Here is a 53,072-nt window from a genome sequence, read left to right as displayed (position 1 = left end):
TGGGGGTGGGAATAAGTAGGAGCTGGGAAAGGCCACACAGTGTGTGGCTTCTATTCGGGAACCACTAATTATCTTTCCCCTAAATAAAATTTCAGTGAAGAATGGCCACTCAGCACGTTGAATTCAGTTGCAAACACTGGTCATTCAGCACAGCGTAACAAAGCCACCACCACATCAGAAAAATAGGCTGAGTATTCCTGCAAGTTTTAAAAATATTTGTATTTTTATTTGTTTCAGAGAGAGGAAAGGAGAGGGAGAGAGAGATAGAAACATCAATGATGAGAGAGAATCATTGATTGGCTGCCTGCTGCACGCTCCTCACTGGGGATGGAGCCTGCAACCCAGGCATGTGCCCTGATCGGGAATCAAACTGTGACCTCCTGATTCATAGGTCAACGCTCAACCATTGAGCCATGCTGGCTGGGCAATTGCTGGCAAGTTTGGTCAGGTTCTTTCGTTGAGAACTGTTGTGGAATCATATATATGGTACCTATATATAAACATATATGTAACTTACATAAAATATTGTTGAAATAATCATATACACAGAATTTATGAGCTCAGAACAAAACATTTTTTTAAAACTTTTTAAAAAAATATATTTTATTGATTTTTTACAGAGAGGAAGGGAGAGGGATAGAGAGTTAGAAACATCGATGAGAGAGAAACACCGATCAGCTGCCTCCTGCACACTCCCCACCGGGGATGTGCCCGCAACCAAGGTACATGCCCTTGACCGGAATTGAACCTGGGACCCTTGAGTCCGCAGACCAACACTCTATCCACTGAGCCAAACTGGTCAGGGCAGAACAAAACATTTTAAGAATATCTAAATATGATAGACTTCATTAAAAAATCCTAATCTATTTAGAATTTTAAATGGAATTACTGCCAGATGAAATAAAAGTTTTATCTTCACCTCATTTCATTTTATCTGATTTATCTTTCTCTCAAGGGAAAAAAAAATTCTATTTCTGCCAACAGCAGGGCTTCCCGCTCCCTCCCCCCTCAAAAAAAATATATATCCAGTAGCAATAATCCTTTTAAAAACCACATAATTTCAAGGTTAAGGAAAATAAAAACAAACAAGAAAGTTGAAAGGAAGAAAATAAGATTTAAAATTTTTATTTAGATCAGAAGTTAGTCAGAACTACTATATTTATAAAGTGATACACCATTCTGCATTGTGTAAATGATATCCAAGACAGATTTTTTATAAAGAAAAAAGTATAACTGACATATCAAGAGAGAAAATAGTCCAACAGTTCCCTCTGCTGGATGTTTTTTTTAATTTTTCAAATTTATTGATTGATTTTAGAGAGAGGGGAAGGGGGAAAGAGAAGACCATCAAGTTGTTGTTCCTCTTATTTATGCATTCATTGTTTTGATTTATGTATGTGCCGGGAAAAGGCTGAACCTGCAACCTTGGCGTATTGGGACGATGTTCTAACCCAACTGAGCTACCCAGCCAGGGCCTATTTTGGAGAATTTTTGATTATGGATGATACTTTTTTTTTTTTAAGTATATTTTATTGATTTCTTACAGAGAGGAAGGGAGAGGGATAGAGAGTTAGAAACATCGATGAGAGAAAAACATCGATCAGCTGCTTCCTTCACACTCCCTACTGGGTATGTGCCTGCAACCAAGGTACATGCCTTTGACCGGAATCGAACCTGGGACCCTTGAGTCCGCAGGCCAACGCTCTATCCATTGAGCCAAACCGGTTAGGGCGGATGATACTTTCTTTATGCTCTTTTGTGCTCATCTGACACCACACATAGTTATTATATTATTGACTATATTCCCTATGCTATACTTTACATCCCCATGACTACTGTGTAACTACCAGTATGTACTGCTTAATCCCTTCACCTTTGTCAACCACCAATCTGTTCTCTGTATCTATGAGTTGATTTATGTTTTGTTTGTTCATTTATTTTGTTCTTTATATAAGTAAAATCATATGGTATTTGTCTTTCTCTGACTTAATTCACTAAACATAATACCCTCTAAGTCCATCCATGTTGTTGCAAATGGTAAAAAAAATTTTTTATGGCCAAGTAATATTCCATTGTATATATGCACCACTTCTTTATCCATTCATCTATTGATGGGCACTTAGATTGCATTTATATCTTGGCTATTGTAAATAATACTGCAATGAACATAGGGATACAACTCTTTTCAAATTAGTGTTTTGGGTTTCTTCAGATCAATACCCAGAAGTGGAATTGCTGGGTCCCTCTTTGACTCTGTTTTATAGGCTATTTTTTCTGGCATAAATGTTGCTATCCCAGCTTTTTTTTTGTTTCTGCTTGCATGAAATATCTGGTGTGATCTAAAGTTGGTTATCGGGTGTTTGTTCTGGGGCCTCTTGGGAGGGACTTTGATGCAGGCCAAGGACAGCTGCTGCCTGTGCCCTGCCTGGGGCCACTTACTATGACCTACAAAGTGGTTTGCAGATGGTTGCCATTTGTGCTGGGCCTGGGAGGCTAAACTGGGAATTGAGGCCAGCTACTATTGCTGGGCTTGGGGCTGCTTAGCAAGAGGTATGAGGCACACTGAGGCCAGATGCTGCTTATATAGGGTTTGTGAACCTTTGAGAGATTTTAGGAAAGTCCACACTGTGAGCAAAGACAGGCCACTGGTATGGAAAAACTACCGGAAGCACCTTGGGCTGGCCCACACTTTACACAACACCATTACAGTGTCCTGTATTTGTCTATTTACATCTACCAGAGAGTTTTATATTTTTGTATGCTCTCATGTTGATAAAATCTGTTTCAACTTACATGACTCCCTTTCCCTTTAGCATTTCTTCAAAGGCACACATCTAGTGGTAATGAGCTTCCTTAGCTTTTGTTCATCTGGAAAAGTATTTCTTCATTTTGCTGGATAGTATTGTCAGGTTTTTTTTCTTCTTCAAACAAAACTTTCTATTATCCCACTCCCTTCTGGCCTCTACGGTTTTTGCTGAGAGATCTACTGATTATTTTATGGGAGCTCATTTGTATGCGATAAGTCACTCTTCTTTTGCTACTTCAAGATTCTGACTTTTTAACTGGTTTCTGGATTTTTCATAAAGGCATTTTGGCCTCTATATTATTAAGTTGGTGTCTCTGTGGGGAATGAGGGCTGTAACTTCCTACCCCACTATCTGGTTGTCACTTCCCCTTACTATTTTAACCAGGGAAACAGGAACAGGCTATGGAACCCAGTATGCTTTATATATCACAAACAAAGCATTTACTAAGTACTACGCAGTAGTATGTACCTGGTATCCTTTAATATTTTAAGGCCTTGTTTTACAGATGAGATATATAAGATCATGTGTAAAAGGTGACTGGTATGTAGTAGGCGCTTACTTAAAAAATGGGAGCTATTTTTATTATTTCTTTTATACTAAAATTCAAGGTGGTGAAATTATTGTAGATTATTGTGTTGTGCCCAATGTAATCACAAGGATCCTTATAAGTAAAAGAGGTCATGAGCCAAAGAATGTAGCTTCTATAAACTGGTAAGGGGTAGGAAACTGATTCTCTCCTGGAGCCTCCATAGGGAACACAGACCTGCTAACACTTAGATTTAGTACAGGGAGACCTATTTTTGGGCTTCTGACTTCTAGAATTGTAAAGAATTTGTGTTGTTTTAAGCCACTAAGTTTGTAGTAATTTGTTACAGCAGAAAAAGAAACTAATACAGAAGTCTGAGTTAAAAAACTAAAATGACACGTTATGAAATTATTTAGGAAATGTTTTATTGTACAAAATTTACATTTGTATATGATGAAAAGCATAGCAAAACCAATCTTTTGCTAATCCATTTTTTTCTGTAAAGAGTTAAGATTTATTTTCTAATACATTAGATAATACAACTTTTATACAGCTAACAGTTGTGTTGGTAATAAGTATCTTGGGACATAACGTATAAAAATGAAAACAGATCAGAAAAGTGCAGGGGGAAGACCACTGCCAAAGAGTAATCGCCAAGAACTTGGCATTTTCCACGGCAAGGCAGACGCTGTGGGGTCATCACTCTGTAACCGAAGAACAAAATATTTTAACCCTTCATCTTTACCAACAAATTACCTTTAACATGTAAGTGTTATAAAACTCTCCCTTCTCTAGTTTTTTGGTTCTTTTTGGTTTTGACACTTTTAGCTCCGTTTTATTGTAAGGAAAAACAAAGCAATACATTTCTATGTCTTTATGTCAACTTAAGATAAATTTCCTCAAGTTTCAAATCATAAAGATATGCCAGAAAGGCTGTGGATAGATTCCACCAAGTAAAATCAAACTAAAAAGAAATAGGTATTAAAAAAAAAAAAATCAGTGCTATCTTGAGGGAATCAATTTGTTCTTAGCAAAATCATAAATTAAAAAGACAGTTGCCTACCATATAAAACAGCCTTATGGGACTTTTGTTATGCCTAAAGGCTAACTGATTTCTCTAGGTGTGATGTTCTTATTTCATAATAGAGAAAAGTATTTTAATTATAATGCGTATTCGATAGCTACAGTATTGCTCACATAACAATACCTTTTGTTTTCTAAAAAAAGGAATCCTGAATTCCAAAAAGAACTTGTTTACTCTTATAAGAAGCTTTTGGTATAAATGCAACATGAAGAGTGAATACAATGAAGTACTTAAGATATTCCTTTTATGGAGAATTAGCTTTAACGAAACAACTGTAAATAGCAAGTTGGTTAACTTGCCCTCCTTTAAAAAGTTCAGTTAAAATAAATTTTATGTAGAAATATGTTTATATTCAACATAAACTTTTACTTATTTGGTCTACTTATATAGCATATAAAATACAAGTTTATGAATATATAACCAGAGAAATCAGAGGCTAAGCTATAGGAAAAAACTTACATGTGGTTTGATTATCTGAAGCCATTCATTAAGATATTCAACAAGACCTAATGCATCTGGGATATTGTCTCCTTCTGAAACAAATTTGAGCAGAACTGCCATTGGGATTTCTTTAGAACAGCTACAACAAATAAAAAAAAATAATTAAGTATTCTACTGATATAAGACGCTGTTAACTATAGCTAAGTGTGTCTGTTTTATAGCTAAGATAATCTAAGTTTTGGGCAAGGAGAAGATACCCATTATGAAATCACTTATTTATCTCCCGTTACCCCAGATACATTCTTCTGTTTGTGTGGCCAGGACTTGGAGCCATCCATGTAAGCCCACCCTAGGCATATGCAAGTTTGTGCCTCACACCAAGGCTACATAAAAAACCACCCCTCTATCCTTGGTTATAGAACATGAGATATGTTTTGATCTACTCCCGAAACCTAATAGCTGTGTAGAAACAGCTATTTTCAGAAGCACCACAACAGAGACTGAAATATTTTAACACCTTATTATTCAAAAGCAGCAAAAGAAAATTGTGGAACAGAATAAAAGGGGGGGGGGGGCCTTACTATTACTTCTTACATTTATTGAGTGATTATTATGTGCTAAGCAATGTCTGCATATTTTATTACTTAATCCCTACAACAATCCTTGAGAAAGTTATAATTATACCCATTTCATAAATCAATCAGTTTGGAATAATGGAAACAAGGACAGAGTACCTGGATTCAAATTCTAGCTCTGCCACTTACCAGATTATGTCAGGCAAGTTACTTTATCAAGGCTTTAGTGTTCCTCTTCTGTAAAAGAGGGATCATAACAGAATTGAACTCATAGCGTTGTCCTGAGGTTAAAAGGTGGTAGTGACGGCAAAGTGCTTAAAACAGTGCCTGCCCATAATTAATGTTAGCAATTAATTATGAGGTAACTTAGGTTTACAGAGATTTCAATATAGTTAACATGCTCCAAGTTCTATATGTAGGAAGTGGCAGAGGTGGCACTTGAACCTAGGTCTTTCTGACTCCAAACTTAAGTCTCTTAACTGTTATGTTATAAATGCCTCAAGCTAGTAACAACATGGAGATCTTACCAATGCAAAAAGCTTCCTGTTTGCCAACAAAAGCAAAAATCATTTCTAACATCCTAAAACCAAGCCCTATGAGAAAAACTATACCAAAACTTGAGAGCACATGACTGACAGAGAGCTACAGATTTAAGATGTGGAGGAGACTCTAACATGTAAGTTCAAAGGTCTCAGCTGTACAGGGAGAGCCTATCACAGCATTTCAGCTTAAAAGTTAGAAGTTGGAAGTTGTTAGCACTAATTATACCATCTCAGTACACAGTTCTAAAATACCTTAGGGACTCTCTGGCTTTGTATGGAAGAACTGTGAGCAGTGTTCCTGATTATTCATGTCATGATAGCCTTAGAAATGGCTCATGCTGAGAGAAAGCCAGTCACCCTGGTGTGCCTTCATTTTAAAGGCTCTAGCTTAAAAAGGGCTGGGGTATGGCCCTGAACTTACAGTAACCCACACTACCACTTTGTAACAAAAATCTATATACATAAAAACCAAACGACCAGAACGACCAGTTGCTGTGACACACACTGTGGCGGCCAACCAGCCCGATCGGGGCCCCGATGGCCCCCCTCAACCTCACACAGCCCCTCTCCCTAGCTGGCCCATCCCCACCCATCGATTGGGGTGCGGCCAGCTGGCCAACCACTTGCGGCCCCTTCCCCCCACCCCTGATCAAACCCTATCTGTGCATGAATTCGTGCACCAGGCCTCTAGTAGTAGAATAAGAGGTTTTTTTCTGTTTTTTATAAAAAAATATATTTTATTGATTTTTTTACAGGGAGGAAGGGAGAGGGATAGAGAGTTAGAAACATCGATGAGAGAGAAACATCAATCAGCTGCCTCCTGCACACCCGCTACTAGGGATGTGCCTGCAACCAAGGTACATGCCCTTGACCAGAATCGAACCTGGGACCCTTTAGTCCGTAGGCCGACGCTCTAGCCACTGAGCCAAACTGGTTAGGGCAGAATAAGAGTTTTAATATCCTCTGGTCCTCTCTGTAAAAATGGAAGGTGGAGTGTGACTAATTTTATTACTTTTTGTGACTAACACATGAGATATATCCATCATTAATTTACAAATATACTTCTATTTCAATTAAATACAAGAGTGGACAAAAGTAGGTTTATAGTTGCTTGTATGGAAAATAATACAATAATTAATAAGTGATAACACAAGAATAAACTCTGTGTTTCGTGTACTCACAGCTTTAAACCTACTTTTGCCCACCCCTGTGTAAGGACTCTCAAGTCAGCCACACCATTGTCACTAGGAGTAATATTGTCTTTTCCAGAGATAAGAATATATATTTGTTCTGATATTGAGAAGGCAAAATATGTATATCACAAAACATTTAGCAAATAATCTTAATATGCATTGAGGGAGAAAAAAGGATTAAAAATTGTATGAGTCATGATTTTTTTTCAGTTTCAAAAATTATTTAGCCCTAATCGGTTTTGCTCAGTGGATAGAGCGTTGGCCTGCGGACTGAAGGGTCCCAGGTTCGATTCTGGTCAAGGGCATGTACCTTGGTTGCGGGCACATCCCCAGTAGGGGGTGTGCAGGAGGTGGCTGATCGATGTTTCTAACTATCCCTCTCCCTTCCTTTCTGTAAAAAATCAATAAAATATATTAAAAAAATTATTTATTGTGCTGAGCTGGTTGGGCTCATCGGCTGAGTGTGGACCTATGAACCTGGAGGTCACAGTTCGATTCTCGGTCAGGGCACATGCTGGGTTTCAGGCTCAATCCCCAGTGGGGGGTGTGCAGGAGGCAGCCAACTGATGATGTTCCTCTCTCATCGATGTTTCTATCCATCCCTCTCCCTTCCTCTCTCTCTAAATATCAATTTAAAAAATATATTTAAAAAAAGTATTTATTGCAATGAATGTAAAATTGCATTGAACATTAAACACAGGTCTTGCTATAGCTGAATACAAGAAAATTGATTTTGTGAGAAACAACTTTAAATAGGATGAACTCTAAAGTTATGTTTTGTAGTATCTTGCAGATACATATATTCAATTCAACTATATTTTAAAGAACTTGGGAAGACTAAAATTACTAATTCAGAAATAAAAGTGAGGACATTACTACTGACTTTACAGAAATAAAATAGGAGTTATATTTTAATGCAACAGATTTTCTGTTTAAAATGATGCCAATGTTCTGAAAGTGGTGATGGGTTCACAACACTGTGAATGTATTTAATACCACTTAATTGTACACTTAAAAATGGTTAATGTTATGTATATTTTACCACAATTAAAAAAAGATTATAGCACAGCCGGCGTGGCTCTGTGGTAGAGCATCAACTTGTTAACCACGAGGTCATGGTTCGATTCCCAGTCAGAGCACATGCCCGGGTTGCGCGCTTGATCCCCAGTGTGGGGCGAGCAGGAGGCAGCTGATCAACGATTCTCTCTCATCATTGATGTTTCTCTTCCTTTCCTTTCCTCTCTGAAATCAATAAAAATATAAACAAAAAAACCCCAAACCAAAACATAAAAAAAAAAAAAAGATTATAGAGGTTGCATTGAACAAGTATCAGGATCCCTAAAATGCCACATATAATAAAGCATTAAATAAGGCTTTTCAGGAACCTGTTCTCCTATAATCAAATTTCAATCTTTCCCCTGAAAGTAATTTCCGTTTTATAAATATACTAGAGGCCTGGTGCATGAGATTCATGCACTGGGGTGGGGGGAGGGGTTGTCCTTCAGCCTGGCCTGTGCCCTCGGGACTGGGACCCCTTGGGGGATGTCTGCCTGCTGGCTTAGGCCCGATCCCAATCCCTCTCGCAGTCTGGGGCTCTCACAGTCTGGGACCCCTTGCTCCTTACCATCCGCCTGCAATGGAGGCGGGAGAGGCTCCTGCCACCGCCGCTGTGCTCACCAGCTGTGAGCCCGGCTCACTGCTCCTTAGCGTTACCTACGAGGTGGGAGAGACTCCTGCCACCACTGCTGGGCTTGCCAGCCATGAACCCGGCTTCTGGCTGAGTGGCGCTCCCCCTGTGGGAGTGCACTGACCACGAGGGGGCAGCTCCTGTGTTGAGTGTCTGCCCCCCAGTGGTCAGTGCGCGTCATAGTGACCGGTCTTTCTGCAGTTCGGTCAATTTGCATATTACTCTTTTATTATATAGGATAGGATTTTCAAAGTTCCAATAAGCAATCCAACAATTCTCCAAATTATCTTACTTTCACTTTTAAATAAAGCAGGGAACAAATGAGAAAGAGGCAAACAAACTCACCCTTCATCATAGAGTGTTTTTGTGATACCTCCTCCAGGTATACGGATGCAATACTCAGAATCACTTATTTCAGGAATGCATGGGCTTTTTTCCATTTCTTCCCAGTTAAGGTTTTTTATTTTATTTTGAATACTTTTTTGCAGGGAAGGTGTAAGTAGGTACCTAAAGGGAGTACTAGAAACAATTACATAATTAACTTTCTAAAAACTCACAAATATAAACACGAAGGCAAAAATCAGTTCTTTTAGAAAAAATTATCTTATTCTCTACTCCATTGCACAAGGCAAACCTAAGTTTTAGCAATCTTTGGAAGAATAACGTAAAAAATATTGTTCTGACTTGCTATTTACAGAGAAATGGTAAAGAGATAGGAATATTTAAACTAAGGCAAGACCATCACGAAGATAAATTTAGTTTTCACAGCTATGCTCCCTTCTGGCCATGATGCCTATTGTGAGATTCCTAGAAATTAGCTCTAGTTTTGAAAGGTTACTCTTGGCTGATATTTTTCATCATGATTTTATACGTGCATAAATGATCATGCAATAAAATAGATTATATTGCTATCTCTTGGATACTTTGTCTTATATTTAAGATTTCAGTTTGACATGCCTAGGAGCTATACTTACTAGTAAAGGCAACTGGATTTCTGCAAATACAAATGGTTGAATATATGAAAATAAACAGAAATATCAACCCACTCTTTAAAAAAATTATTAAACAATAAATCTAAGTACCCTTTCTCCTTTCTTTTCATAGCTTAGCTCTGTAATGTTGCATGCACAATACCACACAATCAAAGCACAGTTCCAGAACCATCTGTATATTTCCTTGTGCCCCAACCATGGAACTGAAAGAGTCAACCTAACTGTGCTCCTTCCTATCTCTTGACTTTCTTTTACCTTCTTCTTTCTAAATTTCAGGGAGGAGAGGTAAGGATATACATGGCTTGTAAAACTTATTTTAACTTTTTAATAGATAAATCATCATAATATTGCATAATCTTTACAAAAACATTTTTTCAAAGGCAAAAACATACCTGCGAAGTTGTAGATCATTACGGTGATATGAATGACTGCTTGAAAGAACAATAACTTTGGCACAGTTACTACTTTTCACCCATGAAAGCAGTTTTTCACAGAATGGCTTTGATTTATACTTCGTATGTGTTGGGGGGAAAAAAAGAAAATCTAAAAGTTAGATCTTAGAGTATACTAGTAAGAGGATTCTCTATAATATTTTATCAACTTTATCTCATGATATAGAATTTAAATATTCTAAAATTAGAGTTATTTTTAGATCCATTTACAGTCCTTAAACTGAAGGTGAAAAATGAAGAGCAATGAATTACCTATTATATCTTTACAATCTATAGATATAAAAGCCTAAGTGACCAAATGACCAGTCGCTATGACATGCACTGACCACCAGGGGACAGACATTCAGTACACAGGATCAGGCTCTCTCCTGTCTGAATCGGGCCTGCGGGGATCGGACTCCCTCCTGTCTGGATCGGGCCTGCGGGGATCGGACTCCCTCCTGTCTGGATCGGGCCTGCGGGGATCAGGCTGAAACAGGCTATCCAACATGTCCCGAGGGGTCCCAGATTGCGAGAGGGCGCAAGCCAGGCAGAAGGACTCTACCGTGCACCGGGCCTCTAGTTTAGAAATAAATTGTGAGGAATCTAGATTTTTAAAAAATTCTATTTTGACTAAGGAAAATTTCCAAGTACTCCAATTAAGTAATACATTATTACTTAAAAACTACCACATGGTCATCTCTGAGATGTTCCTGCCAGAAATTTCCGACCTGTATTTGATCATGAGGAAACAATTAGATGAATTCAGAATGCCAAACATCTGGTCTTGTTTTCTCAAAGGAGTCAATATTGTGAAGACCAGAAAGGAGAGCCAAGTTCTATCTTGAAGGATACCAACTAAAAATATGTAACAGGCACATGCAACATGTGAATCTTGAATGGATCCAAAATTGAAAGATATGTTGAAGACAATTAGGGAAATTTGAATATTCTGGATGATACTACTGAAAAATTGATTAAATGCTGCTTTTCTTAGGTGTGGTAATGGTGTTGTGGTTGTGAAAAATAATGTCCTTATTCTTGAAAGATACGTGCTAAAGTATTTTGGGGGGTGAAATATGATGTTGCTGGCCTATTTTTGTATTGCTTAGCAAAAGAAAACTGTGCATAGAGAGAGAATCAAGCAAGTGTGACAATATGTTAACATCTTGGTTAATGTGTAATATAGGTTATAAAATTATGAGGGGGAGAACCCACTTTACGGGAACTCTTCATGTACTGTTAATAAACAAACAGTAATAATTCAATAAAATTCAATAACATTTAAACTGCAGATAAGAAATGGCTAATCTTTAAAAATAGAAGTGCTGGATAGTATAATGGTTAAGAGAGGCAGATTCTAGAATCAGGCTGCCTAGTAATTATATATAGAGTGCTTAAAACAGTATTGGTGCAAAGTATTAATACTCAATAAATGCCTGCTACTTTGAAGTCATTATTTACTAAAAATTTCATTTAGAAGTGTTTAACACTTTAGCTGGTTTGGCTCAGCGGATAGAGCCTACAGACTGGTTCGATTCTGATCAAGGGCACATACCCAGGTTGTGTGCTTGATCCCCAGTATGGGGCGTGCAGAAGGCAGCCAATCAATGATTCCCTGTCGTCATTGATGTTTATATCTCTCCCTCTCCCTTGCTCTCTGAAATCAATTTAAAAAAAAAAAAAAAATGCACACACACACACACACACACACACACACACACACTGAGTGGCCAGATTACTTTGACCACCTGACGTTTGTAGGCAAATTAGCTATAATTTTATAAAATATATTTTATTGATTTTTTACAGAGAGGAAGGGAGAGGAATAGAGAGCCAGAAACATCGATGAGAGAAATATTGGTCAGCTGCCTCCTGCACACCCCCTACTGGGGATGTGCCCGCAATCAAGGTACATGCCCTTGGCCGGAATCGAACCCGGGACCCTTCAGTCCACAGGTCGACGCTCTATCCACTGAGCCAAATCGGTTAGGGCTTCATTGATAAATTTATGACTTCCTAAACAGATGGAACCTTAAGCCACTCAACATTTATTGACAGCTTCTCTACATGCAAAGCACTGTTTTATTTCATTTTTTTAAAAAATATTTTTATTTATTTCAGAGAGGAAGGGAAAGGGAGAGATAGAAACATCAATGATGAGAGCTAATCATCAATTGGCCACCTCCTGCATGCCCCCCACTGGGGACTGAGCCCACAACCTGGGCATGTGCCCCGACCAGAATCGAACCTTGACCTCCTGGTTCACAGGTCAATGCTCAACCACTGAGCCATGCAGGCTGGGCGTGCAAAGCACTCTTTTAGAAGCTGGGGATATTAAGAGTGAATGATACATCATTACTTCTCTCAGGAAACTTACTTTCTATTAGAAGTAGATAATGAACACATATATGTCATGCCAGGTAGTGATGAGTTGTGAAGAAAACTAGCACAGGATAAGATGATAGAAAGGGTGGTCAGGGAAGGCCTTTCTGATGAGGTAACATTTAAGCAAAGACTAAAGGAAGTGAGCCATTTAGGTATCAAGGGGAAAAGTATTCCAGGCAGATAAATTAGTGTTAAGATTCTGAGACAGAAGTGAACTTCATATGTTTTAACAACACAGGGAGGCCAGTGTGGCTGAAGCAGGCAGGGTGAGCAAAAAGGGTCAATAGGCAATGAGCACAGAGGAGTGGTCGGAGGTCAGATTAGGTAGAGCAACTGTCCAACAGAACTCTGCAATAACAGAAATGCTCTTTATGGCAAGTTCTTGACACATGTGACTAGAATGATAGAGAAACTGAATTTTTAATTTATTCACTTTTAATTAATGAATCAGAATTTAAATAGCTAGATGTGGCCATGGCTACCATATCCGTGCAAATGCAGGGCCTGATGGACCATAGTAGGGCTGTGAATTCACTCTGAATAAGACAAGAAGCCACTAAAAGGCTTTTTGAAGAGAGAAGTGATGTGATTTGAAAGGAACATTGACGTGCTGTTTGCAAACAGACTATTAAGTGTTTGTGGGAAGTAGTTGGGGCAAGACTAGAATCAGGGGCATAAGAGATGACAGTAGTTTGGACTACAGCGGTAGCAGCTGGATGCAGAAAATATTTTGATATATCCATAACTTATATGTAGATGCCACTGCTTGAAACGTAATACAAATGAAATAAACCTTAATATTCACATGCTTAAGTTTTTTCACCAAGGCTACCTGAATTGGGAATATGTAAGATCCAAGCTATATGTCCCAATTCCTTTCAATATAATCATAAAATAATGGTAGTACCGCTGAAATTTTATGATTTTTTTTCACTGTAAATTCAGAACTTTCTTAACTGTACATACAATAAAAACTCAGAAATTATTTTTGACTCTTAATTCTTAATGATACTTAGTATTTTCTCATATTTTACTTTAATAAATTTTAAAAGGCAAATATAATATGCTAACCTTAATAAAAATGGATCTTAACTGAAGAACCACTAGCTTCTTTGAAGGCAATGAATATACTGTAAAGACAAGAAGAAAATGAAATCATACAAAAGTTAAAATGAAGGAGTTATAGAAATAAAACTATTAGCCACCCAAGTGCCCGTCAATAGATGAAAGGATAAAAAAGTTGTAGTACATATACACAATGGAATATTACTCGGCCATAAAAAAGAATGAAATCTTACCATTTGCAATAGCATGGATGTACCTAGAGTAGTATGTTAAATGAAGGGATTAAGAACTTCAGATTGGTAGTCACAAAATAGTCCTGGGAATGTAAAGCACACCCTAGGAAACATAGTGAAAATAATGTATAACTATGTGTCAGGTGGGCACTTGAAATATTGGGGGAACTACTTTGTAAAGTATATGACTGACTAACCACTATGCTGAAATTAATACGAAGTAATACTGAATGTAAACTGTAACAGAATTAAAAGGATATAAAATTTAATGTAAAAATTAAAATCGAATCTTTTGTATCTATATATTTTCTTTTTCTTTAAAATATATTTTATATTAATTTCAGAGAGGAAGGGAGAGGGAGATAGAAACATCAATGATGAGAGGGAATCATTGATTGGCTGCCTCCTGCACACCCCCTCCTAGGGATCGAGCCCACAACCCAGGCATGTGCCCTTGATCAGAATCGAACCCGGGACCCTTCAGTCTGCAGGCCGACGCTCTATCCACTGAGCCAAACCGGCTGGGGTGTATCTATATATTTTCAATAATTAAAATATAGAATATGTACTATATCACTTGGTTAAAATAAAGCATTTTAGAAGTACCTTAAAATGTACCAGTGGGTTTTATTCTATAGAATACATTCATTTCTGAAAAGTTAACTCTAAGAAAATTATTTTTCCTCTAACTTTGATTATAAAACCAAAGAAGTAGCCCTGGCCAGTGTGGCTCAGTTGATTGGAGCGTTGTTCCGTGTACTGAAGGGTTGCAGGTTCGATTTCCAGTCAGGTACATACCTAGGTTGTGGGTTCGATCCCCAGTTGGGGAGTGTTCAGGAGGCAACCAATGGATGTTTCTCTCTCTCTTCGTTACTTTCTTTCTAAAACAAAAAACAAAACAAAAAACCCAAAGAAGTATTCCCCTAGAAATTTGACATTACTGAAAATAAAATAATTCTTAAGAATGTTTTCAGTTTCTGATAGTCTCCCTTCTCCTCTCTAGAGAACAGCAATACTAATTGGGTTAACGGAAGAATAAAACAAAGGAGAATGTTAGTCATGTAATAAAATCCCTGGAGTAAGTACATTTCTGTTTTTTAGGAGGTTTTTGTTTTGTTAATCCTCACCTGAGGATATTTTTCCATTGATTTTTAAAGAGAGTGGGAGGAGGAGATATATAGAGAAATATCAATGTGAGAGAAACACATCAATTGGTTGCCTCCTGAACATGCCCAACCAGGGCCAGGGATCAAGCCTGCAACTGAAGTATGAGCCCTTAACTGGAATCGAACCCAGATCCTTCAGTCTGTGGGCCAATGCTCTATGCACTGAGCCAAACTGGCTAGGGCAGGAGTTTTTGAAAGACCTGAAATAACATGCAAAATTTTCTGTGAGTCAATGTGTGTGGTTTTCTGGGAAAAGGACCCATAACTTCTATCAGATTCTACAAAGGGTCCAATTTACTGATGCCTAAAATGTCCCTGTCAACTTCACATCCAGGAATGAAAAGCTCTGATATGAACCAAAGACAAAATATAGTCTCTAAGGACATAGGATTAGGTTACTGTGCTAAGAGGTAAGCTTATCTTTAATTTTATTTTTAAAAATTGTATTGATTTCAGAGAAGAAGGAAGAGAGAGAGATAATCAACGATGAGAGAAAATCATTCCGCCTCTCGCACGCCCCCCACTAGGATGGGATGGGGAATCGAGCCATGACCTCCTGGTTCATAGGTCAATGCTCAACCACTCAACAACACCGGCTAGGCAAGAGGTAAGCTTTTAGTTACTATAAAAAAGATTACAAATAACCCTAGATTTGAGCAAATCCTTTGGTGGATCAGGTCTCTTCTGCTATAGGTCTTTTGGGGATTATCTCATTGGACTGTTATGGTGTGGTGTGATTGGGGATTTGCATCAGCAAGTCTAGTAACCATCAGGTATGTTCAGGGCAAAGGCAGCTAAAGCAGGAAGATTAAGAATTAGGAAAAAAGGCCCGGTTTGGCTCAGTGGATAGAGCATCAGCCTGCGGACTCAAGGGTCCCAGGTTTGATTCCAGTCAAGGGCATGTACCTTGGTTGCGGGCACATCCGCAGTAGGGAGTGTGCAGGAGGCAGCTGATCGATGTTTCTCTCTCATTGATGTTTCTAACCCTCTATCCCTCTCCCTTCCTCTCTGTAAAAAATCAATAAAATACATTAAAAAAAAAGAATTAGGAAAAAAGGGATAAATTTAGGGAAAAAGGATTAAGGCATAGGCCACTCAGGCCTCCAATTTATCTCTGATGTACACATATAGTGCAATGCAAACCTACTGGGAAGAGGACATATCTGTAAGGAGTTAGCAGGCTAAGCTTTAAAATGTAAGATATCCTAACTTCCATATAGCAAAACTTAAGCTCTCCATCAGTGTATCATGAAATAATTTTCTGTTAAAATCCTGTTTTCCTTTTTTTTTTAATCCCTCGTTTTCCTTCTGATGAAATACGAAAGCAATATTACCTTTTGTGTATTCGGTCCAAAAATATTTAGCTTTTATCTAACCAACTCTTTTTTTTTTTTTTTTTTAAAGACAAAGGAAGAATCATTTTTTTTTTTTTTTTTTTTAATATATTTTATTGATTTTTTTTTACAGAGAGGAAGGGAGAGAGATAGAGAGTTAGAAACATCGATGAGAGAGAAACATCGACCAGCTGCCTCTTGCACATCTCCCACTGGGGATGTGCCCGCAACCCAGGTACATGCCCTTGACCGGAACCGAACCCGGGACCTTTCAGTCCGCAGGCCGACGCTCTATCCACTGAGCCAAACCGGTTTCGGCTAACCAACTCTTTAGACCAGAGGTGGTGAATCTTTTTTCTGCCAAGGGCCATTTAGATATTTATAACATCATTCCCGGGCCACACAAAATTACCAACTTAAAAATTAGCCTGCTATATTTGGTCAAATATTTAATTAACTCACCCCTAATGCCTTGGTAGGGCCCAATCAAAAGATTTCGTGGGCTTTATATGGCCTTCGGGCCGGATGTTCCCCATCCCTGCTTTAGACCTAACTCCGGTAACAGAAAATACAGAGACTAGAGGAATAAGCCAAATAACACCACAAGGAGTAATAAGATAAATGTAGGTAGGACATTCTATAGGACAATGAGTCCAGTTTTTCCTTCAATCAATCAGTTTCATGAAGATGTAAATAAAAGACTATTCTAGAAAAAAAGAGATTTCAAAGGTATAACAATCAGATGTACTTTGGATCCTGGTTTGGGCAAACTTAACTTTAGAGGACATTTTGGGGTACACTGAGTCAATGTGAATATGGATAGGGTATAAAAAGTTATTAAGAAACTGCTATTGCTAATTATGTTAAATGTAATAGTATTTTAGCCCAGGCAGTGTGGCTGAGTGGTTGAACATCAACCTATGATCCAGGAGGTTGCAGTTCAATTTGCGGTCAGGGCATATACCTGGGTTGTGGGCTCAGTCCCCAGTGTGGGGCATGCAGGAGGCAGCCGATCAATGACTCTCTCATCATGGATGTTTCTATCTCTCTCTCTAAAACCAGTAAAATTTAAAAAATGTAACTAGAGGCCCAGTGCACGAAATTCATGCATGGGTAGGGTCCCTAGTGGCTGCCAGCTGGGGCCTCCCTTCCCCCGGCTGGCCCCATCCCCTGGCCAAACTCCTGGTGGAGGGGACAATTTGTATATTAGGCTTTTATTATATAGGATGGTATTTTAGCTATGTAAGAAAAAGTTCTTAAAAGATAAGAGATGCACACTTACATATTTAAGGTAAAATGTCATATCTATAATTTATTTCAAAATACCTCATCTTAAAAAATAAAATAGCCTGGCCGGTGTGGCTCAGTGGTTGAACATCAACCTATGAACCAGGATATCACAGTTTGATTCCCAATCAGGGCACATGCCTGGGTTGGGGCTCAATTCCCGGTGTGAAGGAGGCAGCCAATCAACGATTCTCTTTCATCATTGGTGTTTCTGTCTCTCCCTCTCCCTTCATCTCTGAAATCAATAAAAATATATCTAAAAAAAAAAAAAAGGAGATTAGAGAACTATAATTGACTTGTTGCCAATTTGTGTCCATGAAAATCAGTGGGTCCTCCTTTAGAATGAAGGTACGTTAGCAGGGTGATTTGGTACTTAAGAGAGTCAGCCTCAGGGACCAGAGTGGCTTGATTAGAAGTTCAGTTATACCAGTCATTAATCATGTGACCTTAACTTCTCTGTGCAATGGTTTCCTCATCTGTAAAACTTGCTATGGAATAATTGTGATGATTAGATGAGTTAACACATATAAATGCAGTGTTCAGTTTATAGATAATAATAAATATTAGTTATCATTAATAGAAAATTAAAAGTTCTAGTTCTAATATTTATAGTCCTTTATCCTTTAAGGTGATAACTGAAATTACATCTTCTGTTAACAAAGCCATCTTTCCTGCAGGAATTTCATTATTAAGATGATTTTTTAAGTGTTTTTCATTATCACAAGCTAATGACACGAGTAATAAAACTAACAAAAACCAAAATGCTTTTTCATTTGTCTTTCAATCCACCAACAGTCTTTCATGGTCCTCTAGCACTTCTTGACTTTAACCTTAAAATGATAAAAGAGGACTGAGAGGCTAACAGAGGAACTGGCCATCAGATGAAGTAACTGGATGCTCCTATGCTTCATGATCAACAGCATTCCCTTACTCATTCAGTGCAGTACCCCATTATAAACAAACAGTGGTCAGTGCAATATAAATTGTATTCCTGATTAAGCCTGAAAGTCCAATGAAAAATTATGGGAAAGGCCTACACCTACTAGCAACATTAGGCAATTCAATCTTTCCAAGCCTTACTGATATCATGTTATTATGGATTCTATAATAATGTGAGAGGATGATTGAAGCTTAGATGAGATAGCACATACTAAACATACTGAGGACTGAGCCCAATGGAATACTTTTTTCTCCTTTCCTTATATTACTGATGCTTATACATGCCAATAAGAACAGAAAATAAAAGTGAGGATAAAAGGGAAAAACACACACACCCCAGGTTAAAAAAACAAAAATCTCAAATTCTATCCAAGGACACAAGTACACTCACACTTCTCATAGGAGTTGCCATTTAGAAAAGGCTATGAGAATAGGACAATGTGACTGGGTCAATCCTGCACAAAGCTGGCATCAAGGAAATGTCTGCTACAAAAAGTGTCTATACAGTCTATTTCTAATGTGACACAACTTTACTTGTAGTAGAATAAAATATGCCGAAATCTTACATACCTTCAGCATTTATACTGAGTTCTGTTGAATTTTCTTCTGATGTTGCATATGGATTATTTCCAACCATCGGCACAAGACAATCGGTATAGAAGTAACCAATTTTACACATATTCAATGTAGAAATAATCAGATCTATTGCAAGCTGGCCAACATTTCCAACGGATACTGCTGGCTGAAATAATTAAAAAAAATATATATTCATTAAGACATCAACATTAGCAGCCCTTTTAGAAGTTTAGACAGAAGACAATAATGACAGCACTAGTACTGAAAGTTTATGTTCAGCTACATCATTGCTACATACTGATTCTCTCATTAATTGCAACTGAGGTGTCAACAGGGAGCCTCCTCCACCTTTGAGACTATTGATTTAACACTTACTGAACACCTACTATGTGTCAATTATTACTCTAGGTACTGGGAATGTAGTAAAACAAATCAACAAAAATTCCTGCCTGTAGTGAGAGAGCAATTTATCTGTAAGAAAGTAAGTAGTAAAATATACAGTGTACAATAGTAATTACAAAAGTAATATGACCAAAAATTAAGTGACTGTGAATGTGTGTATATTTGTTTGGCTGCAATTTTAAAAAGGTTTGGTCAAGAAAAGAATCACTTCAGGTGACAAGAAACTATAGGCCTGAAAAGAGGTAAGGGAGAGAGCCACACAAAGACGGGGAAAGAATATTTCAGGCAGTGGGAAAGGAAGTATAGAGGCTGTGAGGTATGAACAAAAGTGCCCTGATAGTGCCTAAAGGTTGGAGTGGGCTCATTTTCACACTAAACCACACACAGACACACTTATCCCCATGACTAATATAGTCCAACTGCCAAATCTCTAGCTACAGCCAGAAACACTTATCTGAAATCGAGAGCCTAATGGATATCTCCCCACGGTTATGTCACAGGTAACTCACACTCAGCATGTACAATATTAAACTTTTGCTCAAACTTGTCCCCATATTTTGTATTTCAGAAAAGAGCAACAATTACTAAGCCAATTACTTAAACTGGGAAACTTCTTCCCTTTCTTTTACCAAGCACATCTAATACATGACTAATTTTCATTGATTCTACTTTATATTTTCCACCTCCATGTATTTTTAAAAATATATTTTTATTAATTTCAGAGAGGAGAGAGGGAGGGAGAGATGGAAACATTGATGAGAATCATCGATTGGCTGCTTCCTGCACGCCCCCTACTGGGGACTGAGCCTGCAACCCAGGCATGTGCCCTTGACCAGAATCGAACTCGGGACCTTTCAGTCTGCAGGCCAATGCTCTATTCACTGAGCCAAACCAGCTAGGGCTCCCCCTCCATATTTTTATGGGTCCTTCAGAGTGGTCTCCCACTTTTCATTGTTGTCATCTATCAATCCCCTGGTTACCTCCTGTAATTCCCTTTCCTCTTCTCTAAGATTTTGCTACTTTGGTTAGACCCTCACTTCCTTTATGATCCATCTTTTCCTCACTCCTGGATTCTTCCCAGCAGCACAGCCACATGCTCTACTATCTTTCCTTCCAACTAACTGTCCTTTGATCCCACATACGCCCCTCATTTTTAAGGCGTCCCTCCACAGCCCCAATTGCCCACAGTTGTTCACTAAAACATAAACAGGCAAAAGTAGGGTTATGATTGTGACACAAACAAATAACACAATAATTAATACATAATACAAGAATAAACTATTTTCCTACTCATGGCTGTAAACCTACTTTTGCCCACCCCTGTATGAAATGATTACCAAATATATTTAGTTTTAAGATCCATCACCACAGTTACAATTTTTTTTTTCTTGTGGTGAGAACTTTTAATACTCTCTTAGCAACTTTCAAATATACAATACGGTATTGTTAAGTATAGATACCATGCAGTACGTTACATACACCCTTGCAGGACCAACTTCTAACTGAAGGTCTGTACCTTTTGGCTACTTTTACCCATTTCACCCAACCACCCCTCCACTCCACTCACCGCTCCATCAGTTCTCTGCAGCTATAAGTTTGGTGGGGTTTTCTTCCTTTTTAAAATTTATCTCCCCCCCCCCCCCAAGAGTCTACATAGGAAGCTTTTCTTTTTCTTTTTTTAAAAAATATATTTTATTGGTTTTTTTACAGAGAAGAAGGGAGAAGGACAGAGAGCCAGAAACATCGATCAGCCGCCTCCTGCACACCCCCCACTGGGGATGTGCCCGCAACCAAGGTACATGCCCTTGACCGGAATCGAACCCAGGACCCCTGAGTCCGCAGGCTGATGCTCTATCCACTGAGCCAAACCAGTTAGGGCGGAAGCTTTTCTTAATAGGTCCTTGTGTCTCTCCCTCTTTCAATAAATCCTTGGGCCTGTCTATATCTTTTAAAAACTTCTGTCCTAGCATATATTGCCTTTATTGATTTACGTGTTTCTAACGAGACGGTAAAACTCCTTGAGGACAAGTACCTGGTCTTATTCTAATATTTTCACATTAGAGGCCCAGTGCACGAAATCCGTGCACGGGTAGGGTCCCTAGTAGGGTCCCTAGGCCTGGCGGGAGATCAGGGCTGATCGCGGCCAGGGCCTTCCTTGGTTCCGCGCCTCCCCCTGGTGGTCAGTGCCGTTATAGAGAGCAATCCAACTCCCAAAGGGACACTTTGCATATTAGCCATATGTAATATATAATAAATACAATGTTTATTGAAACAATGACCGAACACGGGCAATTGAAAGAGCTTTAAACCATGTTAGCTACTGGCAACGTTGCTTTCATTACCCTATCGGTAGGTAGTTTTTCTGGTTAATGACAAAGACCTGTTTGCCTAAGAATGACTCTAAAACGCTTTTTCTAGGATAAAATGTAAAGGGAATGTCCCGCCCAGCATATGCACAATGCCTCTGTAATATCCAAATACATTACGTTGTACAGTCAAAAAAGACGACAAACTGTAGGCTTAGATACAAGGTCTGGTGATAACGCCAACAAAGGTTCAATTTGGATCAGACCTCCAGAGACAACCTCACCACATTTCCAGCGCGGGCTGAAAACCTGAAATCAAAGTCCCCCCAGATGTATTCACACTTTTCAAAACCGTTCAATTCTGAAAATTAAATGTCTTTATAATCACTCAAAGCGTGTGCATACATTTTTTGGGGGGACACCTTTTAGAAACAAGAACTCTCTTTCCCCCAGGGCCGGTGACACCCCCGAGTTGGGGTGGCGGCACTGCAAGCGCCTTCCGAAAGGCAGCCCCCGAAGTCGGGCCGTGGGGAGGTCGGGACTCACCATCAGGAGCGTGAAACCCGCGAGGTCGCAGGCCGACTCTCCGCAGGGAACAAACATGGTCGCACTGAAGTGGGAGGACGGAGGTAAGCGCCGGCCTTGGAGGCAGGAGGGAGGCGGGAAAGCGAAATCCACGAGCTCCCGCAGCGCCTGCGAACCCGAGTCCCTAGAGCTCCGCGCGACGCACGCGCGGCGGGGCCCGGCGAACGGGGTCCTTCGAGGCCCTCGGCGCGGGGTCCTGAGGGGCCCGTCCAGCTACCTGCCGGTCCAGAGGGCAGAAGGGCCCCCGAGGGAGGGAGATACGGCGGAGAGCGGGTCCGAAGACTCTGACCAGGCGTTGGGGCGCGCTGAGGTCGTGAGATGGGAACCGTGAGGGAAAGGGAACGGCAGGTGGAGGCGATCCGGCAGAGCGGGGGACAGCCCCGACGCCTCGCCGTCCGCGGCCGTTTCAAAACAACAGTTGGGCGCCAGCGCAGCGGCAGCCTCGCCTCCTGCCCGGCCCCTCGCCTGACGCGGCGTCGCGTCCCCCGGGAGCTGCGCGAGGCGAGCGGTCCTGCCGGCTCCGTGCTCAGCCCCGACTAAGGCTCCGAGGCGGGCCGGGGCGCGCCGCGTGTTTGGAGCGCCTGCAGCGGAGAGAGTCGGCGGCGAGGCTCCGGCCCCAGCATGTCGCTGCCTCCGGAGAAAGCCTTTGAGCTGAAACAGCTCATCCACCAGCAGCTGAGCAAGGTGAGGGACCACGGGCCTCCTCTGCTCTCCGTGTGGCCCCGAGTCTGCGTCCCCCGCCCGGCAACGGCGGGCGGCGGCGTCGGCCCCTGTTTGCCGGCGACTTCAGCCAGGGCCGTGGGGCGCAGAGCGCGGGCTGGGCGCGGCTTCGGCGTGAAGCAGAGGACCTTTCCAGCCGCGATAGAAAGAGAGTTTTAATAAGAGTCGGAGGCGGTAGGACGGCGATAGGATTCGAGGGCAGGTGTGAACATGGAGCTTTATTGGAGGTCAGATCGAGTGTGTGTTGTTTTTGGAGACGGTGTACACTCGGACGTCGGGAAAGGGAGTTACTTTCAGGGTGAAACTGGAGGTGTCGTTGGTGTTGAACCAAAGCCGCGATTCTTCAGAAAGTCCTGGGAGGGTCTGTAAGGAAAGGGTTTGTGCTGCTTCCGAGCCGAAGGGGAACGTGGTGTCTTCGAGGCGCTAGTGGGATGCCCGGAGCTGGAGTGACCAAAGCTGCCGCTGATTGTGCGCGTGCGGGCCCGGCTTTGTGCGCTTTCGCAGCTGCTCCCGCTCGCGGGGCGCTCCTGGTCCGGGTTCGCGGAGGGCAGGTGAGCGGGCTGCGGGTCACGGCCAGCAAGCGGAGGGCTGGCATTCATGCTCCGCCGCCCCCGGGTCTGCGTCCTTCTCATCAGACCATCCTTCCTCCCAGAGGATGGTTTTGGTGGAGTGTTATCTGTAGGGAAGTAGTAACAGAGGCGGTATATAGCCAGGAGGGATGGTTTCTAGAATCTGCACTAACAATGTTTATCTTAGGTGATTATTATTTTTCCTTTTGCACAGCTACTTTATTCTCATTGAGTTCTGGTAACGATTTCCCGTTTACTATTAGCTGGAGAAGCCTTCCCGAATGGAGCCTCTCTTTTAACGTTATATTTTTCTTTGTCAGTGGTTTAGAAAGAAATTCACTGAGTGGCAACTGCCATTAATTTTGCTTGCCAGTATTGAAAAGAGAAATGAACTAAGTGGCAACCTTCAGCTGCTCTGTAATGCTGTACATTGTAATGCGAGCTTTCTGTGTATAGATGGACGTGCATGGCAGAATAAGAGAAATCCTTGCTGAGACGATACGGGAAGAACTGGCTCCTGATCAACAGCAGTTATCGACAGAAGATTTGATCAAAGCTCTTAGACGTCGGGGAATCATTGACGATGTGATGAAAGAACTTAATTTTGTTACTGTGAGTAATCTTTTAGGGGGGGAACTTGGAGGGTATAAATACATGATTGGGGGCCTCTCCTTTTAGTAAAACCACTTTAAAATAAGATCATTTTTGTCTGGTAATATCCTTGTTCCAAGTATAAGTTAATGTGCCCTGGCCGGTGTGTCTCAGTTGGTTGAGCATCGCCCTATTTACCAAAAGGTTGCCAGTTCAATTCCTGGTCAGGGCATGTACCCAGATTTTGGGTTCGATCCCTGGTTGGGATGTGTATGGGAGGCAACCGATCAATGTCTCTTTCCCTCTCCCTCCCTCTCTCTCTAAAATCAACAAAAATAGTTTTTTAAAAGTTTAAGCTAGCCCTAACCAGTTTGGCTCAGTGGATAGAGCATCGGCCTGCAGACTCAAGGGTCCCGGGTTCGACTCTGGTCGGGGGGCATGTGCCTTGGTTGTGGGCACATCCCCAGTGGGGAGTGTGCAGGAGGCAGCTGATCGATGTTTCTCTCTCATCGATGTTTCTGGCTCTCTGTCCCTCTCCCTTCCTCTCTGTAAAAAATCAATAACATATATTTTTAAAAAATCAATAAAATATGTTTTAAAAAAAGAAAAAGGCCGAAACCGGTTTGGCTCAGTGGATAGGGCGTCGGCCTTCGGACTCAAGGGTCCCGGGTTCGACTCTGGTCGGGGGCATGTGGCTTGGTTGCGGGCACATCCCCAGTGGGAGATGTGCAGGAGGCAGCTGGTCGATGTTTCTCTCTCATCGATGTTTCTAACTCTCTCTCTCCCTTCCTCTCTGTAAAAAATCAATAAAATATATTTAAAAAAAAAAAAAAAAGAAAAAGTATAAGCTAATGTAACAAGTAGGATTACGTATCAATGAAATTGGAGTTATATACCATATTTCTCTCTACAATGACAGAATTTTCTCCTTATTTATTCTTTAGGTCTGTAACTTTAAGTATATATATTTTAGTCACATTAGTTCATCACAACCTGTTTCTTTTTCACTAATATTGTTCTATGTATACATTTTAAGATTAGGCTCATTTTTTAAATAAGCACTGTTTTGGGACAATATTCTCTGTGATTAAGAACTTATCAATTTAAGAAAATAATTGTCTACATAAGAACTTTCAAATCTTTTCATATAAATAGGTCAGTAGTGGGATGATAGCCTTTCAGTGCACAAATTAGTAAGTAGGCCTTCTTTTGAAAATGAGGCAATAATGAGAAACTGTGACCTCAATACTGGGTAACATAATGTAAAAATTGGATGGACTTCATAATACACCAGGGAATAAGTATTTTAAAACAGCATCCTTTTTTGGTTTTTGAGATTTGTAAACCCGTTTGTTATAAAAGTTGACCTAGTAACAGCTTTTGCTGTGTGAATGTACTTCCTTATTAGAAGCAATTCATGGAAGAATCATAAGCCAAATGTTATATGAGGTTTGGAGAAAGTTTAACCTGTTTAAGACATTAGGGGTTTGTTTTTAGCATTCTGTGGACATTGCTTGAAGACAGTTTAATTTCTTAATAGTAGACTTTAGGAGTAACCAGTTGCAGTATCTCTTTTGAAGACTTTTCATTATTTTCCGTGGTTGGCAAACTGCGGCTCGGGAGCTACATGCGGCTCTTTGGCCCCTTGAGTGTGGCTCTTCCTAAGCCTTAGGAGTACCCTAATTAAGTTAATAACAACGTACCTACCTATATAGTTTAAGTTTAAAAAATTTGGCTCTCAAAAGAAATTTCAATCGTACTCTTGATATTTGGCTCTGTTGACTAATGAGTTTGCCGACCACTGATTCTTTTAATTATGCGAGGAAAATAGGGGCCTTTTGAGGGGCTTTATCCTGTTTACTTATGTTGAGTTCTTAGTTCCATTATTGACATTTTGCTTAACTATAATTTTGTTTCCTAATTTGTTCTGATTTTCTTTCTTCCTTTCTAGGATAATGTTGATCAAGAACCCCCTCCCTCTCCAAAACAACCAGTTTGTTTTACTGATAGACAATCAACGTTGTTAAAAAAAAGTATGTGTTTTGTTTTTTGTTTTTTTAACATTTAGTTGTGGATAGTACTGAGGATATATGTGCTATAGTATTTGGTATTTGTTAGAAAACTTTTCAGTTTTTCCCCCCCAGAATTAAATACTTATATTTTTGTGAGTAATCATCCAAAAAAACTGAGATTCTATTTTCTATGAAGTATGTCAGAAGATTTAATGTATAGCACAGTGGAAGCAAAAACACCTATTTTACATGTTTTAATGATACATTTTATAAAAATTGTATAGCCTTGCTTTTTTAATGGTAATGTAATTATTTCACAAGTGCACTTTGCTGAGTTGAGATAATTGTCTGAGTTGGTTTGTGGAGGTGAAGGAATGTTGGATAAGCCACTAACAGCAAAGGCATCCTAAACCTTGGCTCTGACTCCTCTCTAACTCGGAGAAAGTAGCCAGAATGTAAACTCAGAAAAAGGTGTCATACTATGTATCTTTTTTGCCCTGGGTGCAAATGGTCCTGGTATCCAGTAAATGTGTTATTTTTCTGCCCCCCGTCCACCCCTCATGCTGTCTTTGGTTTTATTTCTGTCAAGTTATTATTTCCTATTGTCTTGATCACATTTCTTAAGTTATTTGGCAGTTTCCTCATATATATTGCTACACTTTGCAGCTAATATTGATCCAACACGGAGGTATCTTTACCTTCAGGTTTTGGGTGGAAAAGCTTTCTTGGAACATCTGCAAGAACCTGAGCCTTTACCGGGACAAGTTTGTTCAACCTTTACATTATGTTTGCATTTTCGAAACCAACGTTTTCGTTCTAAACCTGTTCCATGTGCCTGTGAACCAGATTTTCATGATGGGTTTTTACTTGAAGTACACAGAGAAAACTTAGGTAAGGAGCAATAATAAATTGTCTTTAGTTGAGTAAATCTTTGTGAGGTTTCCTTGCAGAACAATAATAACATGCTGTAAGGAGAGATTTATAATGGATGACCCTCCCTCTCTAGACTTTAAAATATTTTTTTCCCTCCATTGCTCTTTTCTATATAAACTACTTCTGACTACTTTCTTGCTTTATTTTCTGGTAATTAATTTTCCCTGAAGATTATTTTTTAACTGTTTTAATGGTTGGTTGTATAGAATGAACATTTAAATACATATTAGGTGCACGGTACTATGCTAGGCAAGTCCTAGAGATATAGTGGGGAATAAGACATGATCCTTCTCATTTATGAAAAGTGACTACGTTTATGATATTATCTAACTTTAAAAAATCAAAATTTAAACATGAATCTGTAACTAATTTTTAGAACTTTAAAATTATAATACTTGATCCTGTAATTGTTTTACACTGTTTCTTCCTATAAGATTATTTCGTACATTTTGTCAGTATAGAAATTTTTATAATATATTTGTAAACTTAGCAAAGTTGTAGAATTATGCCTTCAGAATTTTAGATTACTAGGATGGCTAATGCAGTACTAAAATGTATTATTTTCCCCTCCTGGTGAAAAATAATGGCTTAAATTGCTAGCTCCAAGGTGTCGGGTCTTTCAGTTTTGGGTAGATAATACAGTGATTATTTCTGGAGATTAGGGATAAAGGTAGTTTTGGAATTAATGTTGACATATTTGAATTATCTTGGTAACATATAGTTTAGGAAGTACTTTTAATGAATAGACTTATCTCTTAGAGCAGTGGTCGGCAAACTCGTTAGTCAACAGAGCCAAATCTCAACAGTACAACGATTGAAATTTCTTTTTTAAACTTAAACTATATAGGTAGGTACATTGTTATTAACTTAATTAGGGTACTCCTAAGCTGGCCTTTGCTAAAAACGTCCTCAATCTGATTGAGGTACGTTTGCTGAGGTTGACCCCTTCCAACTCTCCCAATCCACACTCGTCTTGTATACTTGTTTCGTCTATCTCCTTTTGTTCATCCTCTCTATATGTCCAAACCATCTCAACATACCTTTCTCAATCCTCGACACTACATCTTCTTTCACTCCACAACGTTCCCTGTACGTGCACGCCCACACGTGATATTTTGTGGAAGAGCCACACTCAAGGGGCCAAAGAGCCGCATGTGGCTCGCGAGCCGTGGTTTGCCAACCACTGTCTTAGAGCAACCGTCGCAGGCCTTTCGGACTTCACGGACCACCGGTTGGCAACCGCTGCTCCAAAGGTTTCCTTGAACCAGCGGTTGCCAACCTTCCGGACCTCACGGACCACCAGTGGTCCATGGACCACCGGTTGGTGACCGCTGTCTTAGAGATCAGAAAATACTGATATTCATTAAGTGACAACTCATCACAATTCTACCAGTCCTCTAAAAAGTTGTGAGAAATAGGACTGTACTTTTATTCCCAGTCTGTTGCATGCTTTCTGAGTCATTACCAAATTATTCTATTTGGTTTTATATAAGTTTATTAATACTTTTCAGTAAAAGTATTTTATGTTGGCTTAACTGAATATGTAATATGGTGTAATTTTTTTTTTGTTTATGTTGCTAGGTGATGGAACTAGAATGGCTGATTCAACAACAATGTTATCAATAAGTGATCCAATTCATATGGTGCTAATCAAAACAGATATATTTGGTGAGACCACTTTAGTAGCATCCTATTTTCTCGAATGGCGATCAGTTTTGGGCTCAGAAAATGGAGCAACCAATCTTACTGTGGAACTTATGGGTGTAGGTATGATGATTAATATCATGTTACCTTTTATAGTCCTAGTTTGTTTGTAAGTACATTTTATATTTTGAAAATGCCTTTATAAATCAAGAGGCAAACGTAAAAAGAATTTCTTTAGAATTATAATTGGACTTCAGTGTTGTAGTCTATGGAAATGTCTTGAAGACTAGTGTGAGTGTAGAACTTCATAGTCATTCTGGCCTTGTCTTAAAGAAGTTTTTTTTCCTGGGAAATGAATAAACAAATTTTGAGAGTTTTCCCCCCCAAATTCATTTGATTATATATAAGGCTATAAAGAAAATTAAGATTCTACACATATGCATATACATGCATGCATACACAAAATACCTCCATTCCAGCACATCCCGGAATATAATGCATCCCCATTAGTACCAGTGGCTTCCTGCAGCAGCTGTTCCTGTGGAATATGGAGTAGGTTTTCTTCTATCTCTTTACATGTGGAAAAGTGACACTCAGAGGTGCTAACCTGCTCAATGTCAGTATCAGTAAATAGTATTTGAGGACAGAGATGGTGCCTGTCTTATTCACCATTGTCTCCTTGGACTCTCGCATACTACTTGATATGTAATACATATTTACCAATACAGTGAAAAACAAAAGCTACCTATGTTTTATGCATAACATAATGGAAATACTTTGGTATTGAAACTTAGTGACAGAGTTAAATCTGGCCATTGGACAGTATAGCTTTAGTAATTTAGATTTCGATAAGTCAGACCCTGAATGTGTTTTTACTTAAATAAAAAGTAGAGAAAAAAAGTTTTAGGTATGATGTTTATTTTTAACTGATACCCATTATTTGTTTTCTAATTCTTTAAATACAGGCATGGATTAAAAATTTGTATTCACATGTAATGTGAAAAATGGGAGGGGATAAATGGGAATTACTGTATGTGACAAAAAGTATAAATATTTTCTGAGAATGAGGTGTTAACAGCTACTTTTACTTTGGTTTTAAGTGTAAGTCTGGTTGGTATCAGACATTTAATTAATATAAAAATTAAGACTTCTGAATCCTTTAAGTCTGAAAAGTCACTTAAAAGTGATTAGGAAGCTAAGAAAATAGGTAACCTCCTTAAAATGACATGAAGGCCTTGGTACCAAATAAAAACTAATTTGATTTGGTTCATTTTGATATGAATATTAAAGGTAACGTTGAATATTTACGTAAGTGGTAAAGCACAAAATTCTTAAATTATTTTGGTTGACTACATATGCACAGCATTAAAACCTCTGAAGTTCTAAATATCTATTTACACTTTTAGGCACAGAATCAAAAGTTTCTGTGGGAATTTTAAATATAAAACTTGAGATGTACCCACCACTCAGTCAAACATTATCTCAAGAAGTAGTGAACACACAGGTAAAAAATTCTGAATTTCTCTTCTTTGTGTAATTGTTTTCATAATAGTATGTTTCCCTGTTGATCCTAGAAAGCACTTTCTTTTTAGAAAATTACAGTTTGTTAGTTTTAAGCAAGAGAATGACAATATGATTTAATATTTAAAAATGTCTTGGCGGAAAAAGATTACTTTGATGTTGTCTGGAGACTGATTTGTATGGGGGGAGGTGTAGAAATAGGCAGGTCATTTTGAGGCTCTTACAGATGAGATGATGGTGCCTTAGATTAATTAGGGTAGTGGTAGAGATGGAGAGAAGTACATAGATCTGTTACATATTTTATAGTAATTAAGGAGAATGAATAGAAATTGAAACCTTTTTTTAAAATTTCAAGCTTGCCTTGGAACGTCAGAAAACTGCAGAGAAAGAGCGATTATTTCTTGTATATGCTAAGCAGTGGTGGAGAGAATATTTGCAAATTCGACCCTCACACAACTCACGGCTGGTTAAGATTTTTGCTCAGGTTTGTAAATTATATTAGAAAAACTCCACAGCTGTATTTGATATTAACTGTATTTTTAAAATACATTTTATTTAACTTGAATTTGTAAAATGTATTTATTACAGAAAAATGAAAATTTATTTGTAAAATACAGTGCTACTTTTGTAATACTCTCTTTCACTGAATGATATAATGTTTTATTTTGCTTTTCATTTTTGTTTCTTAAACCCTTTTTGAATATATATTATTTAAAGTAGATGAAAACCCTTTTGTTTGAGTGTATCTTTGATTGGTACTTAGTACTAAATAACTACTAGGACATTTTCTAATTTATATGTAAATTCAGCTTTTGTGTGTAGAACTGGGGCTCCACATATATATTTTTTCTGGTTAGGGTGTTTTTTTAAAAAGACAAACATATATTATATGTAATAATTCTATATAACCAAGATCCCTAAGCCAATGACCAATAATATTTAGCTCCAGCATTTCAACTGCAGCATTTCAACTGTATATCTCTGCTTCTATTTTTCTTGTATCCTAAGCCCATTTTCTGTCTTTAACAAACATACAATATATGATTAGATCCATATCTTTTTGTAACTTAAGGACTACTTAAATACTTTATGTATATTCAGGCTTATGTAGATGTATTTTTATGTGAATATAATGTTGTAGTGGATTATATTTCTCAGATCCTGTGCATTTGTCTAGCTTTACCCTACATTCCCTAGATTTTTAGGACAGGCTAAAAGTGTTTCAATTTCTAGATGAGGAGCTTGGGAATGTGGGAGACCATAGTTGACTAGTGGTGGAAATGAAGGAAATGGCTTCTGACTTTACAGTAACATTACCTATACATTGAATGACTAGGCAGGCAAGGTAGCAGTGATGTCAGATCAAGGGCAAAGAGAAACCAGTCAAAATATAAGTGGTTCCCGCCCTAGCTGATATGCTCAGTGGTTAGAGCACCGGCCACAAACTGAAGGGTCGCAGGTTCAGTTCTGGTCAAGGGCACATACCTTCATTGCTGGCTCTATTCCCGATCCCTGGCCACCGGCCCCAGTTGGGGCATGTGCAGGAGGCAACCAGTCGATGTGTCTCTCTCACATCAATGTTTCTCTGTCTCCTCCCCCACCTCCCCTTCCACTCTCTCTAAAAAATCAATGGGAGAAATATCCTCTGGTGAGAATTAACAACAACAGCAACATATATAAACATATATATATATATTGTTCCTGCTGTCTATTTAGTCTGAGGTTGCCATAGGGAATCTGACCAGTTTGGGGTGGTTGGTGGGGGAAGGGGAGGAAGTAGAGAAATTGCAAATGAAAGAGGAGGAAGGAAAAGAATGGAATATGCAGTTAAGGGAATCAAAGAACTGAGATTGTGTTTTAGGAAATATTACTTAAGGTTCCTGTCTCGGAATTCATTGTAAGAAGATGTGAACCATGTAAGGTCATTTAGTCTCATGGTAACCATATGAGATTGTCAAGTAGCCAGGCATTGCTACTTTTTGCAAATGGTGTGAAGGATAGAGAAGTGAAGATTTTTTTTCTGAGTTCAAACATCAGCTCAGTCATGACAAACTATCAAATTGCAGTTTCAACTATTGCTCATTAGTTTGTGCCATTTCTTTCCATATAGAGTAAATAACATTTTTATCTTTCTTAGGTTCCTTTTCCAATAGTGTTTCTTGTTGCTTCTTCCTATGTTTGGCTAGATACGAAATTAAGGTACAACAACAGTTATTTAAGGCATCAATCTAATTACAAAAACTATAGTTTTAAATATAGATATTATTATACATGGCCTTAAAATGAATTTCCAGTGATTCCATGCCCAAGAGGAAATAGTATACAATAGCACTATCCAGTAGAGCTTTCTGCATTGATAGAAATGTGCTGTCCAGTGTGGTAACCCTTAGCCATATGTAGCTGTTGAGCACACAAAATATGACTAACACAGTTAAAGAACTGATTTTTAAAACTTTATTAACAATTAAATAGCCACATATGGTTAGTGGCATTCTATTGAACAGTACAGGGTTAGAGGTTGAAATACTGAAATTTTCTAGATATTTAAATAGTTTATGGGGATATAGTTAGGTAATATTAGAGACATTGCTATAATGAAACAAGTAATGGTATATCTTATATTCCAAGGTGCTACTATTGATAACTTGTTTAGGGCAAATGCATCCTTTTTTTTTTTTTTTTTACATTTTCATTTCTTTCTTGCCTATTAGTGGAATTGTAAGAATAGAACAAACCCACCCACACAAGCACTAAACTAATTACCTTTATACAAACAAACATCTTTAGAATATCCAGGGTTATCATATTTATTAACCCATTGTTCTTTTTCTTTCTCACTAGCTGGTTTTGCTATAGTATAATAGTAATTCACTTAATGATAGCTTTTACATTTCCTGTGCAAAATTTTTTTTAAAGGTTCATCTGTATTGCAAATGGCAGGGTCTCTTCCTTTTTTTTTTTTTTTTATGGCTAAATGTTAGTCCATTTTATATGTATACACATTTTCTTTATCCATTCATTTGTTGAAGGAAATTCTGGTTGTTTCCATATCCTGGCTATTGTGAATAATGCTGCAGTGAACATGGTGTGCAATCTTTGAGATACTGATGTCAATTACTTTGGATATATATCCAGGAGTGGGATTGCTGGATCATATGATAGTTTATGTTCTTACTGTCAAAGGCTTTGGCGTTAGCTCAATGTTTGGATCCCGTCCCTGTTGCATAATGGCTGTAGCTTCAGTTTCTTCATCTATGAAATGAAAGTAATAGAGATGTTATGAGGATTAAAAGAGAAATTGTATGCATAGCACTCAGCAATCTAGTGCTAGGTACAAGGTAAGCAGTAAGTGATAATCCAGAATTATTTTATTCTACATTAATGTACTCTGAGAACAGGTGTTAAAATTGAAAATGATTAATCAGTCATTACAGATAATGTTTTCCCTCTCTTTCTCCAGGACGAAAATGGGATAAATAGACCAGTCTGTTCCTATGTTAAACCACTTCGAGCTGGGCGGCTTCTGGATACCCCAAGGCAAGCAGCAAGATTTGTTAATGTCCTTGGTTATGAAAGAGCCCCTGTTATTGGAGGAGGAGGTAAACAGGAACAGTGGTGCACTCTGCTGGCCTTTCTCTGTAGAAACAAGGTATCCTACACACATAATAGAATTAAAAAGCAGTACGTCATAATTGTGAATTTATGGTACATTTGTAAAATAATTAACGTAGAAAAATATACATAGTATCAACTTGAATAAGACAATCTTTTCACCGTTTTTCTTAACACTTAAATGTCAATACATGAAAAAACTTAGCATCTTTATTTTCTCATGTAGCTTATTATTTACTGTGATTTCTGTGAGGTAAGGATCTGTAAGTACTATTATGTCAGAAACCAAGATATAGAAGTAAATGAAACTGAATTAGAGCAGCAGGACTATTACTATGGTCTTCTAGTATTATTCATGTATTAAAATTTGTTTAGATGTGTTATTTTTTTTAAAAAATGGCAGTACAAAATGAATATGGAAAAAATTACTGGATTTATTGGTGTTTTGATTAGATCAAATATAAGTATATATTTAAGAATTTATATAAATTTATTGATCTTAAACTTAAATGAAGTGATTTCAGTAAACTAGCCATGTTACAAGCCTTAAAGACATTGAAGTCATTAAGGTCCCTGAAAATGGCTATAAGAAGTTTTAATAAAATAATTTTCATTAAAAACAAACAAGTCAGTCTTAAGCATTCCAGTTCTGTTGAAACAGAACAGAAAAAAAGAACTGTATTGTTGTTTTGAAACAATTTTGTTTAGTCTTGAAGTTGTGTAAATACTATAGGTATTCATAAGGCAAGTTTATGCAATGGAAGAAACTATATTAGAAATTGATTTGTCAGAATGATTTTGTCTTGGACAACTGAAAACAGTTAAACATTACTTGTCAAAATTGTTTTTTTTAAAATATATTTTATTGATTTTTTACAGAGAGGAAGGGAGAGAGATAGAGAGTTAGAAACATGGATGAGAGAGAAACATCGATCAGCTGCCTCCTGCACATCTCCCACTGGGGATGTGCCCGCAACCCAGGTACATGCCCTTGACCGGAATCGAACCTGGGACCCTTCAGTCTGCAGGCCGACGCTCTATCCACTGAGCCAAACCGGTCAGGGCCAAAATTGTTTTGATTTATTCTCAATCTATAGTTCCCAAAAGTTGTGTGTATAGATTAAAACATTTTTATTTCAAACATAGTAGGAATGGTACATATTTAAAATTATTATCTATACTAATAAAAGCCTATGTGGTCGTCATGCCCTCACGCCGTAACAATCCATCACCAGGAGGCTGTGTGTGCAGCGGGTGGGCGGGGACTTGACGCTGCGTGCTTGGTGCGCAGGCAGGTCCTGGTGGCTCCGTGTGGAGCCACGGAAGCGGGTCCCGGCGGCTCTGCGCAGAGCCGTGGAGGTGGGCCCCCGGCTCCGACCTACCTCTTTGGGGCAATCCATCCAGGATCCCTGGATGGGTGGGCGGGGCCTACCTCTTTGGGGAGATGATTGCGGGGCGGGGCTCCTGCCCCTATGAGGCACCAGGCCACCCCCCCACCCCCCCCAGTGCACGAATTTTGTGCACCCGGGCCTCTAGTGTAAATAATATTTTTGTAAAGCAAATAATCACCCATTTGATTCACTGTTTTTTTGTTTGTTTTTTTAAAATATATTTTTAATGATTTTTTACAGAGAGGAAGGGAGAGGGATAGAGAGTTAGAAATATCAATGAGAGAGAAATATCGATTAGCTGCCTCCTGCACACCCCCTACTGGGGATGTGCCCGCAACCAAGGTACATGCCCTTGACCTGAATCGAACCTGGGACCCTTGAGTCCGCAGGCCGATGCTCTATCCACTGAGCCAAACCAGTTAGGGCTGATTCACTGTTTTCTTGTTGTTATTTAAGTTTGTTTAAAGAGAAAGCACATCTTTAATTAGAAATTTGAAAATTACGTAAAATATTTTTCTGGCACAAACAGATTTACAACAGTGAAAGTGAAATTTCATCCATAATCCTATTGCCAACATGTCTTTTTATACTTTTCTCTTTTTTTTTTTTTTTTAAATATATATTTTATTGATTTTTTACAGAGAGGAAGGGAGAGAGATAGAGAGTTAGAAACATCGATGAGAGAGAAACATTGATCAGCTGCCTCCTGCACACCTCCTACTGGGGATGTGTCCGCAACCCAGGTACATGCCCTTGACCGGAATCGAATCTGGGACCCTTCAGTCCGCAGGCCGACGCTCTATCCACTGAGCCAAACCAGTTTCAGCTACTTTTCTCTTGTTATATATCATTTTTTTCTATAACCTCTCCTGTTAGGTATCATTTTTTTCCATAATTAAGATATAAGTAAAATATTGTGTCCTGCTTTATAATTTAGCATTGTGCTATGAACTCTGTGTTGCTAGTCTTTATGATCTCTGTCTGTTAATGGCTGTTAATGGCTGTATGAAATTTTCTTAAGTTGATATATAAAATCTGCTTAACTGTTTCCCCATTGTAGGCACTGTTTCTTTGGCTGCGTTAGGTTTGCTTCCATTTTTTGATATCATGGAGAATGATATTTTGCATTGAACATCGTTGGTTGTATTGTTGGGGTTTTTAGTATAAAATCTCAATGTAGAAATTACTGGGTTTCCAAGGTTGTATATTATGTTTTTCTAAAGTCAATTTAATGATTATAAAATGCTGTTTGTTTTATTGCAATTAGGTAAAAAGCAACAGTGGAGAACCACTACTGCAAAATTTTGAGGATGAAGATACATCATCCATTCTAATACTGAACTCAATAGTTATTTTTACTTTTGCATATTACCTGTATTTCTGTGTTTAAACACATATCTTCATGTAATTGTAGTCTTACTGTTTAATATTTTAATAATGTATTTCATAAAAGCTATCAGATATTTTTAATTTTTTGTAGTTTTTATAATTTTTTAAAATTGTGAAAGTAATATAACATTATCAAAGAGAATTTAGAAAGTAAAAGGGAAGCCCTGGCTGGGTAACTCAGTTGATTAGTGTGTCATCCCGATATTCCAAGGTTGCAGGTTCGATTCCTGATCAAGGCACATGCAAAAATCAGCCAATGGCCCTAGCTGGTCTGGTGTTGGCCTGCAGACTGAAGGGTCCTGGGTTCAATTCCGGGTTGCAGGCTCAATCCCCAGCCCTGGTCAGAGTGCATGCTGGAGGCAACCAATCGATGTGTCTCTCTCACATTGGTGTTTTTTTCTTTCTGTCTCTCCCCCATCCTTTCCACTCTCTCTAAAAGTCAATGGAAAACTTTCCTTGGATGAGCATTAACAACAACAAAAAAGAATCAACCAATGAATGCATATAAGTAAATGGAAGAGCAAATCAGTGTTTCTTTCTTGCTCCCCCTCCCCTTCCTTTCTTTTTCTAAAAATCAATTAAAAAATAATTGGTGCCTGAGCAAATAAGTGCATTGGACATTGTATCAGTCATGTACTAAAAGTTGTATTTTAATTAGATTTCAAAGTAAACATTAAAAAAAAATACTGGGGGAAATTATATATAATCACCTTAAATATAGCTGCTGTTGGCATTATGTTGTATATTACCCAGTCATTTTCCTATGTATTTCCTTAAAATAATCATGTATAGATGCTGTAACTCATTGTTTTCAGTTTGTGTGTTTTCCCATTTGCATTTTCTGCTCTATGATTTGTCAGCTTGTCTGTTCATGTTCATTAGCTATTCATTTTAAAAATCTTACTGTTTTTCTTCTATATTGTATGAGTTCTTTATAAACTTTTGAATCTGAATGTTCCCTTTTAAAGTATACATATTATAACTATTAGATTTCTGAGCTCTGACTTTGTAAAATAATTTAGGCTCTTCTAAATTTTGTATTTTATTTTTCCACTCTTATTATTTCAGCCTAACACTATTATCTAATGATTAAAAGGAAAAAAATTAATAATATGTTTTATTGTCATTTTGTATTTATATATTTAATGAGGAGACAATATGAAGGAACATACTTAATTTTTTAATTATATTTTTATAGGGTGACTGTGAAGATCATGCTAACCTTCTGTGCAGCCTTCTTCTTGGATATGGATTAGAAGCGTTTGTCTGTGTTGGGACTAAGGCAAAAGGAGTACCTCATGCTTGGGTTATGACTTGTGGAACTGATGGAACCATCACTTTTTGGGAGAGTTTAACAGGACACAGGTTAGCCAACTAAGTTTACAAAGATATGAAAATGAAGATGCAAATATTTTATATTATAGGTTGTTTAGATTGATGATATCAAAGGTACTTGTTGATAATTTTAGTTATTAAAGCCTTTTCAGTGACTAAAACTACTTCAATTAAAATATGTAATTAAACTCTTAAGAAAATTTGTACACTTAAAATATTCTTTACTAACATAATATTGGTAAAAATATACATTATATTTACTTTTAATTTTATATAATTGGTATATGCTTTTCTGATGATCATCTCTAAGCCTGAAAATAAACTCAAGTTGAAATCATGATTTCTTTTTAAAATTTGATGTGGTCACCAAGTCTGTTAATAAACTCATTGGACATTTTTTCAGGCTTTTCCCCCCCAATTTATTTATTGATTTGAGAGAGAGAGGAAGGGGGAGGGAGAGAGAAACATTGATTTGTTGTTCCACTTACTTAGGCATTCCTTGGTTGATTCTTGTATGTGCTCTGATGGGACACTAAACCTGCAACCTTGACATATAGGGACTGGAGGCTCAGTGCACGAAATTCATGCACTGGTAGGGTCCCTAGCAGCTGCCAGCTGCTGGCCGGGTACTCCCTCCCTGCCCTCGGCTGCCTGCCGCTGGCTGCCACTGATGGCCAGGGCCTCCCTCCCTTCCCCCAGCCACCTACCAGTGCGGGGGTCCTCCCTCCCTTCCCCCGGCAACCTGCCAGCGCCAGGGCCTCCCTCCCTTCCCCTGGCCGCCTGCCAGAACCAGGGCCTCTCTCCCTTCCCCCGGCCACCTACCAGTGCCGGGGCCTCCCTCCCTTCCCCCGTCCAGCCCGCCCCCTGGTTGAACTCCCGGAAGAACTGTCGAGGGGACAATTTGCATACTACGATTTTATTATATAGGACTAGAGGCCCGGTGCACAAAATCGTTCACTTTGGGGGGGAGTCCCTCAGCCTGGCCTGCGCCCTCTTGCAGTCCGGGAACCGCACGATCGATTGTCCCGCAGAGGGAGGCCCTGCCCACCTGTCATAGCAGTGCTGGCCGGAGGCCTGGGCCTCCCTCTGTGGGGTGATTGATCGCAGAGCCTCCCCCCACCCCTCCTGGGACCAATCACCCCACAGAGGGAGGACCCGCCCACCTGCCGTAGCGCCACCAGATGGGTAGCCTGGGCCACCCTCTGCAGGGCAATCGTGGAGCGATGGTGGGGCCCCCTGACCAATCGCATCGTACCCTGGCACCAGTGCGTGTCATAGTGTGGTCGTCCAGACGGTTGTTTTGCTGTTCGGTCGATTTGCATATTACGCTTTTATTATTATAGATGATGCATATTGGTATGTGGCATATTGGGATAAAGCCACAGCCCTGAGCCCTCTTCTCATATTTTTGGGTTCTTTTTCTTTCTAGTTGATAATCATTTTTATTAATCATACCTCATAATATATAGCCAAATTATTTTAATTGTGTTATCTGAGATAAATGTTTTTTATTTTAACAATATGCATAGAATATATTTTCATGTTAAAGGAGTAAAGTTGATTTCTATAGCATAAGTTATGCTATATAATTAATATAGAGCAGTGGTTCTCAACCTTCTGGCCCTTTAAATACAGTTCGTCATGTTGAGATCCAACCATAAAATTATTTTCGTTGCTACTTCATAACTGTAATGTTGTTACTGTTATGAATCGTAATGTAAATATCTGATATGCAGGATGGTCTTAGGCGACCCCTGTGAAAGGGTCGTTCGACCGCCAAAGGGGTCGCGACCCACAGGTTGAGAACCACTGATATAGAGTAATCAAATTATAGAAAGATAAGAACGTAAAATGAGTATTAAAACTCTAGTCCTGGGAAATAGTTAGGCCTTTAAGTGTCCTCAATAAAATGCTGCCTTCCTAATTTAAGTTATTATTATGTAAAATTATGATTTGCCTTTTTTAGGTACATCCATAAATCTAACAATCCTGATGAACCTCCAGTTGCTGAACAGCCCAAACCATTGTACCCATATCGAACAATTGGTTGTGTTTTCAACCATCAGATGTTTCTGGGAAATTGTCAGCCCTCTGACTCTGTAGAAATCTGTGTATTTGATTTGAATGATGAATCTAAATGGAAACCCATGAGTGAAGAAGCAATTAAATCTGTGTGTGCTCCAGGAGCTACAACATCCCTTCCTCCCTTTCCACCTCTTTGTGCATCCACGATTGATGCTTCAGTAACAAGTAATGAAATAGAAATGCAGCTAAGGTTACTAGTGTCAGAACACAGGAAGGTAATTAACACTGAAATTTGTAGTTTCATGCTTTTTTCATTTGTTTATGGCTAAACAATTTTTGGGGTGTGTATATGATATTGTCAGTCACTATTCTAGCCCTGAACAAGGCAAATACTGGCCCTACCTTTAAAAGCTTATAGTTTTGAAAGTCATGAGATAAAGCTCTGAGACTCAGAAATTTCTAAATTCACCATTATTTCTAGTATTTATTACCTCCTTCTAGAAATAAAGAGTAAATGCTCAGTAAATATTTGAGTTTACTTATATATGCAATTAGTTTGTTGGTTTTTCTCCCCTCCTATAGTTGAGTTTATGGTAGGAGCAATCAAATTAAGCAGATTCAATCTTACTAAATTATGAAGTTAAATAAAATGTGATATCACAATTTATTGTCACTGTCTTCCATAGCAGGACTATTCCATATGATCTTTTCTAGTGGATAGTAAAGAAGTATAGAATTTGGAGCCCGTATTAACATCATTATATTGAAGTTTTTGTTTTTTTCAAGAATTAAAACTGATACCAATAGTTTATTTTTCATTTATGTATTTTTATAATAATGGGAAGTTTTAAAAATGGACAGGTTTAAAAAATCTTGGTATATGTTAGAATAATCAACAATTTTTTTATAATTGGGTGTTAAAATATTGTGTTTTACTTTTTCTCTTTTTGATTGCTATAGGATCTTGGCCTCACTACTGTTTGGGAGGACCAGCTTTCTTATCTCTTATCACCAGCTTTGGCTTCTTTATGAATTTGAGCGAACAACAAGTATATCTGCAGGCAATGAAGAATTTCAAGATGCCATAAGGAGGGGCTGTACCTGATGGTCACACTTTTAAAGGGCTCCCAATACATTTTGTGTATAGAAATGCAAGGCGTGCATTTGCCACATGTCTTCGGTAAGGTGGAATTTATGAATTCATAAATGTTTTGAGGTAGGGCTTTAAGAAATCAGTTAGTCTGATAGTTTATTTAGAAACTAGAGGCCTGGTGCATGAAATTCGTGCACTTGGGGGGTCCCTCAGCCTGGCCTGTGCCCTCTCGCAGTCCAGGAGCCCTTGGGATGTCTGACTGACAGCTTAGGCCTGAGCCCCTGCGCATAGGTGCCTAAGCTGGCAGTCGGACATCCTTAGCACTGCCAAGGAGGCAGGAGAGGCTCCTGCCACCACCGCTGCGCTTGTCAGCTGTGAGCCTGGCTTCTAGCTGAGCGGTGCTCCCCCTGTGGGAGCGCACTGATCACCAGGGGGCAGCTCCTGCGTTGAGCGTCTGCCCCCTGGTGGTCAGTGCGCGTCATAGCGACTAGTTGTTCTGCTGTTCGGTCGATTTGCATATTAGCTTTTCATTATATAGGATAACTTCAGATTCACATGGGGAACTTCTATAAATAAGACTTACCTTCTTTGCCACAGATTGTGATTCATTAAGCCTGAAATGTAGCTTTTGATAGTTTGGGATAATTTTCCCAGTGATTTTGGTGCAATCTTTGTTGAGGATCTCTGATCTTGACTAGTGTAATTTTTTAAATGTATAGATTATGAGGAAATAGTCTATAATTTGATTAAAATTACAGAGCCCAGCCTGGCTGGCGTGGCTCAGTGGTTGAACTTCGCCCTATGAACCAGGAGGTCACGGTTCAATTCCTGGTCAGGGCATATGCCTGGGTTGTGAACTTGATTCCCAGTGGGGGACATGCAGGAGGCAGCCAATCAATGATTCTCTCTCATCGTTGATGTTTCTCTCTCTCTCCCTCTCCCTTCCTCTCTCTGAAATTAATAATAAAAAATAATTAAAATAAAATAAAATTACAGAGCCCTTGGTAGTAAAGACAGGATTTTAAAATATTTAAAATGGTGACTTACTTAGAAATAAGAAAGTGAAGCCTATGTTTACTTCCTAAGTGAGTAAATTTTCTTCCTTCTGTAGGTCTCCTTTCTGTGAAGAAATAATCTGTTGTCGTGGAGACCAGGTGCGGCTGGCAGTTCGTGTCCGAGTGTTTACTTACCCCGAATCTGCATGTGCTGTTTGGATCATGTTTGCTTGTAAATATCGCTCGGTATTATAGGACTAACATTTGTATAAGAATATACCTGTATTTTATTGGATTTTTACACATTGTATATTACTGCCTGTTTAGAAGTTATTTTAAAAATCACAATCTGGCTTGGGTGTCATATTTCAGTTTTGTATATACTTGTAGTGTTTGAAAAAAATATGTGTCTATTTAAAAATTAAGGATGAAAAACTTGTATAAATTTGAGTGGAATTTAGTATAAATTAAGTGCATATTCTATTTTAATAAATACTGTTTTATTTATAGGTATCAGTAGTTTAAATATGAATATAAAATTAACTCAGTTTTTTTACATTAATAAGTAATCAGAAAGATGTCTGAGAGTTTAAACCATAGTAAAATCAATATGATCATTATTTTTCTTAGATTGATGGTATTATTTGATATAAATTAGGAGAAATTAACCTCACAACAGATTTATTTATTACATAGGTTAAAAGACATTTTGATGAATTATCACTTTTATAGTTTACCCATGACCATAGGGATATTTGTGACTTTCCTGATATTTATGGGAAGACTTGATGCAAGAGTAGGAAAAAACTAGTAACGGAAAAGCACAAATATTAACAAACAAACCTCATATGAAAGTACATGAATAATTTGTAAGTATTAGTTTTATTCATTATAAAAATGAACTAAGTATTTTAGAAAAAATTCATTATATCCTTTTGTTGTGATCCTGACAAATTGTTTTCTGTAGTTAATATTGGCATTCTGTTGCTGATTTTCTGTAGTCAAAAATTCATCAGTAGCCTTTTCATGGATTCCATCTTCTGAAAACACATTTTTTAAAATTTCATAATGATAAAAACATCAGTGTATATGTGACTAATCTAAATCAGAATCATTGTGTGAGGCTACTTAAAAACACGCATATAAGAATGACTCCATGATGTTGGTTTTAAAACTGAGCAAGTTTTAAAAGTGGGCATTAAAAAAACTATAGCAGTCTGACTTTTTTTGTAAGAAGCTGCAAATGTAAGTGATAGATTTGACTGTCCTTCAGCATCTCTGTGCACAGATTTTACCTTTGTCCTTAGGAACGGTATACCAGTTGGCTCTGCAAGTTACTGTTTTCATTAGTTTAATTTACCATTGTGAATACAATTTAATGTTTTTTAAAAAATTAACTAAAGATATCTTAAAATTTACTTTTTGTTTCATTTTATTTGCATAGGATAAATATTTATTGTTTAACTTGTTTTAAAAGTATGAGAATATTCCTCTTCTGTCAATTTTCATTGAAAACAATAATTAGATGTTTCTTGTGAGACATGACTTGAGAAAATTAGCAAAATAAGGATTAAGACTTTTTTATGCTGTTGCCAAAATTACTCATAAAGTTATCAATAGAGAAAATTGCTTGTTAGGGCTAGGAATTTTCAACTTTGGGAACAAACTATTATGAGGCATGTACTGTGAGGCAGACTATATTAAAATCAAGGCTATATTATCATTGAGACTGGGCTTCATTTATTTATAAGAGCTCCTTTGATATAAATTCTAAAATAAATTTCCTTTTTATGCACTTTAATAGGCATGAATTAACATTTTTCTCTGAAAATGGTTTATTTCAAAAGATTACGTATTTTAGTGCATTTATCACTAAAATTTCACTATTACGATAATTTTTCTTTATAAAAATTAAAGTTACCTTGTGTATTTAGCTGTCATAAAAGTTGTTTTTCTATTAAAAACAAAATATTTTGATATAACGTCTCTAAGGTGTTCTTTTTGAAAATATGTACACTTACTAGTACATAGTCCTCTACTAGTATACATTATATGTAGGTATATTTATTTAGTAGAAGAATATAAGAAACCTAGAAACTTCATTACTCAAGCATGAACCTGTTGAATAAAATTTGTTAAATTCAGTTCCAAATAACTGAACACCAAAGTGCCTTTAAATTTTTTCTAGTATTGAATAGTGTATATTTTTAGATTTGCAAAATGTATCTATAACCTAGCAGTTCTGGAAAGTACACACTTTGAAACCATATTTTCTACTTCTTAACAAAGAAGATATGAGGCAAATAAAGTGTAGGCTTTATATTTGAAAAGAATATTGCTCATAAAGTAGTATCCTGTGCCAGATAGCTGACCATCAGAAGATGTTATTTATGAACTACCAATTATTTAAACTTCTGATTTCATGCTTTACTAAACAAGAAAATAGCTTAGATTAGACTGTAGTTTTTAATTTCATATTTTTTTCTTTGACTTAATTTCGTACTTCCTATTTAAGTAGATAAGTACAGGAATTAAATGATCTTTTTAATATGCACTTTTATACCAATGAAATTAGCATTGCTTTCTAGCTATTGGTAATTAAGAAACAGATTGGCTAAAGCAGGGGTCCTTAAACTTTTTAAACAGGGGGCCAGTTCACTGTCCCTCAGACCATTGGAGGGCCAGATTATAGTTAAAAAAAAAACTATGAACAAATTCCTATGCACACTGCACATATCTTATTTTGAAGTAAAAAAACAAAACGGGAACAAATACAATATTTGTATTTGCATGTGGCCCGCGGGGCCGTAGTTTGAGGACCCCTGGGCTAAAGCCTATATAAAATCTTTTTTCTTTTTTAACATATTTTTATTGATTTCAGAGAGGAAGGGAGAGAGAGAAACATCAATGATGAGAGAGAATCATTGATCGGCTGCCTCCTGCACACCCCCTACTGGGGATCCAGCCCACAACCCAGGACCCTTTAGTCTGCAGGCTGACACTCTATCCCAGTGATGGCGAACCTTTTGAGCTCGGTGTGTCAGCATTTTGAAAAACCCTAACTTAACTCTGGTGCCGTGTCACATATAGAAATTTTTTGATATTTGCAACCATAGTAAAACAAAGATTTATATTTTTGATATTTATTTTATACTAGCTGTACCCGGCCATGCGTTGCTGTGGCTCAGTCTGGTTAAATGGAAAAGAAAGAAAAGAGAAAGCGCACGTTTCTAATATGTTTAATTTCACAATGCTTGTGGGTATACAGTATTTTTTGTTGTTCCATTGTCTGTGCAGATATAGAGATTGTCTGGTTTGCTGACTCTAGAACATGCAACATATATTGTCCATGTGAGAAGCAATCCGTGTCTAGATCTAAACCGCACAATTCTAAAGGTTGGCCCTGAGCTTTGTTGATGGTGATTGCAAACACCAATCGAATTGGGAATTGCAATCTCTTAAATTGAAATGGCATATCCGTTGGAATCATAGGAATTCGAGGAATGAGGACATCTTCACCTTTGAAAGGTCCTGTCAAGATTGTTGCTTCTACGACGTTGCTCATTAATTTTTTTACTGCAAGCCGCATGCCGTTGCAAAGCTTTGGCTGGTTGATATTTCGCAACATGATAATTGGCACGCCGATTTTCAATTGCAGTACGTGCGGTGGCATCCCTGGCAGATCGAGTGAATTCAAAAATTCTGTTGGATAATTAACCGCTTCATCTGCTTCCACAACAGCATCGACGGACTTGTATGTGACTGTCTCACTTTGAATGTTAGACTGAATAATACTGTTAAGTTCATAGATGTCTTTGTTCTTGGCCGCAAGAATAGCTCGTTCACTCAGCCAATCGTGATTCTTATAATTGGTTTGAATATTGGGAAATACTTTTTCAACCAATTCTTCTTTTGACGTCACTAAATTGCAGAAGTTATGAAGCAATGAAATTCGTTCTGAGGTCAGATCAACCGGCGCCTTTCCGTTCCCAATTTCCAGCAATTGATGTGAGAATATCTCAGCTGATCGATCGTTTTGCAGCTGGACACGCATATTTGTAGTTAATTTTATCTACAATTTATAATTGTAAACAGAAACATTGAAATGGAATCGTAACATATTTAGTATAGCGTGTGTTGCTTTTACGTCCAACAGATGGCGCTGTTTTTCAAAAACATGTTTTTACCTGTCACAGGTGTGACATCTATATAATAGTAGGTATATAGGTATATAAAAACACGCGCGTATTCGAATGCAACGTTGTGTCAAAATTTCAAAGCAATCGGTGAAGAACTTTCAGAGATTTAAGATTTTGAACAAACGAACATTTACATTTTTATTTATATAGATATTTAAATGCCATTTAACAAAGAAAAATCAACCAAAAAAATGAGTTTGTGTGTCACCTCTGACACGCGTGTCATAGGTTCGCCATCACTGCCCTAGGAGCTGTATCGGTGAAGAAATTGCTTTGGCATATGTCAGATTTGTTGCCTTTGGATTCCTCTAGTATTTTTATGGTTTCCTGATCTAGTCCACTTTATAGAGAAGTTAAGTTCCCTGTGCAAGCATACATATCTCTAGTAGCAGATTTGTTCTAGAACTATGTTCTGAATTTGAGTTTACCTTTTTTTTTGTATATCTGTGTACACAAATAAGTTTTTCTCTGTGTGGGGATGGGATTATTGGGTATGGCCATTCAACCTATAGTATGGAAAAATTTTGTTGCCATAAATGCTATCTCCATTTTTTTTTTTAAAAAAAGATGCTGTTCACTCCTTGAGCCATCATTCCAATCCACATTTCCATTTTTCATATTAGTGGTTCTGCCCAAGAGGTAGGCATCTATCTATCTTTTATGGTACCTATCACATAATCTAATTATATATATATATATAAAATCAAGTCACTGACAGATGAGGCCAGAATATTTGTTTAGGGAGAATGACATAGGGAAACTGAGGCCCTGAGAGGCGGTGAGCTGCCAGAATGAGGTTCCTTGTGGTATGTCAATTATATAAAGATATGTAGAATTCTACCATTGGTTTGGGTAAAGATTCAGTAAATGAGGTATTTGGATAGTACCCACTAATAAGCATCTAGAAATTATTTGAGTAATACTCAGTCTATATTCTGAGAATTACTCCCGAAATCCATTTATTTACAAATTAGTTGTAACTGGCCAGTTATTTAACTTTTACAAAATTTTTTCTTTGCCAAAAATGTATGGTGAGGGTATGGGAATAATGGTAAATATAAAAGTAGTTAATTGTCAGAGGTTACAAAAATCTATTCAGTTTGAACATAAGCAAACAGATTTTTCACCATTTTTAATTTTTTAACAGCTTTATTGAGATAATTTGCGTACTATACAATTAACTAAAGTACACAGTTCAGTGGTTTGTATTATAAACAGATATGCAACCATCACCAGTTTTTTAGAATATTCCATCACCTCAGAAAGAAATCCTGTACCCTTTAGCTATTATTCTCCTGTCTCCCCATTACCTACCCCCATCCCCACCACCCCAACCTCTAAGCAGCTACTAATTTACCTTCTATATAGATTTCCCTATGCTGGAATGTCATATGAATTGAATTATATAATAGATGGTATTTGGTGTCTGGCTTCTTTCACTTAGCATAATATCTTTAAGTTTTGTCCTTGTTGTAGCATGTATTATTACTTTATTGCTTTTTGTGGCCAAATAATATTTCATTTCAATGATATACCATATGTGTTTATCCATTTGTCAGTCAAATAGACATTTTGGTTGTTTCCACCTTTTGGCTATTATGAATAATGCTGCTATAAGTATTCAGTATACAAGGTTTTGTGTGGGCACATGTTTTCATTTTCCTTGGGTATATACCTAGGAGAGGACTTGTTGGGTCATATGGTAACTCTATATTCAACATTTTGGTTAACTGCCAAATAGTTTTCCAAAGCAGCAGCACCCTTTTCCAATCTGACTAGCAGTGTGAGGGTTCTGATATGCCCACACTCTTGCTAACACCTATTATTATGTCTTTTTTATTCTCGCCATCCTAGTGGGTGTAAAGAGGTATTTCATTGTAGTTTTTATTTGCATTTCCCTGATGACTAATTTTGTTTAGCATCCTTTCATGTGCTTATTGGCCATTTGTATGTCTGTCTGGATCCTTTGCCCATTTTTTAATTGAGTAATTTGTCTTTTTATTAGAGTTGTAAGAGTTCTTTATATATTCTAGATACAGTCCCTTATCAGATATATGATTGGTAAATATTTTCTCCCATTCTGTGGGTTGTCTTCACTTTCTTGATTGTGCCCTGTGAAGCACTGAATTTTTTAATTTTGATCAAATATAGTGAATCTATTTTTTTATATGTTGCTCTTGATTTTGTTGTCATATGTATAAGAATTCATTGCCCAATCCAAGGTCAAGAAGATTCATTTATCCCTATGTGTCTTTTTTATGTTTCATAGTTTTAGCTCTTACACTTAGATCTTTGGTCTACTTTCATTTAATTTTTGTATATGTTGTGAGGTAAGGGTCCAACTTTATTCTTTTGCATATGAATAGCCAGTTGTCCAAGCACCATTTGTTGGAAAGAAAGAGGATTCTATCCCTGTTGAATGGTCTTAGCATCCTTGTCGAAAATCAGTTTACCACTGATATATGTGCTTATTTCTAGACTTTTAATTCTATCCCTATTATGCCAGACTAAAATTTCCGTAAGTGTAAAATACTGGCTTGGCCTAAAATTTAGATCTATATGCAGTCTTTCTAAATCAAATCTTCTTACCTAATTGAAGCTAATAATTCCACCTACATTCAGAATCAGAATATCATCTCTCCTTGTTGGTTTAAAATAATTGGGGGCATGCGGGGGGCAGCTAATTGATGGTTCTTTCTCATTGATGTTTCTCCATTCCTCTCTAAGATCAATAGAAACATTTAAAACAAAATAATTATTTCAAAGGAGAATCACCTTAAGGTGAAACATGACTTGTTTGGCCTAGTATTTCCCAGAGTCCCTCATGAATACACTGTTCATATACTTTACCTTATTGCTCTAACTTTTCCTCAGTTTTTATCAGTGGGTATGTAACTTGATCTCAAGGTAGAATAGGTAAATTTATAAACTTAAATGTTACAGAATGAAAATATTGTGGAAAACAATGGTTTAGTATATAACTTAGCAAAAAGGTATTAATGGTTATTTTCCAATAAATGTATATCTTTGCCACAGGAAAGAAAAAGTTAATTCTTTACAAGTTTATAGGGCAGAGGAAACGAATTTTGTTGTGTTCTTCTCTGGCCTATGTACTTCTAGTTCTGCATATAAGGTCACATGCTAGTTTTCATGACTAATTTTAAAGATTTTTGGTTAATATTCAATCTGATTATCAAAATTATAAAAAATAAATTTTAAATTGCATTTAGGATTGTTGGTGGAATTAGCTTTAGAGGAGTGATAATTTACAATGCTTTGATGGGGATGGAAGATAATTGCTATGGGGTATTACATCATTTAAAGTGTATAAAATATCAAAAGCTTACTCACTCATATCAGTATGTACAAATTTTAAAGCATCTGCTTGTCATGCACTCATGTTTGGTGGACGGAAGGATGAAGTGTCAGGACTTTTTTCTTGCTCTGTGCAAGTTTGGAGAGACTTTGTAACACAGCAGAAAGAGCTGAGCTGGTCAGAGGCCTGGATTCCAGTCCCACCTCTTTCATTTACTCGTCCTGTATTTTGTAATCTGTAAGTAGGGGGTAATAATATCTGACCTTCATGTTGTATAACTAAAGAAAGCACTTTGAAAGTATAAAATATCCCCAAAAAAGTTATAAGGTATTATAATTGTGGGCAATGAAAATTTAGGTTATGATACTGAAAAAAAAATGCTGTTCTATTTTTTTCCTTTTTGGTGCACTTTTCTAGGTGAATGTGCCTCTTAGGAGCAATTGTCTGGGAGTGTCTGGGATAAGCTTGGGCTGCATAGGCCGATTGTGTGCCCTGAAGGCCGTGCTCCCTGAAAGACTCAGAGCAGCTCAGCCAGCACATCCAGAGTATGAAGCATGAAGTACATTTATTCTGCAAAAAATGATAAGTAAATATGAGATGAGAAAAAATGTCAAGGATTCCATTTTTTTAAATAAGTACAACAAAATCAACACAAATTAAAATCATATTCAGAGTAACACATGCCACCATTTTTTCACAGATCTCACAGCACTTTGAATTATTCAGGTATTTATATAGAACAATTATTTAAAAGTGGTGATGCCACAGACCGGCGTGGGACTCAGTGTTGAGTGCTGACCCAGGAACCAAGAGGTCATGGGTCCTATTCCCCGTCAGGGTACAGGCCCTCGTTGCAGGTGCCATCCCCAGTAGGGGGTGTGCAGGAGGCAGCCAATCAATGTTCTCATGGATGTTTCTATTTTTTTTCCTCATGGATATTTCTATTTCTCTATCCATCTCTCTTCCTCTCTCTCTAAAATAAATAAAAATGTATTAAAATAAGTAAAAGCAGTGATGCCTCAGAATAAAAAAATAAAATCAATGACATATTTTGGACAAAATATACTATACATAAAAGGTATTTGAACCTGAGAAAATGGAAAGGTGCTAAGTTATTCCACATTATTTCTTGAACTCCTGAAAATATATTGATTTCTGATAGCCTTTGAGTTATCAACAGTCACTTTCTAAGAGTCCTGTGATGATGGATGGTGGGGCTTATAAAATTTCAAAGGGTTATGATAATCATACAAAAAGTACTAGAATTATGCTGTCTTTGTGCAAAAAAAAGCATCAAGTGTTTAGGTTTTTAATGACTAGATTTTTAATAGAACAGCTAGGATCTTTAAGATTGATCTTTTATTTTTTCTGCATGCAGAAGAAACATTAAACAACATTCTACTTGTCATTTTGCCTCAACTTAATTTCATATTAGCTCACAAAGGCAAGAAATTTACTTAGGAAAAGAAAAAATTCTTCTGTTGTGAATTTGTTTTAAAGGATAAAGTTTTTCCTTCCCTAAGTAATAAATTTTTTCTTTTTCAATTATAGTTGACATACAATACATTAGTTTCAGGTGTACAACAGTGATTAGACATTTATATACTTTGTGAAACGTTTACCCCAATAAGTGATTTTTTAAAAATTTACATTTTAGGAAGAAAAACATGGCACTGAATCACAGGAAGGTTATATACTATAGAAGGGCTTGCATAAATTTGTATTGGGGGAAAAAAGTCCATCTTTTAAATATAAGGTTTGGATTTGTTTCTTCACTTCCACTCTCTTCCTTCTTCCCTTTATTATCTTTACCTGGAGATTTATTTACTGCCCTATGCCTCATGGATTCTTCAGTTTATTAATTCACTGAACTTGTCTGGAGGGGGTGGGGGTAAGGTTAAGGACAAAAATGCAATAGGTTTTTGGCTGTAGTTATCAGTGCAACATGGCAGCAATATCCCATAAGGCCAGAAGATGGTGATGTTGTCTATAAAAGTAGACCATTTCCAAGTTTTTCTGCATTGAAACTATTTTAAAGCTCCCTGCATTTTCAAAATTCACACAGGATCTAAACTTTTAAAATAGGGATTTGGGGGAATGTTTTTCCACGTTTTAAATCTTTTCTAAATCATGTAAAGAATTAGACCTTTTCAGGGTTTTGACAGGCATGTAGTGCATTTTCACAGACAGGATTATGAATCCATCACTAAGTGAGGTTACTTTAAAGGGTTTTGTATCTCTTGTAGTGAATTATAATAAGGTGCCCAGGGAGAAGCTTTTTTCTCCCTCTTTAAATTTCTTATCCGTTTATATCCTTTTGCTTTTCTTCTCCCCATTCCTGCTGTATGTATTGTGGTATCTTAAGCATTTAAGAATTGACGGTTGTAATTTCTACGGCAAGATAATATTGGTAAGTGTGCAATGTCTAGTTTCGCACATAAAGCTGCCTTTAAAAGATTTATTGGTACTTAACTATGAATAAATTGACTTGTTTGATGCTTTCAACCCTGTAGGATTCTCACACAGGCCTAGCCTCAAAGTGAAATGTTGCCAATTAAAATTTTTACCAGTAAGTGATTATTTTGTCTAAGATTTATATTTTTTGCATACTTACATGAGTCCAGCAAGGCCCAGGAGTATTTTTTATTCTATGGCTAATTGCCCTCCATTCAATTTTGCCACTGTGTTGTCACTTCCACATCTTAGGAACAGACTAGGCCAACTGGCCTTTGATGATAGTGGTCATTGCAGACATCTCAGTGAGATGTACAAACATTACAAATGAATCTGGAAGGAGGCTGATACTAACGTCTGCAAATTATTTACAACATAAGCTTATATCCCTGCTCTATGCGTTCGGGAGAAGTCAGTAAGCAAAACCCATAGATCCCTGTCCTCATGGAGCTTACACTCAAGTTGGGAGCGGAGTAGGAGGTATTCAATAAACACGATGTCGAAGTAAATGATATGGTTTGTTGGTGGCGACAGCTACCCAAAAAGGAGCAGCAGAGCAGGGTGCAGGGACGAGGGCGCGGCGAGGCCCCCAGCAGCACCAAGTAGCCGGATCAGGAGAAGTCCCCTCCAGGGTTGCGGGAGGCGCGGGAGGGGGCCCGAGGCCGCACTGCTGCCCGCAGACCTTCATTTTCTTGGGCATACACTGCAGGAGGG

The 53,072-nt window shown here is 37.9% G+C and overlaps 2 protein-coding genes and 1 pseudogene across 3 annotated transcripts; 2 read left to right on the top strand and 1 right to left on the bottom strand.

The window, feature by feature from the left end:
- Positions 1–3,736: 3,736 nt before the first annotated feature.
- PSMG2 (proteasome assembly chaperone 2) lies at positions 3,737–22,993 on the bottom strand. Of its 2 annotated transcripts, XM_006089310.3 has the most exons (7): positions 22,521–22,993; positions 19,261–19,432; positions 13,738–13,796; positions 10,240–10,358; positions 9,201–9,374; positions 4,877–4,997; positions 3,737–4,037 (listed from the first exon to the last, which is right to left on the bottom strand). In XM_006089310.3, the coding sequence occupies exons 1-7, from the start codon at positions 22,575–22,577 to the stop codon at positions 3,945–3,947; spliced, it is 795 nt and encodes a 264-aa protein (XP_006089372.1). In that variant the 5' UTR covers positions 22,578–22,993; the 3' UTR covers positions 3,737–3,944. The 2 variants fall into 2 exon arrangements, with proteins under 2 accessions (XP_006089372.1, XP_023610035.1); XM_023754267.1 differs by lacking the exon at positions 4,877–4,997.
- Positions 22,994–23,016: 23 nt separating this feature from the next.
- Positions 23,017–44,366, top strand: CEP76 (centrosomal protein 76). The gene is given in 14 exon segments (XM_006089309.3): positions 23,017–23,243; positions 24,305–24,460; positions 26,391–26,472; positions 27,118–27,342; positions 28,966–29,151; positions 30,435–30,532; positions 30,905–31,033; positions 34,010–34,198; positions 38,140–38,306; positions 40,243–40,576; positions 41,262–41,327; positions 41,329–41,394; positions 41,396–41,481; positions 42,506–44,366. Coding segments are annotated over 14 exon segments (1,986 nt in total). The 5' UTR covers positions 23,017–23,180; the 3' UTR covers positions 42,645–44,366.
- Positions 34,636–34,752, top strand: LOC111826165 (annotated as a pseudogene).
- Positions 44,367–53,072: the final 8,706 nt, after the last annotated feature.

The sequence above is a fragment of the Myotis lucifugus genome, unplaced genomic scaffold, assembly GCF_000147115.1.
Source record: "Myotis lucifugus unplaced genomic scaffold, Myoluc2.0 scaffold_58, whole genome shotgun sequence".
Taxonomy (NCBI): Eukaryota; Metazoa; Chordata; class Mammalia; order Chiroptera; family Vespertilionidae; genus Myotis; species Myotis lucifugus.
Note: the sequence above shows the minus strand (reverse complement) of the source record. Positions and strands in the feature narration are given on the sequence as shown.

Coding starts and splice junctions, on each gene's coding strand:
- PSMG2 (XM_006089310.3), bottom strand. CDS start 22,577: ATGTTTGTTCCCTGCGGAGAGTCGGCCTGCGACCTCGCGGGTTTCACG. Junction 9,375..10,239: donor AATGATCTACAACTTCGCAG/GTATGTTTTTGC, acceptor AATTGTTTCTAG/TACTCCCTTTAGGTACCTAC. Junction 4,038..4,876: donor TTCAGATAATCAAACCACAT/GTAAGTTTTTTC, acceptor CTTCGGTTACAG/AGTGATGACCCCACAGCGTC.